A 72089-nucleotide genomic window follows, 5' to 3' on the forward strand; every position below is an offset into this window, starting at 1 on the left:
GCGCCGATAACTAGCGGGGAGGACCGGAGCAGCGATAGAAGGTAAAGCTAAGGGGAAGGGGGGGAGACGCAGAGCAAAACCCCCCAAGAGAAAACAGCGGCGAAACGCACTAGAAACCGACGCAGGGGAGGAAGAACGGAGGGCAGGGGGGAAAAAAGGGGGGGGAGACCCCCAAGCGATAAACGCAATAGGCGTAGGGGCAAGTAGACCAAAATAAGGAAAAATACCCACAATGAGGGGAAACACAAAACCCAGCAAAAGGGTAGAAGGCTATGTATAATAGACAGGCCTTAATAAAAACAGAGGTTAATAAAATTAATGGGACTCATAAAACATGTAATAACACAGCCATAAAACACAGAAATGACTTATCTTTGGTGGAGCAGCAAAGAAAGAGGAAGTTACTAAGAGGACACTGCTTATTATAGGATCTGTCAGGGGAGGGTCCTTTATTGTTATGATTATGTAAATGTCTTCTTTGCTGCTATTGGTGGAAAGTAAAGAAGGAGATAGCAATATGAGCCTCCGTGTCTTGATGTAAAACTCAGGCTGGGAAGGGTGATCTGTGGCCTCAGCCGAGGCTCAATCCTGTCTTGGGATCCCTGTTTCTGGGAGCTCCTACTAACACAGCCTTCCCCTAACCGGGGTGGCTGGTACACTAACTAACTTCCTTCTCCTCCCCATGAGACAGGGCATGGGACCAGCCCACTTCTGCTCACAGAGGAGGGGGAGCTAAAGCTGGAACGAACTATTCCAGTCTAGCAATACTAAACTGGCTATGGTCCTGCTAAATACATTGCTGCCACCTGCTGGTGTACAGGGGAATTACAGCACAATATATGAAACAGGCCTAGAAATACATAAAATGACGTTAATAACAGAATAATTACACAAGATGACCATTTACATACACCTAACATGTTGTAGCGGGGAGAAAGAGTTTGGTAACATACTCCGGGATGTTACAGGGGGTGTGGGTGCGATCAACACACATAAACTGACTTTTTGGCCTTGTTTTTAGACATTATTATCTGCATATAACCTCTTCTATTTAACCCTGTAAGCTACATTTAATACACTGACCTCCATCTCCCATGCTTGGTCTCGCTCTGTGGTTTTATCTCACCTTTCTTGGCCCCACCAATAGAAATAATCCAAAGTTGAATCCAAAGATAGCTCCAAATGGAGTTACCTTCTGCTGGACATAAAAGGGGTTGTCTGCTTTTTTCTATTGATGATCTATCCTCAGGATAGGTCATCAATACCAGATCAGTGGGGGTGTCCAGGCATCCTGTGAGTGGGATCAACATTTAGGTGACAAAACTAACTTACTTAAGGGTGTCCAGAAGAATAAAAGTACAAAAGTTCCTAACTGGCATACATTTGCTAAAGTCTCAGTTTTTAACATCAGTCTGAGGGATTAGCCAGTGTTGTCAGTTGCATATCATTGTGGTGCACCTTTTGCAGTGATTTATGCATAAATAGTTGGGCCCAAACTGTATTTGTGACTGAGTACTCTGGCTTAGTGCATGTGTATTGGCTGAATACTGTATGCTGACAGAATGTGCCAGCAGACCTCATTATTTTCTTGCCCTTTTTTAACATGGTCACAGATTTGACCCATGGCTCCTTGTTTTGGGAAAAGTTTCCAACTCTTTTATAAATGTATGCTATAGACTCATATTAAACAGACTGAACATTATTACATTCTTTTCGGATCCTTGCTGCATATTTTACTTCCTTGTCACTAGATGATATATCTTGGAATAACATGTTTGTCCTAGCCTCTGGCTTACCCTTGTATTTGCCCCTTGTTATTTGCTGGTAAAACAAAATATAATTACCCCTCACATGATCTTGCTCTTGTCCCGCAGAAATACTCTCCAAGTTGTGTGTAAACTAGGATACTTTGGATGGATATATAGTGTCCCACTAGGACACTACTAGAGGCTAATGAGTATGTCTTACCATCTACCATGTTTTTAATGCTTTACACTGTCTGTCAGTCTGTAAAGTCCAGTGTGGCTGTGTGTAGCTGAAAGGGAGTGCAAGGTATAGTCTGTGAAGAGAATGCATTGGCTACAGTCTTTGCAGTGTTTAACTGGGGGTTTTATCACAGTTGTCAAAACAAAACAAAAGTTATGTCTTGTTCACATGTCAGTGTTTGGTCAGTGATTTCCATCAGTGATTGTGAGCTAAAACCAGGACTGGAGCCTCCACAGACATAAGGTCTAAGGCCTCTTTCACACTGGCAAGTTTTCCGCGTGGGTGCAATGCGTGAGGTAAATTCATTGCACCTGCACTAAATCCGGACCCATTCATTTCTATGGGGCTGTGCACATGAGCAGTGATTTTCACTCATCACTTGTGCGTTGCGTGAAAATGACAGCAAGCTCTATATTGTGCGTTTTTCATGCAACGCAGGCCCCATAGAAGTGCGGATGCGGTGCGATTTTCAATCATGGTTGCTAGAATGAAAGTTTACTCACTGTATTATTTTCCCTTATAACATGGTTATAAGGGAAAATAATAGCATTCTTTAATACAGAATGCTTAGTAAAAGGTCAATTGAGGATTAAAAAAAAAAATTTACTCACTTCCTCCAATTGATCGCGTAGCTGTCGTTCTCCTGTACTTTCTTCAGGACCTGTCAAAGGACCTGTGGTGACATCACATGATACATCACATGATCCATCACCGTGGTGATGGACCATGTGATGAGCACAGTGACGTCACCACAGGAACAGGAGACCGGCAAGAACAGGAGACTGAAAGCTATGCGATCAATTGGAGGAGGTGAGTTAATATTATTTTATTTTTTTTAACCCTCAATTGACCTTTTACTAAGCATTCTGTATTAAAGAATGCTATTATTTTCTCTTATAACCATGTTATAAGGGAAAATAATAAAATCTACACAACACTGATCCCAAACCCGAACTTCTGTGCGTGTTTGGGTACCAAACATGCCGATTTTTCTCACGCGCGTGCAAAACGCATTAAAACGTTTTGCACTCGCTGGGAAAAATCACACATGTTCCCGCAACGCACCCGCTGAACCCGTGTGAACCCAGCCTAAGGGAAAGATCTGCACCTGTTCTGTGTTTAGAGCCGCACCTGGTTTTGTCTCAAAATCACTGATAGAAATCACTGACCGAACACTGTGTGAATAAGGGCTTAACTTCATGCGTAAAGGGGTTGTGTCGCATTTATTATGTAGAGAAAGGTAATACAAGGCACTTACTAATGCATTGTGAGTCTCCATATTGCCTCCTTTGCTGGCTTGATTAATTTTTTCATCACATTATACACGTCTCGTTTCCATGGTTATGACCACCCTGTAATCTATCAGTGGTGGTAGTGCTTGTACACTATAGGAAAAAGCGCAAGTCTATGTGCACATGATAAATGCTGAATGCTGAGGTGAGACAACCCCTTTAAGCTCTTAGAAATTATACACATTATACACTGTTCATATCCACGGGTTACGACCACCTGTAATCCAGCAGTGGTGGTCGTGCTTGAACATTATAGGAAAGAGTGCCAGCCTCTCTAGTGGTCAGGACCATGGGAGTGCACATAAGTCAAAGCTTTTTCCTATAGTGTTCAAGCACGACCACCACTGCTGGATTGTATAATGTGATGGAAAAATGAATCCAGCCAGCAAAGGAGGCAATATGGACCATAACATTACATTAGTAAGTGCCTTGTATTATCTTCCTCTTCATAAGAAATGCTATTTGCTGAGGTGAGACAACCCCTTTAATACATATGAGATTACAATAGATAGATAGATAGATAGATTTACACTGTGGCTCTACTTATTCAAATTACACTTATATTACATTTTGATTACATTTTTTGAAAACCAAAAAACCTTCTGCTAAATCCTGTACCTGGCTGCTCCTTTATGTCTTTCTCTCTATATATACATATGCATACTGTATGTCCAGCCCCTTTACATCTAGTATCACACCTGGCCCATTCTGAAACCCATTCTGAAACCCACCTGATAAAACTACCTTTTGCCCCCTATCTACTACTCCACCCTTGTAGGTTGTCCTCAGACAGCAATGCTATCTTCCCCCTTAAACTACTAACCCCGACTAACCTATAGTAATTGACCCAAGGAAACACTTCAAATGGAACAGGGCACATTCCCAACTACTGTTTCCTATGTTACAGAGCAAATTACGCATGTTATTGGGATGTTGGACGTCATCGTTCTCTGCCATATAGTGGTTTGCCCCACAGTTATTTGATGTCTATGAACACTGATTACTAGTCAAAGAAATTGCAGTCAAACTCTTTCATTCTAAGGCAGCAGGCTCGAAATTCAAGGTTCAATTCCAGAAGCTGCCAAATCGGGCTGCTCTTCACCCCTCCCATCTGAAAACCTTGAAATGTTTTATCTCTGTTGACAGTAAATCATTATCAGTTTTATACAGATAAGAAAATAGGTTATTTTCAGCTGAAGCTCGAACAGATGCTTGCTTTAGGGTTTTATCCTGTGATTTTCTGTTACAAGGCAAATATGTGCATTGAACACTTGTACGTAGGATTTATAGCCTAAGTGGACGCATAATTGACATTGCCTGGGAAGACACTGCACAAAATGAATGCTTCCTCATTGCAAAATTTCTCTTCACGCGCTGGGATTCAATTATTAATCTGATGTTCCTGCACATGAGTCTACAGGAGAAACCTCAGGTATGCTAACCTTATGAAATACTGAGACTCCCAAACCATGTATTACAATGTCCAGTTTTGATGACTAATATGACTCATTGACTTCAGTTAATTTGAGGACTTTGAAATGCTTACTCTGGTTGATCTTCTACAGAAACTTAAATTTTGTGTACCACGTTCCCAACCAAAATAATGTTATATTCTTATTACCTCCCACTCATGGATTGTCACTCCTCTATAAAAGGACCTACAGTGTATTCTAATCTAGAAAAGTCCACAGCCTCTAGTCATCTCTCAAGCCCAAGCCTAGCCCCACCTCTACTGATGTCAGACAGCCTTGACTATATAAGCTAAGAATTGAGTGTGAGAGTCTATGGACACAAAACGTTTCCTGAAAAAGTGTACAACAGTGCTCAGTAAGACCTGGATAAAGCAGGAGAAAAGTGTGACACAAACCTGAGTCTTCATGACAGCTGTACAAGGAATTTCAGCATTGTCCTTTCGTCATTGTCGCTTTTTAAGTGGTGGAACGTGCTCTGTGCTCCATCAACGTGTAAGAATTAGGGATGATCAAACCAGAGAAGAACTGAAAAATCCATCTAATCAACGGGAGGCCTCTAAGGAGTCAGGTGGCATCTCCCCCCTGGTTGACCGTTCCTTGGTGAGGAGGGATATTCGAGCCTTCTTAAGAGAATGTGGTGGGACACCTAATGAGGCACGTCACTGGCTTGCACAATTCCAGGAGATGCATTCCATTTACCAAAAGGTCTTTGCAGTTGTTGAGGTATGTTCTATCAAGATCAATGAAAGGAGTTGTGCATGAGTAGAAAGTCATGGCTACATTGTTCTTAAAACTGTACCATACCTCTTCAGAGAGTGTGTCTGGTACTGCAGCCCAGTCACTTTAATGGAGTTGTACTGCAATACCAGACCCAACTCATGAACAGATATGGCGCAGTTTTTATAAAAAACAAACAAAAACAAAACAGCCATGTTCTTCTGATTCTGGTATATTGTACCCATTTAATTGGACCAATTGTCGTAACAAGTGGTCAACACAGTACTCTCACCCTATACACTCTAATCTTTTGGTGGTTGACACTGGTGTTGAGATGCTTTCTATCAGGCCTCTGTTGCTCTTTGATGGTCAGGATAGCACTGTTCCTGCCTGTAAACTGTACAAACTGATGGAGAAGATCATGTATGTCCATCAACACCAGCCTCTCTGATAGTGGAGGCACTCCATAGTGAAAAATGCAATTAACTTTGTATATATAGCCTCCACTGAGTATAATATTTGCAAACGATGTTCTACCTTTGTGAGGCACTATTTTTTATTCATGACTATGTTCTTGGGTGGTAATAGTACATCTACAACCTAAGAAAGCAAGAGACAAATTAAACAAATGTAATAAAACATAAAACTCTATAGTCTATATTACCTCTTTTTACTGTAGAAGTTCAGTAGCAGTCTCTCACATCCCAGGATCCTGCTTTTAACCTTTCCCACTTTGCAGCTATTTTTGTGAATGTTTCTAATCTGTGAATGCATTGTTAGACTGAGGTACTTAGGGCCCACCAGTGTAACGGATTCTGGGGGCCCACCTTAGGGCTCCTGCACACTAACTTATTTTTTTTCCATGTTTGTACCGTTCACTTCACTTTAATGGGGCCGCAGAAAAAAAAAATGACTCCGTGTGCATTCCGTGTCTGTATGTCCGCATGGGCGTTCAGCAAATGTCCTATTATTGTCGGCCTTACAGACAAGGATAGCACTGTTCTATTAGAGGCCGGCTGTTCTGTTCCACATAATGTGGAATGCACACACCCGGTATCCATGTTTTGCGGACTGCAAAACATCCAACAGTCCTGTTCATGAGCACTTACAGTGATAACAGAAATATTAAAGATGAAGTGTGATCGGAGACATTCACAGCAAAATGCACAAACATGCTTGTGGCAGAATTTACACATATATGAATATCCTGCACTTAAGGCAGTCAGAAACAAGACACATGCAGCGGACACCAGTCACTCATTGGACACATGTGGCACACAATAAACCTATACATGGCTCATATGCCACTGATGCATATGTCACATACTGCACATACACCACTGATACATAGAACATATGTAGCACACACCAATCACACATAGGAAACACAAAGCACACACCAAGACATTTATGCCTAACCCTATTAAGTGTAGCACAATTAAAGGGGTTAAAGGGGTTGGCTCACTTCAGCAATTGGCATTTATCAATTAGAGAAAGTTTATGCAAGGCACTTACTAATGTATTGTGATTGTCCATATTGACTCTTTTCCATCACATTATACACAGCACGTATCCATGGTTTTGACCACTCTGCAATCCATCAGTGGTGGCCGTGCTTGCAGACTATAGGTAAAGGTGTTGGCCTATGAGCACTTCCAGCCTTTCCCTATAATGTGTAGGCACGGCCACCACTGCTGGATTACACGGTGCTAATAACCACAGATACGTCCTGTGTGTAATGTGATGGAAAGGGGGCAATATGGACAATCACAATACATTGGTAAGTGCCTTGTATTAACTGCATAAATGCCATTTACTGAAGTAGGACAAACACTTCAACCGCTTTAAGCATAAATGTCTGGCATTAAATTTACCAAATCTTAACCTCCTCATATTGTACATAATCTACATTATAATTAAAAGGGTTGTTCCACCATAATGACCTATCGCCTATCTACAGGATAGGTGATAAATATTAGATTTCTGGGATCTGGCTGCTGGAACACCCACTGATCATGAAAAAAGGGGTCCTGGGACTTTCAATTATATTACCAACAATCTATGTACACATTCCTTTGATCATGTGGGTCCCAGCAGTCAGACCCCCATCAATCATAAACTTATCACCTGTCGTGTCATAGCTGTTGGACCTTTTCACATTCTCTATCCTAAAGGTTTTCTTTGGGTGTAAAAGAAAAAAATTTAATTAAAAATCTGGCCAAAAATATGTATCAAACTAAAATAGAAATGCTCGCCTGTTAAAGGACCTGTGTCCACTTTTCTAGTTATCCACAGGATCAGGGATAACTAAGTGATCCATAGAGGTCTGAACACTGGAGCCCCGACCGATCCCCTTCTTGACTGAGTGGCAGAGATAAAGCATATGCCCTGCCTCTCCATCCATTCTCTATAGGGTCGCAGGAGATGGCAGAGTACAGTGCTGGCTAATTCCAGTGGTCCTAAAGAGAATGAATGGAGCAACAGGGCATATGTGTGGCAGTAGTGATGCCTGTAAATACGGTATATCATCGCTGCCGCCATGTAAACCATGCGTGTCAATACTGGAGAATATGACGCACTGTGCAGAATTTTTCAGTCTTAAGTCCAACCCCCTTTGCAGGTCACAACCTTTAGCAAATCCCAAGAAAAAGGTGCTAGAGAAGCAACGTGAGCAAAGAGCCCAAACGGAGGGTCATAACTGAAACAGAGGCATTAGGGTCACCTGAGGCAGGGTAATAGTGGGGATCCTGGAGCAGGGGTAACTGGAAAAGAGGCAATATTAGTGGTGCATTTAGAGTGGGGGCATCTGGAGCTGGGGCATTTATGGGGCTGCACCTAAAGCAGAGGCATTGGGGTCGTCTGAGGCAGGGTAATAATGGTGATCCTGAAGCAGAGGTATTAGGGGGTAACTGGAGAAGAGGCAATATTAGGCATGCATTTAGAGTGGGGCCATTGGGGGGCATCTGGAGCTGGGGCACTAATGAGGGTGCACTTAAAGCAGAGGCATTGGAGGGACCTAGGGCAGAGTCCCCACCAATGCCACTCTGAACTCTGCAGAGAGCAGCACACATTCATAGATCTGTGTCTGCTATAAACAAATCCCCTTTTTCCCCCTTACAGTCTCCTACAGCTCACTACTGTCACACACCTGAGAAATCAGCCCAGCACCACAGAGGAGTCCTTCCCTTCAGCAACCACAGTTTTCTGACAGCAGGGAGGGCAGGAGGATGGCCAGACATGTTCTCTCCTCCTTCACTGCCAGCAGCCCGGAAAGTTTAGAAGATACTGCGGGGCCTCCTGTACAATTTACACCAGTAGGAGGCTGCATCACTGTGCGATACTGCCACCTAGTGGATACAATATCTCTCCTGAGAAACTGAGAAATAAGATAAATAATTACTCCTGTATCTTATCTCCGGGTGCAGGAGACTGGGGGTCTACCGAGGAATTCCCCGGTGGGCCAGTCCGAGCCTGTCTAAATGTACTCTTCTTTTACCCTCTGACAGTTTGCTTTGTGCAATGCAATGATTCAAATGAATAGACATATCTTATACCTGGCAACAAAGTGGTCATGGGGATCTATATGTAATATACATTGCAGAAGCAAGACTTTGCTTCATGTCATTTTAGTAATCCTGGAATATATAATACATACAGATAATGTATTATGCAAGATTTACATAGGAAAAACATTGAGAAAACCCTGTATCCTTGCTACAAAGTCCATGTGCCCAGTATAAGTCTAAAAGTTTAATTTATGAGTGATTGTGACTCTATCATATTATATGACCCACCACCATGTTTGACAGGTAACACTGGTGGTTAGCAAGCCCAAGACTTTATATTATCTATTAGATCTTCATGCCTTTAATCTAAAATTTCCTCTTGCACCAAAAAAGGGTATCTGAATATTTATAATAAAGATGACAAAAACAGAACATGTTATATACAATACATTGTGCTAAGGGCTCGTGCACACGACCGTATGATGATATGAGTGCAGGAAAACAGCCCCGCGGGTGGCCCGATACGCACAGTATCATAGTAATCTATGATGCTGTGCGCTCCCGTGCGCACGATGTATGCCGCTCTGGGACATATGGCCCGCTCACGGACCATATGTTTTAGAGGGCATATGGTCGTGTGCATGAGTCCTAACACTGTAGAATTCCCTTCCTGCTGCAGCGATTTTCCATTTTTTCATTTTCATTTCTAACTCCCTGCCATCCTGGAGTCATAACTTTTTTTTTTTTTTTTTTCCATTCACAGAGCCATAGGGAGAATTATTTTTTGTGGAACACTATTTAATGGCACTTTGAGAAATATGGATTATTATTTACAGCCATGTTCCCACACCAGCCATCTGCTGTCAGATAGCAGAGGTAGTGAACTCCACAGGGGGACCCTGCTTCAAAGCCCAGCCAAATGGCAGAGAACTTCTAGAAGGCCACCTTTGTTTACCATTTCTCACCTCCATTCAGATAGCACAGATCCTGCAGGAAAACTTCCCTGCAGGGGGTCTAGGCCATTCCCCAGTTAAATCAAATTATCAGACATATTGGAGACAGCAATTCCTAAGGAATTATGAATCATCTGTCCATCTTAGGCCTAAACCAGATACATATTTGTGTCCCTGTGGCCACAATGAACAGGCCCGTAGTCATAGTTTGGTGGTGGGATGCCATGGAGGGGAGATATACATATCTCCCCACAGAAACCAAGTAACGGTACCATGCTTGGACTCTACTTGTAGCCGGAACCCAGGCGGATCTATTGGTCCCAGAACCACCTCCCTGCGACATCCTGGTCTGAAGCCATGAGCCCTAATCAGTTTTGTTACTCATTTGCGGCCAGCCCCAGAAGAGGGGGAGGGAACTGCTCCAAAAGGCTTGGAAGGGAGTGGCCACCTACAGATAAAAAAGGCTTGTGGAGGAAAGCAGGCGTGCCTTTTCTTCTAAAGGGCGGTCACGCTGCATACGTGTTTGGAAGGGACCTGGAAACGGCTGAAATCACTGTCTCCCATGTGACTACAGCCAAGCCTTACAGAAACCCATTATCCATCACCATTCAAAGGACTCCATCTGGTAAACTGACTTTTGTTCTGTTTAACCCTGTTGTGCCATGCCATCTGTATTTACCACTCAGACCACTGTATATATTTTCTGTGTATATTGTGTTATGTCTAGTGAGCCCTTAAGGCAATTAAATATATAATTTAATCTTATGCTGTTCTGGTATCTCGATCACGAATCCCCACGTTCGTGTTTCGGCCTAGTTATACGCTACTGCGGGTTTGTTTCTCACCCTATATAATCCCGTTTGCCACCAGCTTCTCGTTTGATATAAGCCCGGTCTGCTGTCTTCCCAGGCTGAGAAAGCGCTGTTTCACGGGGGCAGTGAAAAGGCTTCCTCAGCTTGTTGTGTCTCTGTGCCCATGAGGACAGGAGTCTGTGAACACTGTACCAAGCTGACCTTACCTGCTTCTCAGGGACGGCGTAAGTCGCGCCTTGGTAACCAGTGACTATACCGTATGTCGCTGGCTCTACGTATTTGACATCCGACGTCAGTCGGGGTACGGTATTCGTCACAGGCACCATTTAAAGGGGTTGTCCAGGTTCAGGGCTGAACTCAGATATCACCTCTTCTGTATTCACTTAGTATGTATGAGAGGAGCATTGGAGCATTGGAGCAATGTCCCTAGTAATACACTGAATCCTAAAGTGACTTTATCAAATGCGCCTGTGGCTCTATAATCATATAAAACATGTTTCTATAACCTGTCACTCACGTCAGAAATGTGTCCAAGGGGACGTCTCATGATGCAGGGTGCCCGGCTGCAGCCATCTCGTTTAGGTGCCCTGCGCCACCTTCTGAAGTGAAATTGCCGCCCTCCCTTTCATTAGAGCCGCCTACCTCAGTTCATCGCCGCCTCTCTAACGTCCGCTCGCTTCAGCCAGATCCCTATACCTAGTGCGCATGCGCGGGATCTGGCTGAAGCGAGCAGACGTTAGAGAGGCGGCGATGAACTGATGTAGGCGGATCTAATGAAAGGGAGAGCGGCGATTTCACTTCAGAAGGCGGAGCTGGGCACCTAAACGAGATGGCTGCAGCCGGGCACCCTTCACCATGAGACGTCCCCTTGGACACATTTGTGACGTGAGTGACAGGTGATATAAACCTGTTTTATATGATTATAGAGCCACAGGCGCATTTGATAAAGTCACTTTAGGATTCTGTGTATTAGTAGGGACATCGCCATATGTTTAGGTTATAGGCCTCATTTCTGATGACAGAATCCCTTTAAATCCTGCAACTATCTGACTTTAAATTCATCAGAAACTCTACAGATTCCTATGGCATCCATGTATACATGTGAGTCAAAAGATTTAAGGAGTGACCTCCTTAGTCGTGACCGGACATTGTTTTCTGATTTGATCCCACTCAGGAGGTGAGAATAGAACAAATGGCATCAGTACTTGATCAGGGTACATTGGCCACTACATTCTACCTGCATCCTTGGTCGAAGTTTCAAATCTCCACACAATCACAAGATATCTGCGTTTTGATCATTTTGGTTGATAAGCCAACTGTCAGGAACTATCAGAGTCACTATTTGTCTTATTTAGCTGAATTAAGTAAGAACAATATTTTGGAGTGAAAACACCAAAGGGCTTTCATGTATAAAATCCTGTTTTTAAGGCCAGTTTGTCTTCATATTTTTAAATTGGACAAATATTTAATACTAATTATAGGTAAGGATGTAGAAGCCACAGATGCAACTGAACTTTAGGTTTTTTCCTTATCAACATTCTAAATTTGCCTAGAGGATCTTTGTCACTTACACATGCTCCTAAAACATATATCCCCGAATTCTGTTGGATAGGATTTCTAATGGACAGGAACAGAGGATTACACTCATTATGTTTACAACTATTTGGTGTTGTTCTCTTCAGGACAGTCATCCTTTGCTACAAACCTTTACCTTTACTGACTCTAGAGGTAGCTTCCACTGGTTTATATTCCCAACACTTCAGACTATGGTTCCATTCTGTTAATCTCCAATATCCACAGTTGGTATGGTCATATCTAAACACAATTAGCCCCGCCCAAAATGCCAGAACAGTAAACACACCCCACAAATGACCCCATTTCGGAAAGTAGACACCCCAAGGTATTCACTGAGGGGCATAGTGAGTCCGTGAAAGATTGAAATTTTTGTCACAAGTTAGCGGAAAGGGAGACTTTGTGAGAAAAAAAGGGAGGGAACTACCAGTGCTGTCATGTCGGACTCCTGGAAACATCATTACCGGTAAGACTAATTCTTACTTTCCAGGACGTCCTCCATGACAGCACTACATGGAGTAGGAATACCAAATTAATCCAATAACTAGGGAGGGACCGCAGCCTGAAGAACTTTACGTCCAAATGACTGGTCAATATTCCCTGACACATTTAATCTGTAATGCTTACAAAAGGTTTGGGAGCTTGCCCAGGTGGCTGCCTTACATATCTGGTCGATAGAAGCATTCGCATGTTCGGCCCATGAAGCCGAGACTGCTCTCGTTGAATGAGCCCTAATATCTTGGGGACAGGGAAGCTCCTGGCTTTGATAGGCCTCTTTAATGACTATTTTAATCCATCTTGCTAATGTTGCTTTAGAAGCTTTCTTGCCTTTATTGCGGCCTGAAAATTGAATAAACAGATTTGAGTCCAATCTAAAGGTACTGGTAACGTCTAGGTAGGAAAGGAGAGAACGTCTGACGTCTAGAAGATGGAACTCCTTCTCCCTCTCGGTCTTTGGATCTGTGTAGAAAGTTGGTAGTACTATTTCCTGGTTACGATGAAAGGAAGAAACCACCTTGGGTATAAAGGACGGGTCTAGCCTTAATATGACTCTATCTTCACAGATTGTAAGGTACGGCTCACGGATGGTGAGGGCCTGGATCTCTCCTAGCCTACGGGCTGATGTGATAGCTACTAAAAACATCATTTTTAAGGTTAGGTTTCTTAAGCTACTCTCGTGTAAGGGTTCAAAAGGTGGTTTTGTTAAGGCATTAAGAACTAGCGACAGATCCCAGGGTGGGACCGGGGACCTTAGTGTTGGTCTAATCCGCGTGGTTGCCTTTAAGAACCTGTTTACCCATTGATTTTCTGAAAGGGAGTAATTTAGAAACCAACTTAAGGCTGCAGTTTGAACCTTAAGGGTACTGGGCCTAAGACCCATGTTGTACCCTTCCTGGAGGAAATCAAGAATATCTCCCAGACTCGGAAGTAGAGGATTCTTCCCTCTCAGTGCCATCCAGGAGCAGAATTTTTTCCAGATTTTATTATAAATCGCAGATTTCACCTGTTTATGGCCTCTCTGAATAGTGGCTATTACTTCGCCTGAGAACCCCTGTAATTTTAACAAGTCCCTTTCAGAAGCCACGCTGTTAATTTCAGCTTGTTTATTTCCAGATTCCAGATTGGACCCTGATGCAACAGGTCTGGCCTGAGAGGGAGGGGAATCGGTTCTTGTTGACTCAGAGAGGACAGGACCGGGAACCAGGCTTGTTTCGGCCAAAAGGGAGCTATGAAGATCACTTTGGACGATTCCCTGCTGATCTTCTTCAGGACTACTGAAATCAGAAGGAAAGGAGGAAATGCATACGCTAGCTTCATGTTCCAGGACTGGGATAAAGCGTCTACTGCTGTGGGGTGATCGGCAGGATTTCGGGAGAAGAAGGAGGTTGTTTGAGCATTCTCCCTTGAAGCAAAGAGGTCGATGTCCGGGTATCCCCATGAAGCTGTCAACTCTAGAAACACCTGTCTGTTCAGAGTCCATTCGTTTGGATCTATAAAGTGTCTGCTGAGGAAATCTGCCGACTGGTTTCTTGAACCCTGTAGGTGTACTGCTGAGATTGACAGCACATTCTCCTCAGCCCAGGAAAAAAATTTGTTTGTTAGATTCTGAAGGAGAGGGTATCTTGTTCCTCCCTGATGTTTGAGGAAAGAGACCGCTGTCATGTTGTCTGATAGGATTCGTATGTTCTGTCCACTCAGAAGATCTTGACTCTGTTTGAGAGTCTCCCAAACGGCCTGAAGTTCTCTGAAGTTTGAAGACCTGTTTTTTATGGTCTGGCTCCAGGTTTCTTGGAAGTAGTAGATTCCAACCTTTGCACCCCAACCTTGTTGGCTGGCATCTGTAGTTACTACAACGTATGGACTTAGATTCCAGGAGACGCCTTTTGATAGGTTGCCTGATGTCTGCCACCAATCCAGGGATTTCCGAGCATTCTCCTTTATAAGGATTTTCCGGTCTATGGATCAGTGGTCTCCGTCCCAGACCGATAGGATCATCTTCTGTAGGACTCTCGTGTGATGTTGACTCCACGGTACTGTGAATATGCAAGATGTCATCAGGCCCAGAATGCTCATGGCGTTTCTGATGGTGCACACTGATTTGCCTTGAAACGCTTTCAATTTCTTGAAAAGGTTCTGCTGTTTTCGAAGTGGAAGGAAAGACCTCTGCAGGTTCGAATCTAGCAGCGTTCCCAGGAAGATCTTTCTGGTTTCTGGTACTAGGTCCGATTTTTCCCAATTTATGATCCAGCCGAGATCCTGTAAGAGGGATATTGTCGTCTGTGTTTGTGCCGCTAGAACTGGTGCAGAGTCTGCGGTTAGGAGAAGATCGTCTAGATAAGGTACAATCTTTATTCCCTTCAGTCTGAGGAAGGCCACTATCTCTATTACCAACTTTGTAAACACCCGGGGGGCTGTTTATATCCCAAAGGGCAGGCACTGAAACTGATAATGATACTTTCCCTGCTTCCCTTACCGCGAATCTTAGGAATTTTTGGTGGTCCGGATGTATTGGTACATGGTAGTAAGCATCTTTTAAGTCCAAGGTGCACATTACCGCTCCCTGAGAAATGAGGGGTGTTGTCGATCTTATTGATTCCATATTGAAACGACAGGACTTTATGAAGACGTTTAGGGGTTTTAGGTTGATTATAGTTCTGAATGAACCATCTGGCTTTTTGACCAGGAATAACCTTGAATAGAAGCCCCTGCCTTCCTGACCCGCAGGGATGCGAGTAACTGCGCCTAGATTCTTTAATTTTGCGACGTCTTTTAAAAGATTTTCCTGTGGTGTACCTCCTCGGTACCCTGTCAGCACAAATTTGTGTTGCAGAACAGATATAAATTCTATCTTGTATCCTTCTTGAGTTATTTGGCTCCATGCTGGGAGAAAGGATCTTAATCTCCCCCCGACTGGTCTGGCGTCATTGTTTGTCTTGGGAAGTGTTGGGGTTAAGCAGAAATCCTCTGCCCTTATCCCCTTTAGGATAGGACCATCTCCCCGACTTTCCCTTATCCTTATAAGTTAGTTTTTTTTGGTGGAATTTTTTCCCAAAAAAATGTGTCTTCCTAGTTTTTGTTTCAGGAAACCCTATCTTTTTATCTGAGGCTTTCTCAAGAATTTTGTCCAGACTAGGGCCAAACACATATGATCCTGAAAATGGGATTGCACATAACTTATTTTTTGAGGTGAGATCACCAGACCAGTTCTTCAGCCACAAAGCTCTTCTTGCGGTGTTCAGAAGGGCCCCGCTTTTGGCTGCGAACCTGACTGACTCGGCTGAGGCGTCCGCTGTAAAGGCTGTCGCCATCTTTAGGAGCGGGATAGTCTCCAAAATGTCCTCTCTGGGAGTTCCCATTGACAAATAATTCTCCAGCTGAGATAACCACAATAATAGGGACCTAGCCACTGAAGTAGCTGCAACGTTAGTAGAAATTAAGGCCGCAGAAGCCTCCCAAGATTTTCTCAGGAGACCATCGGCCTTGCGGTCCATGTGGTCCTTCAGCTGGGAGGAGTCCTCAAATGAGATCGCAGGTTTTTTTTAGCTACCCTGGCGATCGGGGCGTCTATTTTGGGGATTTCTTCCCAAAGTTTAGTGTCCTCTTTGTCAAAGGATAAACGACTTTTAAATTCCCTGGGAATAAAAAGCTTTTTTTCTACATCTTCCCACTCATCCAGGATCATCTGTTTTAGGCTAGAATTTAAGGGAAACACTTTCCTCTGTTTTGTAATTAGGCCAGCAAACATCTCCTCCTGAATGGACCTCTTAGTTGGTTCGTCTGAGATATCCATAGTCTGTCTAACTGCAGTTAGGAGGGAATCCATATCCTCAGTTGAGAAACAGTACTTGCGTTTCTCCTCATGGGATGAGGAAGGTAAAGACTCCTCTTCTTCCTCCTCTCCTGAATATTCCACCTCTATGACTTCTGGGTCTGACTCCAAGTTTTCCCTAGGTCTTTTAATCCCGGTGGTCTGTTCAGCCACCTTAGGCGTTATTAAGGAGGAAACTGACGCTTTAACCTCTTCTTTAACGATGGCTCTAAGGTCTGTTAATAGGGACGACTGTTCCTCTTTCATCATCTTGTTAATACAATCCGCACAAAGCTTCTTTGTATATGACTCCTGAAGCCTTTTGCTGCAAATAGCACATCTTTTAGGCTTCTTTTTAATGTCCACCTTTAGGGTAGGATCTTTCTCTCCCTAGGAGACATGATGATAGAAAAAAACAGGCTATAATCCTTCTGAGCCTATCACTATTCCCCACCATGTAGTGCTGGGTTACTCACATGTCCCTGGGCAGGAGGGTCTGGGGACTGCTCTCTCATACCGGACTAATCCATGACTGAGGGACTGACACCTAGCCCAACCAGACTTTAAATGCCACTGGCACTTACCCCTCCTGACGTGGATGCTCCTCCCATAGACTCCGGATGGACGCGAGGCCGAACGCTAGGCCTCCAGCGTCCCTCGCCGTGGGGACCGATCGCAGGGCGCCTCCATACTGGGTCCGGTCTCGGAGGTCACGCACATGCGCACTCCTTCGCCAGCGCTTAGACGTCACTTCCGGCTCAGCGCCGAAGCCGGAAGTGAGAAAAAAGATGCTCCGGCTCCCGCTCGATCCCTCCTGGAGGAGCATCCTGCAGCCCAGAGCCCCAGCCCCTGGTATACTCGCTTCCAGCCGAGAGCCGTATGACCCATAGGTACTGGAGAGGGCTGGGAGGCTAACGGACCCCAGCTTAGGGGTTTTAGCCCGGCGAAATAGGAAAAAAGAAAAAGAAATTTTTTTTTTTTTAAAAGGTCTACAAGAGAGACCCTCTCTCTGCCCTGTCCATTATTGGGACAGGAAAAAAAACTGGTGATGGTGGGGGGGGGGGGGGGGGGGCTTTTAACCTCTCTGTTTCCTGTCCCAATAGTGGGCGGGGGAGACAACCTCCATGTAGTGCTGTCATGGAGGACGTCCTGGAAAATGCCCTCTTAAAAGGTACTCATTGGAATTTGGGCCCCTTTGCGCACCTAGGCTATAAAAAAGTGTCACACATGTGGTATCGCCGTACTCAGGAGAAGTAGGGCAATGTGTTTTGAGGTATCCTTTTACATATACCCATACTGGGTGAGAGAAATATCTCTGTAAAATGACAACTTTGTATAAAAAAATGGAAAAAGTTGTCTTTTACAGAGATATTTATCCCACCCAGCATGGGTATATGTAAAAATACACCCCAAAACACATTGCCCTACTTCTTCTGAGTACGGCGATACCACATATGTGACACTTTTCTGCAGGCTAGGTGCGCAAAGGTGCCCAAATTCCAATGAGTACCTTTTAAGAGGGCATTTTTAGGCATTTGGATTCCAGACTTCTTTGCAAAAAGTGGTCTGGTCATTAAGGGGGTTTAAGCTAGGGGGGCTGAGGTGGTTAAAGGGCTTCTGTCACCCCACTAAAGTAATATTTTATTTTTGGGCTACTTAAAATCCTTATACTGCGATATATCAATATATAGTGCTCTTACTCATTTTTGTTCAGCGGTTTCTTCAAAAAACAGAATTTTATAATATGTTTTATAATATGTAAATTACCTCTCTACCAGCAAGTAGGGCGGCTACTTGCTGGTAGTAGCAGCCGCATCCTCATTTGATAAAGACGCCCCCTCCTCATGTTGATTGACAGGGCCAGCGAACGTGCTCGTCCTCTGGCTAGCCCTGTCTGTGTTCAAAATCTGGCGACTGCTCCGTACCGGTCTTCCATCAGCACAGGCGCACTGAGAGGAGGACGCTCGCTCGGCCGCTCCATCCTCAATACGCCTGCGCCGATGAGTAAGAGCATTATATATTGATATATCGCAGTATAAGGAATTTAAGTAGCCAAAAAAATATATAATACTTTATAGGACGAAACAGCTATAATTTGAACCCTTCTATCGCGATAACACCAGTTCAACTCTTGAGAACCCACAAAAGTGGAAGTTTCAGAGGAGACTCGTAAGAAAATAAATCTTTCTTACCTTGCTAGCGTGTGATCTCGTCTGATGGTTTCCGCCATACTACTTTCATAATAAGACCAGAATGTTCACCTCACACCAGGTTGCATCGAGCAGTTTGAGCCCCTGTTTGTTGTGAGCCAGTGACATACCAGGCTTCAAGACACTATGCTTGGCTGAGATTTCTGCCTAGCAGTGAGCCTAGCACAGATGGGTGGTGTATAGCACTGCCATAGGCTCTTTTGGAGGCGGGTACTATGCTACTTTGAGGTAAAAACGACATGTTAATTAAATTTGCAGAGTCAATACGATTACAGCAATAGCACATTTATATAGTTTTGTGTTGTCTTGTGTTTTAATACTTCAGAATAAATAAAAACTTTGAAAAAATATTTTTTTTTCTCTGCATCGCCATGTTCTGTCCCCCATAACTTTTTTAAATGTATGTCTACAAAGCTGTGTAAAGGGTTCATTTTGTTGTGGGATGATCTGTAGTTTTTATTGATGTCATTTGGGAGAGTGTATGACTTTTTGATCATTTTTTAATCAACTTTTTATTTTTTTTAAAGGGCGAAACTGACAATTGGCCATTTTGATTTTTTTCCATTACGTTGTTTACCGTACTGGATAAATACTTTGGGGTTTTAATAGTACAGGTATTTTGGCATGGTGATACTATTATTTGTAATTTTTTTTATTGTTTATTTCTAGAATAGGAAATGGGGGTTATTTTAACTTTTAATCTTCATTTTTATATTTTTCTAACTTTTTTCACTTTCTTTCTACATTTATCTTTAGTGCCCCTAGGGGTCTTTAAAATATGATTGCCCGATTGCTTCTCCCATAGACTGTAATGATTTACCATTACAGCCTAAGGCCTCATGCACATGGCCGTTGTGAAATTGGCGGTCCCCAATGCATGGGCAACATCCACGTGGAGGCCGTGATCTGTCCGCACCTCAGAAAAATAGAACATGCAGAGTCACGGACAGAAACACCACGGAAGCACTCTGTAGTGCTTCCGTGAGGTTCCGTGCCTCCGTTCCGCACCGCAGCTCCGGATTGCGGACTCATTCAAGTGAATGGGTCTGCATCTGTGATGCGGGGAGCACACGGCCGGTGCCCGCATATTGCGGACCCGCTGTTGGCGGGCCACAATACAGCCACGGCCAAGCAACAGCCGTGTGCATGAGACGTAAGGGAGATTGACTAGATTCCTACCAAGCCCTGCCCACGGCAGGGCTTGATAGGATCTTAGCTATGACAGGTCTCAGAGCCTTCATAAGGCCTGAGGCTGTGATAGAAATCTCATTGTGGGGGAGCCTTTTGGTCACTGGGAGCAAGTGCCATAGAAAAGAACATAGATCAGAATTGACCAAAGGGTGCCATATTAACCGCCTCCGGACAGGCGGCAGCCCTGCGCACGACGACGCATATACGCGTCATCTCGCGAGGGCCGGGATTTCCTGTGAACGCGCGCACACAGGCGCGCGCGCTCACAGGAACGGAAAGTAAGCGAGTGGATCTCCAGCCTGCCAGCGGCGATCGCTCGCTGGCAGGCTGGAGATCTGATTTTTTTAACCCCTAACAGGTATATTAGATGCTGTTTTGATAACAGCGTCTAATATACCTGCTACCTGGTCCTCTGGTGGTCCCTTTTGTTAGGATCGACCACCAGAGGACACAGGTAGGTCAGTACAGTCGCACCCAAACACTACACTACACTACACCCCCCCGTCACTTATTAACCCTTTATGAACCCCTGATCACCCATGATCACCCCATATAAACTCCCTGATCACCCCCCTGTCATTGATCACCCCCCTGTCATTGATCACCCCCCTGTCAGGCTCCGTTCAGACGTCCGTATGATTTTTACGGATCCACGGATACATGGATCGGATCCGCAAAACACATGCGGACGTCTGAATGGAGCCTTACAGGGGGGTGATCAATGACAGGCGGGTGATCACCCATATACACTCCCTGATCACCCCCTGTCATTGATCACCCCCCTGTAAGGCTCCATTCAGACATCCGCATGTGTTTTGCGGATCCGATCCATGTATCCATGGATCCGTAAAAATCATACGGACGTCTGAATGGAGCCTTACAGGGGGGGTGATCAATGACAGGGGGGTGATCACCCTGATCACCCCCCTGTAAGGCTCCATTCAGACGTCCGCATGTGTTTTGCGGATCCGATCCATGTATCAGTGGATCCGTAAAAATCATACGGACGTCTGAATGGAGCCTTACCAGGGGGGTGATCAATGACAGGGGGGTGATCAGGGAGTCTATATGGGTGATCACCCCCCCTGTCATTGATCACCCCCCTTTCATTGATCACCCCCCTGTCATTGATCACCCCCCCCCCCCCCTGTAAGGCTCCATTCAGACATTTTTTTGGCCCAAGTTAGCGGAAATATATATATATTTTTTTGTTTATTTTTTCTTACAAAGTCTCATATTCCACTAACTTGTGTCAAAAAATAAAATCTCACATGAACTCACCATACCACTCACGGAATCCAAATGCGTAAACATTTTTAGACATTTATATTCCAGACTTCTTCTCACGCTTTAGGGCCCCTAAAAAGCCAGGGCAGTATAAATACCCCACATGTGACCCCACTTTGGAAAGAAGACACCCCAAGGTATTCAATGAGGGGCATGGCGAGTTCATAGAATTTTTTATTTTTTTTGCATAAGTTAGCGGAAATTGATTTGTTTTTTTCCCACAAAGTCTCACTTTCCGCTAACTTAGGACAAAATTTTCAATCTTTCATGGACTCAATATGCCCCTCACGGAATACCTTGGGGTGTCTTCTTTCCGAAATGGGGTCACATGTGGGGTATTTATACTGCCCTGGCTTTTTAGGGGCCCGAAAGTGTGAGAAGAAGTCTGGGATCCAAATGTCTAAAAATGCCCTCCTAGAAGGAATTTGGGCACCTTTGCGCATCTAGGCTGCAAAAAAGTGTGACACATCTGGTATCGCCGTACTCAGGAGAAGTTGGGCAATGTGTTTTGGGGTGTCATTTTACATATACCCATGCTGGGTGAGAAAAATATCTTGGTCAAATGCCAACTTTGTATAAAAAAATGGGAAAAGTTATCTTTTGCCAAGATATTTCTCTCACCCAGCATGGGTATATGTAAAATGACACCCCAAAACACATTCCCCAATTCTCCTGAGTACGGCGATACCAGATGTGTGACACTTTTTTGCAGCCAAGGTGGGCAAAGGGGCCCACATTCCAAAGAGCACCTTTCGGATTTCACAGGCCATTTTTTACAGATTTTGATTGCAAAGTACTTCTCACACATTTGGGCCCCTAAATTGCCAGGGCAGTATAACTACGCCACAAGTGACCCCATTTTGGAAAGAAGACACCCCAAGGTATTCTGTGAGGGGCACGGCGAGTTCCTAGAATTTTTTATTTTTTGTCACAAGTTAGCGGAAAATGATGATTTTTCTTTTTTTTTCTTTTTTCCTTACAAAGTCTCATATTCCACTAACTTGCGACAAAAAATAAAAAATTCTATGACCTCGCCATGCCTCTCACGGAATACCTTGGGGTGTCTTCTTTCCAAAATGGGGTCACTTGTGGCGTAGTTATACTGCCCTGGCAATTTAGGGGCCCATATGTGTGAGAAGAACTTTGCAATCAAAATGTGTAAAAAATGGCCGGCGAAATCCGAAAGGTGCACTTTGGAATATGTGCCCCTTTGCCCACCTTGGCTGCAAAAAAGTGTGACACATCTGGTATCGCCGTACTCAGGAGAAGTTGGGAAATGTGTTTTGGGGTGTCATTTTACATATACCCATGCTGGGTGAGAAAAATATCTTGGTCAAATGCCAACTTTGTATAAAAAAAATTGGAAAAGTTGTCTTTTGCCAAGATATTTCTCTCACCCAGCATGGGTATATGTAAAATGACACCCCAAAACACATTCCCCAACTTCTCCTGAGTATGGCGATACCAGATGTGTGACACTTTTTTGCAGCCAAGGTGGGCAAAGGGGCACATATTCCAAAGTGCACCTTTCGGATTTCGCCGGCCATTTTTTACACATTTTGATTGCAAAGTTCTTCTCACACATATGGGCCCCTAAATTGCCAGGGCAGTATAACTACGCCACAAGTGACCCCATTTTGGAAAGAAGACACCCCAAGGTATTCCGTGAGGGGCCTGGCGAGTTCCTAGATTTTTTTATTTTTTGTCGCAAGTTAGTGGAATATGAGACTTTGTAAGAAAAAAAAAATTAAAATAAAAATCATCATTTTCCGCTAACTTGTGACAAAAAATAAAAAGTTCTATGAACTCACTATGCCCATCAGCGAATACCGTAGGGTGTCTACTTTCCGAAATGGGGTCATTTGTGGGGTTTTTCTACTGTTTGGGCATTGTAGACCCTCAGGAAACATGACAGGTGCTCAGAAAGTCAGAGCTGCTTCAAAAAGCGGAAATTCACATTTTTGTACCATAGTTTGTAAACGCTATAACTTTTACCCAAACCATTTTTTTTTTTTCATAAGCGTTCCGTGGAACCACGGGCTGGATTTCTGCTGAGAGCAGGAGCGCAAGGCGTCATTGGTTGCTATGACGCCGTGCGCTCCCTGCTGCCGCCGCAATACAGTAATACACTGTGTGCATTCGGCCTTAATTCATACGACCGCATCTGTTCTGCAATTTTGTGGAATGGGTGCGGGCCTATTCATTTCAATGTGGCCACAAAAGATGCGGTCCGCAAAATGCAGAATGCACACGGGCCGGTATCCGTGTTTTGCAAAACACTACAGTCGTGTGGATGTAGCCTTATACCTTATCTCTAGGCTTCACTACTGGTTTATATAAATCACTGCAAAAGGTGCACCACAATGATATGCAAGTGACAATACTGGCTAATCCCTCAAGCTGATGTTAAGAACTGAGACTTTAGCCAATGTATTCCCGTCAGGGACACATCGGAGCCCTTTAGCACCACCGTCAAGGTATCTCAATGTGGCACGGGTTCCTACCACTAGACTACCTACGGTGTGTGAATTAGATCTTAGCACCTCTCAGACCGTGTTCACACACCGTAGGTAGTCTAGTGGTAGGACCCATGCCACACTGAGATACCTTGACGGGTGCTAAAGGGCTCCGTTATGTTCCTGACAGGAATACATTGGCTAAAGTCTCAGTTCTTAACATCAGCTTGAGGGATTAGCCAGTGTTGTCAGTTGCATATCATTGTGGTGCACCTTTTGCAGTGATTTATGTACTGTATTTGTATATTTTCATCCACACACTACTCCATTTTGTGTAGGATGCCCTTGTGATGCATGTAAATTGCGGATCCACAATACACGCATACCAGGCGTGTGCGTTACGCATTTTGTGTGTGCAGTCCTAACTGATCAAAATAACTAAAGAAATGACTGAAATGTGAACTTGGCCTTACACCCCCTCCTCCTTTCCCCATAATTAAAATTAACAATAAAAAATAAACATTAAAGGCATTGCCAAACACCTGAACTATTAAAATATCAAAATCTTTATCCCATATGGAGAACGGCATAACGGGAAAAAAAACAAATGTCCATTTCTGCTTTTTTCATTGCTTCACAGCCCCCCACAAAATTTACCCAAAAATTATCAAAAAGCCATACACACTCCAAAATGGTATCAATATAAACTATGGATCATCCCATAAAAAAATTAGCCTCTATACAGTTTCGTAGATATAACTATAAAAAGTTATGGGTCAGAATATGGTGATGAAAAGAGAGAAATTTCCAGGTAAATTTTTTTTTTTTCAGGTTTATTTTTTTCTGTATAAAAACACAAGAAATGCTATATAAGTGTGGTGTAGTTCAAATTGTGCTGACCCAGAGAATGAAGGTATGAGGTCAGTTTTACCATATAGGGAATGACATAAAAACAAATCCCCAATTCCACCCTATGTTGATTTTTTTTTTCTAGCCTTCCACTACATCATGTGCAATATTAACCCCTTCCCGACATGATGTAATAGTACGTCATGGCGGCAGGTGCGTTCCCGCATTTTGACATACTATTATGTCATGGTGATCGGGCGGGCAACCGGAGCAGGGTGCGCCCGATCACTGCAGGGGCCCGGCAGTCCCTGATAGCCGGGCCCTGCTGTATCCGCCGGCATTGCTGTACAAGCCGATGCCAGAGGATTAACCCCTTCCTATGCCACGATCAGCGCTGACCGCGGCATAGAAGGGATTTGCGACGGGTGAGGGAGCCCATTGGGTCCCCGCGCTGCTGTGGTGGGGCCCCGATGGGTGAGAAGGCAGCCTGATGCCGTGCAGAGGCTGCCCAATGCCTTGCACGGTATCCGGACCTGCCTTCTACGGGTGCCCATGAGATCCAGCCTCAGGCTGAGTCTCCTAGGCAACCTATTAGTGTAGGCCCCTTTGACACGAGAATTACGCTCGGGTGCAATGCATGAAGTGAACGCATTTCACCCGCACTGAATACGTACCCATTCACTTCAATGGGGCTGTGCAGATGAGTGGTGATTTTAACGCATCACTTGCGCGTTGTGTGAAAATCGCAGCATGCTCTATATTCTGCATTTTTCATGCAATTCAGGCCCCATAGAAATGAATGGGGATGTGTGAAAATTGCATAGCATTCGCAAGCAAGTGCGATTGCAATGCGATTTTCCCGGATGGTTGCTAGGAAATGATGTTAGTAAATTGACAAAAGTAAATTTACTGTATTATTTTCCCGTATAACATGGTTATAAAGGAAAATAATAGCATTCTTAATACATGTTCACGCAGTCAGCATCGTCTTCTTTCTTCTTCTTTCAGGACCTGCAAAAGGACCTTTGATGTAATCGCGCTCACTGAGCATGGCGACATCAACGCAGGTCCTGCTGAATGCAGGTCCTGAAAGAAGAAGAAAGAAGACGATGCCGGCTGCGCGAACACGGGGATGAGGTGAGTTAATTTTTATATATTTTTTTAACCCTTGAAGCCACATTTTAGTAAACATTCTGTATTAAGAATGCTATTATTTTCCCTTATCACCACCTTATAAGGGAAAATAATAAAATCTACAGAACACCTAACCCAAACCTGAACTTCAGTGAAGAAGTCCGGGTTCGGGTCTGGGTACCACATTCAGTTTTTTCTCACGCATGTGCAAAACCCATTGCACTCACGCAGAAAAAACTGAACATCGGAGCACAACCGCAGTCAAAACTGAATGCAATTGCGTGCCTACTCGCACGGTTTTCCTGCAATGCACACGCGACGCATCCGGAGCAAATCCGGGATGCCCATGTGAAAGAGGCCTAACAGGCAATGCATTACAATACAGATATATTGTAATGCATTGTAGAGGGAATCAGACCCCCAAAAGTAGTCCCAGAGTGGGACAGAAAATAAGTTTTTAAAAAAAGTCAAAAGAAGAGTTTTTAATAAAAAAATGTTTCAAGTAAAAAAAGAAAAAAGACCCTTTCCCCTGATTTTATATTAAAAGAAAAAAAAGAAAACACACACATATTAGGTATCGCCGCATCCATAATGACCGACTCCATAAATATATCACATGATCCACCCCATCCGATAAACACCGTAAAAAAAATTAAAAATAAAATTGTTTAAAAAAAAGCAATTTTTGTCACCTTACATCACAAAAAGTGCAACACCAAGCGAACTAAATGGCATATGCCCCCCCCCCCCCCATAATGGAACCAATAAAACCATCACCTCATCCTGCAAAAAAAGAGCCCGTACATAAGACAAAAAAGAAAAAAAACTATAGCTCTCAGAACATAGAGACACTAAAACATAATTTTTTTGCTTCCAAAAATGCAATTATTGTGTTAAAGGGACACTGAAAGGCCTAATAACCATAATTAGCTGTACACATGCATGCACAGGTCTTCTAATGTGCATAAAAACATATAAGTAATCCCCCCTGTCCACATTATGAATACAGTAAACTCATGTTTTATAACCTGAAGTAATCGCTTTTCTTTCTGCCGAAGGGGCGGGGTTTCAGCTCCACTTGCGCCCAGCCAGCATCAGCCCAACCGCCGTTTTGAAGCGCCGCCCAGCTCATCAATATTCACTTCGCTGGGCGGCTTCTGCTGTCCCTGACCTTCTGAGATCCGGCGCATGCCCAATAGAAAGCTATGGGTGCCGGGCGCAGAAGCGGAAAGCGAGTCCGATGCCCATAGCTTTCTATTGGGCATGCGCCGGATCTCGGAAGGTCTGGGACAGCAGAAGCCGCCCAGCGAAGTGAATATTGATGAGCTGGGCGGCGCTTCAAAACGGCGGTTGGCCTGATGCTGGCTGGGCGCAAGTGAAGCTGAAACCCCGCCCCTTGGGCAGAAAGAAAAGCGATTACTTCAAGTTATAAAACATGAGTTTACTGTATTCATAATGTGGACAGGGGTTATACTTATATGTTTTTAATGCATTTTTAATGCACATTAGAAGACCTGTGCATGCATATGTACAGCTAATTATGGTTATTGGGCCTGTGAGTGTCCCTTTAAAGTGAAATAAATAAAAATAATATACATATTAGGTATCGCTGCATCCGTAACAACCAGCTCTATAAAAAAAATCACATGACTTAACCCCTCAGGTGAACACAGTAAAAAAATAAAAACAGTGCCAGAAAAAGTCTTTTTTTTACACCTTACATGACAAAAATTGCAATACAAAGCGATCGAAAAGGTGTATGTATCAAACCGTCACCTCATTTCGCAAAAAATGAGACCCTACCTATGACTCTCAGACAATGGAGACACTAAAATATGATTATTATTATTTTTTTATTCAAAACTGCTATTGTGTTAAAGTGAAAAAAAAAAGAAAAAAAGTTGATATGTTAGATATCGCCATGTCTGTAAAAACCTTCTCTATTAAAATATCACATGACCTAACTCAGGTGAACACTGTAAAAAAAATAAAAACTGCCAAAAAAGCAATTGTTTGTCACCTAACATCATTTAAAGTGCAAAACCAAGCAATCAAAAATGCGCATGCCCCCCACAATAGAACCAATCAAACCATCATCTCATCCCACAAAAAATTAGCCCCTACCTAAGACAATCGGTCAAAAAATAAAAAAGCTATGGCTCTCAGACTATGGAGACACTAAAACATATTTTTTTTGTTTCAAAAATGCTATTATTGTGTAAAACTTATATAAATAAGAAAAAGTATACATATTAGGTATTGCCATGTCCGTAACAACCTGCCATATAAAAATATCACGTGACCTAACCCCTCAGGTGAACGCTTTAAAAATAATTATATAAAAATTGCCAAAACAACCAATTTGGGGTCACCTTGCCTTATATAGTGTAATAATAAATGATCAAAATATCATTTGTACCCAAAAATAGTACCAATAAAAACGTCAACTCTTCCTGCAAAAAATGAGCCCCTGCACAAGATGATTGGCAGAAAAATTAAAAAAATATGGCGTTCAGAAAATGGAGACACAAAAACATTTTTTCAAAAATGCTTTATTAGGTAAAACTGAAACAAAGCAGACATATTTTATATCACCGCGTCCGTAATAAACTGCTCTATAAAAATAGCTAATGATCTAACCTGTCAGATGAACGTTGTAAAAAATTAAAAATAAAAACAGTGCCAAAACAATTTTGGGTTACCTTGCCTCACAAAAAAAGTCATATAGAGCGATTAAAAATCATATGTACCCCAAAATAGTTCCAATAAAACTGTCACCTTATCCCCTAGTTTCCAAAATGGGGTCACTTTTGGGAGTTTCTACCGTAGGGGTGCATCAGGGGTGCTTCAAATGGGACATGGTGTCTAAAAACCAGTCCAGCAAAATCTGCCTTCCAAAAACCACGCGGCAGTCCTTTCCTTCTGGGCCCTGCCATGTGCCCTTACCTTATCAGTTTACAACCACATGTGGGGTGTTTCTGTAAACCTCAGAATACGGGGAAATAAATGTTGAGTTTTGTTTGGCTGTTAACCCTTGTGGTGTTAAAAAATGTTTTTCATTAAAATGGAAAATCTGCCAAAAAAAGTGAAATTTAGAAAAGTCAACTCCATTTTCCTATAATTATTGTGGAACACCTAAAGGGTTAACAAAGTTTGTAAAATCAGTTTTGAGTAACTCAAGGGGTGTAGTTTCCACAATGGGGTCATTTATGGGTGGTTTATACTGTGTAAGGCCTCATGCACACGACCGTTGTGTGCATCCGTGGCCGTTGTGCCGTTTTCCAAAAAATCGGAAAATGCACCGTTTTGCAGCCGAGACCGTGATCCGTGTATCCTGTCCATCAAAAAAATATGACCTGTCCTATTTTTTTGACGGACAACGGTTCACGGACCCATTCAAGTCAATGGGTCCATGAAAGAACACGGATGCACACAAGATTGGCATCCGTGTCCGTGATCCGTGGCCGTAGGTTACTTTTATACAGATGGATCCAAATATCCGTCTGCATAAAAGCTTTTTCAGATCTAAGTTTTCACTTCGTGAAAACTCATATCCGACAGTATATTCTAACACAGAGGCGTTCCCATGGTGATGGGGACGCTTCTAGTTAGAATACACTACAAACTGTGTACAAGACTGCCCCCTGCTGCCTGGCAGCACCCGATCTCTTACAGGGGGGCGTAATCAGCACAATTAACCCCTTCAGGTGCGGCACCTGAAGGGGTTAATTGTACTATCATATCCCCCTGTAAGAGATCAGGGCTGCCAGGCAGCAGGGGGCAGACCCCCCCTCCCCAGTTTGAATATCATTGGTGGCCAGTGCGGCCCCCCTCCCCCCTCTCCCTCCCTCTATTGTAATAATTTGTTGGTGGCACAGTGTGCCACCAACGAATATTACAATAGAGGGAGGAAGGGGGGGGGCGATGGGGGGTGCACACTGTGCCACCAACGAATTATTACAATAGAGGGAGGGAGGGGAGGGGGCGGGGGGCCGCACACTGTGCCACCAACCTATTATTACAATGGAGGGAGGGGGGGCGCACTGGCCACCAATGATAATCAAACTGGGGAGGGGGGGGGGGGTCTGCCCCCTGCTGCCTGGCAGCCCTGATCTCTTACAGGGGGATATGATAGTACAATTAACCCCTTCAGGTGCGGCACCTGAGGGGTTAATTGTGCTGATCACAGCCCCCTGTAAGAGATCGGGTGCTGCTAGGCAGCAGGGGGCAGTCATGTACACAGTTTGTAGTATATTCTAACTAGAAGCATCCCCATCACCATGGGAACGCCTCTGTGTTAGAATATACTGTCGGAAATGAGTTTTCACGATCTAACTCATATCCGACAGTATATTCTAACATAGAGGCATTCCCATGGTGATGGGGACGCTTCAAGTTAAAATATACCATCGGATTGGGGAAAACTCTGATCCGATGGTATAAAAGGTACTCCAGACTTTACATTGAAAGTCAATGGGGACGGATCCGTTTGAAATGGCACCATATTGTGTCAACGTCAAACGGATCCGTCCCCATTGACTTGCATTGTAATTCAGGACGGATCAGTTTGGCTCCTCCAAAATTCGAGGAAGACCCACGGACGAAAAAACGGTCACGGATCACGGACCTACGGACCCCGTTTTTGCGCACCGTGAAAAAATACTGTCGTGTGCATGAGGCCTTAGTCCTACAAAGTGACTTCAGACCTGAACTGGTCCTTAAAAAGTGGGTTTTGGAAATTTTTGGAAATGTCCCCCAAAAAATAAAATGACATTTACAAAATGATGCAAACATAAAGTAGATATATGCGGAATGTTAAGTAATAAATATTTTATGAGGTATCACTGTCTGTCTGTTTGTTTTAAAAGCAGAGAACTAGAAATTTAGAAAATTGCGAATTTTTCATAATTTTTGGTAAATTTGGGATTTTTCATAAATAAAGGTGAAATATATTGACTCAAATTTATGACTATCATGAAGTACAATGTGTCACGAGACAACACTCTCAGAATGGCGTGGATAAATAAAAGCGTTCCAAAAAGTGACATAAAGTGACACATGTCAGATTTGCAAAAAATGGCCTGGGCAGGAAGGTGAAAACGGGTAGAAGGGGTTAAATAGTGACATTACAAAGTGCAGCTTCTCCAGCAAAAACAAGATATAATATGGTTAAGTGAACAGAGAAATAAAAAAAAGTTTATGTTTACGTGAAGGTTGGAAGTAAAAAATGGAAACGCAAAAACTTAAAATGGTCTGCTCTTTAAAGGGTTAAAGCCGGTGTCTGGATGCTGCTAGAATCCAAGGCAGATGACCTTTCACAGATTAGCTCAATTCAGCGGGTTCACAGCGTTCAAAGTAAAAAACCATAGCAGAAAGGGCGGAGGTTTCTGCCATTCAATACGAGAAGGATATTGCCTCAGCAAAATCCGCAATGTGAACATACTTTAAGGCCCCTTTCACACGAGTGAGTTTTCAGCGCGGTTGCAATGCGTAACGTGAACGCATAGAACCCGCACTGAATCCTGACCCATTTATTTCAATGGGTCTGTGTACATGAGCGTATTTTTCACACATCAGTTCTGCGTTGCATGAAAAACGCAGCATGTTCTATAGTCTGCGTTTTTCACGCAGCTCTGGCCCCACTGAAATGAATGGGGCTTCCTTTAAAAAACGCATTGCGTCCGGAAGCAATGCGTTTTTTACTGATGGTTACTAAGAGATGTTGTTTGTAAACCTTCCGTTTTTTATCATGCGCATGGAAAACGGTATGGAATAAGCTTGGAATAAATGTGAAGAGTCAATTGATGTTCAATTTTAAGGCCTTATGCATACGGCCGTTGTATGGCCGTTCCGTGCATTGGGGACCGCAATTTGCGGCCCCCAATGCGCGGGCAACGTCCGTGCGGCTGCCGGGATGGATCGAGACCCATTCAACTTGAATGGGTCTGTGATCCGTCCGCACAGCAAAAGAATAGAACATGTTCCATTTTTTTGCGGTGCGGAGGCACGGACAAACCCACAACAGAAGCACTCCGCACCAGAGCTCGGGATTGCGAACCCATTCAGCTGTTTGCAGGCAGCAATACGGCCATGTGCATGAGGCCCAAGGGAGATGACCCGTGACAGGGCTTGATAGGATCTTAGCTTCTGTAGGGTTCCGCGCCTCTGTTACGCACCGCAGCTCCGGATTGCGGACCCATTAAAGTGAATGGGTCCGCACCTGTGATGCGGGGGAGCACCTGTTGCGATGCTGTGATGCGGGCTGCAATACGGCCACGGCCGGGCAACGGCCATGTGCACGAGGCCTAATGCAAATGTAAAATCCATACACATCGCTAGGCAATATGAGCTATATAGAACCAAGAAACCAACACTTTATTGCCCCGTGTTGTAATGAAAAGTCTGAGTTAAATGGTTGTCTCACTTCAGCAAGTGGCATTTATCATGTAGAGAAAGTTAATCCAAGACACTTACTAATGTATTGTGATTGTCCATATTGCCTCCTTTGTTGGCTGGATTCATTTTTTCATCACATTATACACTGGTCGTTTCCATGGTTCCGACCACCCTGCAATCCAGCAGCAGTGGCTGTACTTGCAAATTAGAGAAAAGGCCCCAGCCTCTTCGGTGGCCGGCCGGCCGGACTGGGGATAAAAGCCAGCCCTGGAAAAAGTTGCATACCAGCCCCACAGCATTGCGCCATGATTTACTTGTTTATAATAGGAGAAAGCATTCATTTTAAAACACATGTGTAAACACAAATATGAACTTTGCCCCACGATAGCTCTTTTGTAGAACCCCCATTGTTAATGTTCATATTATCACAGTGTTTTCCCAACCAGGATGCTTCTAACTGTTTCAAAACTACAACTCTCAGCATGCTCAGACAGTGTTTTACCACGCCCTTTGACCCGCCCCTTTTTTGTTGGCCACCTATTTAATGATTGTTGCATGCAACATTTTACTTGGCCAGCTATTTTAGATATTTACGGCAGTCCTGTTACAATCCCCCCTCCTCCAATGAGCCTTTCGACCAAATAATAAAAATATTTATAAAATATCACCCATATGCTGCAAAAAAAATAAAAAATCTGCAATGTAAAATCGATAATAAAGATCAACTACAAACATAAACATATTTCACATGAACACTTACAGTCACTTGGCTCTTGGGGATCTCGGACACCACTTCCACACTTTCACACTTTGGCCGGGGGCTCGGTGGAGCTGATGTTGTGCTTTATCCTAATGAGAAAGATTTCATAATAAGGATTTGGAGAAGGGGCAGAGGGATAGCAGAGCAGGGAGAGGCTGGTGCTGCTACTAGGGGGTCATACCATGGGGGAGTAATAAAGCCCACCATAATGCCCCCAGTAGTAATAATTCTCCTTATAATGTGCATAACATACCCCTTTGTAATGTCCCCAGTTGAGCTAACGTTCCTATAATGTGACAATATAAAATACCCCTTCTCAGTGCCCCCCGTAGATGACCCCATAGTGCTCCTCTCCCCCTTCCCCATAGTACCCACCATAATGTGTCCCAGTATAAAATGCCCCTATACAGAGCCCCCCATATAAAATACCCCTTCTTTTTAGCCTCAGTAGATGCCCCTATAGTGCCACCCAATTATCTGCCAGTAATAAGTGTCCCAATAGATGCCCCCAATCATGTGCCAGTAAGATTTGCCCCAATCATGTGCTAGTAATAAGAGCCCCCCCACCATCATGTGCCAACAGCCAGAACGCTCCCATATCATGTGCCAGTAGCCCCCTTATCATCATGTGCTAGTAGCCCCCCTTATCATGTGCCAGTAGCCCCCCTTATCATGTGCCAGTAGCCCCCCTTATCATGTGCCAGTAGCCCCCTTATCATGCGCCAGTAGCCCCCATATCATGTGCCAGTAGCCCGTCCTTATATGCCAGTAGTCGTCCTTATGTGCCAGTAGTCCTCCTTGTGTGCCAGTAGCCCCCCCTTATCATGTGCCAGTAGCCCCCATCATGTGCCAGTAGCCCCCCTTATGTGCATGTAGTCCCCCTTATGTGCCAGTAGCCCCCCTTATGTACCAGTAGCCCCCCCCTTATCATGTGCCAGTAGACCCCCCATCATGATCCAGTATTGTACCTATATATTAAAAAAAAAAAACACTTAAACTTACCTCCAGCGATGCAATGCAGGCCTCTTCCGGCCTGTGTCCCTCGCTATACGGCTCAGGTGGCTCCATGACCTGCACCGGCCTCTGATAGGCTGCCAGCACTAGGCCTATCAGAGGAACAGGAGGGGACACACCTCTCCCTCCCCTGCCGCCGCATAGACATCTGTATCGCTGTCCTGAGGACGGCGATACAGATGACTATGGAGATGAGCGCCTCCACAATGGAAGCGCTCATCTCATGCTGTGCCCTGCCGCCGGCCGCCCCCACTTGTCACCAGGGCCGAGGCCTGGCGGCGCTCAGGCCTGCTGGGAAATTTCCTGGTATCCCGGCAGGCCAGTCCGGCCCTGGTGGTCGGAACCGTGGGAGCGCACATAAGCTGGAACTTTTTTTTTATTTTTAGAATTTTAGAATGCAAGCACAACCACCGCTGATAGATTGCAGGGTGGTCATAACCATGGAAACGAGAAGTGTTATAATGTGATGAAAAAATGAATCAAGCCAGCAAAGGAGGCAATATGGACAATAACAATACATTAGTAAGTGCCTTGTATTAACTTCCTCTACATGATAAATGCCATTTGCTGTAGTGACAAAACCCCTTTAAATATGTATTCCAGATTTTTAGACGGCGCCAGTCTTGTCCTTAGGCTGGTTCTGGTATTGCAGCTCAACTCTCACCACTTATATAATCACTTATAATCCTGTTTTATTTCTCTTAGGTGGATGAAAATGTGTTCAGCTGCAAGAGGTCCTTGACAAGTGTCGCATTCGCCCTGTCTTTTCTCCAGAGGATGGATATGAAGCCATTGGTGGTGATGGGTTTACCCAGCACATACTGTGCCCGGCCTTCAGCTCATGATGCCAAGTCTTTGCTGGTCCACAACTGCCAAAGTTTGGTGGATTCCATCCATACCAACTCTGGGACTGCTTTGCCCTTTTTCAATGGAGGATCTGTGCTGATGGCTCGTGAACAAGATGGCTGGTACTGTCAACACTGTACTATCATTATACAGGGATCAGTTTTTTGCTGCAGAGGAAGCACTAGGTCACTAGTTCTTGGAGGACTTTTATTGACAGGACCAAGCAGTTAAAACGTCATCATGACTGACCCGGTCAATCAAAGCGCACCGTGTGTAGAGAAGGCAGAGCCTCTAGGTGTAATGGCAATGCCCCTGTTACTCCTAGAGGTTCATATGTATACATTAAAACATAATGAGGACACATATGAACATGGGATCAACACAGATGCCCTCAGCTGCCAAGTGCACACGCAACAGGTCAGTCAGTTTCATAGGTACAAATCTGCTGACAGATGCCCTTTAAATGCTTCTGTATATTCCCAGGCTGAGGGATGCAGATTTATGATACAACAGGCCAAACCATCTCAAAGTGTGAAAGGGTGCGCTAGCAATGTTCCCTTTCACAGCAGTAGGGTCTCTCTGCCATAAACGTGCAATACTTTGCTGAGTGACTCTATATACACGACCTTGTAGGTTCTAGACATTCAGATTTTTTTTTCTGTCTTCCTGGAGTACTCTGGTGTAGCAGATGTTCTTTAGCTGTTCAAGTCTCAAAGATGGTATTTTTCTGGGACTTATGGCCTTGTCTGCAGAGGTTTCTCACATATGTCTATCCTCTCCCTCTGCTTAGACTAGACTTCCAAGGGGGCGGACCCAGGGTTCATCTCCCCAGAAACCCAACCTGTAAACATTGGTCTTAACCCTTAATTGTCCATACAGTGCCATTAGGTACACAAATACAATAAATAACAACATTAAATGTAACAATATAACATCAGTTAACCCTTTGCAGTAACCCTATTCTGGGGCACTGCGTATGAGGGGCCTCTTGATTCTTCCCCAATGGCAGCTGCTGTGTGACACTTTGAATTTCAATCATTTTTTATTTATTTTTTAAGGGGATAAGCCACTGCCAAAGATGTCTGGCAGCAGCTCTCCCGATCCAGATCACAAGCACACCTGGCTGAGTCAGTCTGTGAAGGTTCTCATTTATCCAGGTCATGGGATTTCTATAAAGAATAAATCAAGGCAACTGGACTTACTGTAGATTTCTTGAAAACATTTCACTCGTTCTTCCAACTCTCAGAATTGAGAAAGCTCGTTGGAAGAACGAGTAAGGGCTCTTTCACACTTGCATTGTCCGGATCCGTCGTGTACTCCATTTGCCGGAATTACACGCCGGATCCGGAAAAAAGCAAGTGAACTGAATGCATTTGAAGACGGATCAGTCTTCAAAATGCGTTCAGCGTTACTATGGCAGCCAGGACGCTATTAAAGTAAAGTGTAGTGGGGAGCGGGGGAGCAGTATACTTACCGTCCGTGCGGCTCCCAGGGCGCTCCAGAATGACGTCAGAGCGCCCCATGCGAGCACGTCATCCATGCGCGTGGGGCGCCCTGACGTCACTCTGAAACACCCCAGGAGCCGCACGGACGGTAAGTATACTGCTCCCCCGCTCCCTACTACACTTTACCACGGCAAACAGGGCTTTAGCGTCCTGGCAGCCATGGTAACCATTCAGAAAAAGCAAAATGTCGGATCCGGTAATGCGCTGAAACGACGTTTAGCTTAAGGCCAGATCCGGATTAATGCCTTTCAATGGGCATTAATTCCGGATCCGGCCTTGCGGCAAGTGTTCAGGATTTCCGTTCCGGAACTGAAGACATCCTGATGCATCCTGAACCGATTTCTCTCCATTCAGAATGCATGGGGATAATCCTGATCAGGATTCTTCCGGCATAGAGCCCTGACGACGGAACTCTATGCCGGAACAGAACAATGCAAGTGTGAAAGAGCCCTAAAACGTTTTCAAGAAATCTACAGTAAGTCCAGTTGCCTTGATTTATTCTGTCAGGTATGCATGTGTATGGGAGGGGTGAGGCGTCAGCTATCTCTCCTGACCCCATATGCTCGGCCTAGCATGTATGAGTTTTCAATGGGAAAGAGTCAGGCACTCCCCACCCCTTTGATCAGGAGTTAGCAACCTTTAGCACACAAGCTGCTGTGAAACTACAACTCCCAGCATGCACACTTGCTGAGTATTCTGGGAGCTGTATTTTCATAATAGCTGGATGATCCCTGCATTAGACTGTCAGCCGGTACAGTCAACAATACTCTAATGTGCATGGGGGCCCTTAGTCTCCCTCCAGAGTTATTTGCATGATACCTGTGTGTTCTCTCCTAGCTATGGAACAGTTTCAGGGGTGGACACCGAACTGCTCACTTGGTGCCTCAACTCTGGTAACATCCCCATCATCTGTCCTATTGGAGAGACACCTTCTGGCCGTTCTGTTCTTTTGGACTCCTTGGATGTAACCTCAAGCATCTCACGGGCCTTAAATCCACTTAAGATCATCTTCCTCAATACAGCTGGTGGTCTGAAGGACTTGAGTGAAAATGTAAGGCACATCAAAATATTACTATTGCTAAATAAGGGATTAAAGTGGTTGTCTGGACTACAAATATTATTGACCGATCCTCAGGATAGGTGATTAATATGTATCTGTAGCCTTTTTTACGTTCTGGGGCACAACTCTAGACCAAAGGGGTTGTGGACTCCAAGGCCTGACAATCTGTCTGTCTGTCCTTGGAGACGACAACCCCTTTGGTTTCGATTTGTGCCCCAGAACAACAAAAAAGGAAGAATCACCTGTCCTCAGTTCTGCCACTGCTCCATACAAGCTGGACCGGGAAGCGCCTGGTTTCTGTGACCGCTGTGGGCAATCACATGTCTAAGTGGTCACGGAGGCTTGAACACTATGTCACAGTAGCTGCTTCCTGGTACTGCGGGGGCCAGAAGGGATGGACTGCGGACAGGTGAGTCTTCCTTTTATTATGTTCAGGGGCATAGGTTCGGACCAAAAGGGTTGTTGGCTACAAGGATGGATAACCCCCTTTAAGGGTGTATGCCACCACTACATTTATGTTTAATCATGCTGAAAAGAGTAAAGTAAGCAAAGCTTTCATTGACACCTATTAAAAGCATTTGGCGTTACTAGTGTGGCTCGTTTTGGCGATCCAGCTATGCGACTATCTTCTTGTGGCCAAGCTTGCACAGTAAATCCTATATGCTGTCCTCTATCAGTGCAACAATAGCAGTGCTCACTTTGTGCATGCACTGTGTTAAACTTGAAATCATCTGCCTCAGACCTCATGCACACGGCCGTTGTTTTGGTCCGCATTCGAGCCGCCGTTTTGGCGGCTCAGATGCGGACCCATTCACTTCAATGGGGCCGCAAAAGATGCCGACAGCACTCCGTGTGCTGTCCGCATCCGTTTGCTCCGTTCCGTGGCCCCGCAAAAAAATATAACATGTCCTTTTCTTGTCCGCGCTTTGCGGGCAAGAATAGGCATTTATATTAAAGGCTGTCTGTGCCGTTCTTCAAATTGCGGAACGCGCACATACGCCATCCGTGTTTTGCAGATCCGGTCGTGTCAGTGGCGGATCCAGAGCCTGGTCTCGGGAGGGGCACTTCCAAATTATTTTCTGTCTGCCACCACAAAACAATGGTGCTTATAGAACAGACTACACAGTGTAGCGGTATACTGTATATTGTGTGGCACAGTGTATGCTATATGTGTATAACAAACATATTTCACATGAAAACTTACAATTACTTGGCTTAGCCCTTGGGGATCTCGGACACCACTTCAACACTTTGGCCGGGGGCTCGGTGGAGCTGATGTTGTGTTTTATCCTAATGAGAAAGATTTCATAATAAGGATTTGGGGAAGGGGCAGAGGGATAGCAGAGCAGGGAGAGGCTGGTTCTGCTACTAGGGGGTCATACCATGTGGGAGTAATAAAGCCCCCCCCCAGTAGAAATAATTCTCCTTATAATGTGACAGTGCAAAAAATACCCCATTGTAATGCCCCCAGTTGAGCGAATGTCCCCATAGTGCCCCCATAATGTGCCAGTAGAAAATACCCCTATATAGTGCCCCCAGTAAATGCCCCCATAGTGCTCCTCTCCCCCCTTCCTCCTAGAGACCCCATAATGTACCAGTATAAAATGCCCCAGTAGATGCCCTCAGTGTCCCCCATAATTTTCAAGTATAAAAATACCCCTTCTTAGTGCCCCCCGTAGATGACCCCATAGTACTCCTCTCCCCCCTTCCCCATAGTACCCACCATAAAGTGTACCAGTATAAAATTCTACTGTACAGATCCCCCCATATAAAATACCCCTTCTTTGTGGCCTCAGTAGATGCCCCTATAGTGCCCCAATAATGTGCCAGTAACAAGAGCAACCCCCCCAATCAAGTGCCAGTGATAAGAGACTCCCCATCATGTGCCAGTAATAAGAGACCCCCCATCATGTGCCAGTAATAACAGCCCCCATCATGTGCCAGTAATAACAGACCCCCATCATGTGACAGTAATAACAGCCCCCCATCATGTGCCAGTAATAACAGCCCCCCCATCATGTGCCAGTAAAAACAGCCCCCCATCATGTGCCAGTAATAACAGCCCCCCATCATGTGCCAGTAATAACAGCCCCCCATCATGTGCCAGTAATAACAGCCCCCCCATCATGTGCCAGTAATACCAGCCCCGCCATTATGTGCCAGTAATACCAGCCCCCCATTATGTGCCAGTAATACCAGCCCCCCATTATGTGCCAGTAATACCAGCCCCCCAATGTGCCAGTAATACCAGCCCCCCAATGTGCCAGTAATACCAGCCCCCAATGTGCCAGTAATACCAGCCCCCAATGTGCCAGTAATACCAGCCCCCCAATGTGCCAGTAATAACAGCCCCCCCCCAATGTGCCAGTAATAACAGCCCCCCCCCAATGTGCCAGTAAAAGTATTGTATATCTAAAAATAAAAATAAAACACATATACTTACCTCCGTGTCAGCGATGCGATGCAGGCCTCTTCCGGCCTGTGTCCCGCGCTGTATGGCTCAGTGTCTGCAGCCTATCAGAGGAAGGGAAAGGGGCACGCCTCTCCCTCCCCTGCCGCAGCACAGCTGTCACGGCTGAGGATGTGGAAAACCCTCAGCCGTGCAATGCCAGAAGATGATGGTCGCTGCAAGGCCAGGACAGGAATCAGGTCACCTCCTATTACATCCCTAATTCTAACCCTGTCTCCTAGCCGTATGAGCCGACCCTGATGGTAGGAGGGCTCATACTCTGGAACCTAAGATTCCTACTAGCCCTCAGGGTGGCCCTGGACTAGGAGCAGAGTAAGAAGACCTGTTCCTCCTAGATACGGACGAACAGGAATCTCACTGGCCAAGGTACAAAGAAAGGGGAACATAAACAGCTTATGGCAATGGCAGGTAAATGAAACAATTACAACACCTACCTGCCACAGACACAAAGCCTGGAACCCATGTACAAGTGCCGCTGTCCACAAGAACACAAACGGACACAGCACACACCACACATACACAGGAACCCAGGACCATAAGCTGCAATAAACAAAGAGACCAAAGACACACCTTCATAACATCATGTATAACTTATGACCACAAGGGTGGCCCTCACTGGCAGATGGTATATAACCAGGAGGATGACTCCGGATAACCAGGAGGATGACTCCGGCTAACCATGGCTGAAGTATCCCTCAGATACTGGCATCCAGCAGGAGCTAAATAGCCCCAAGTAGCCACACCCACACACAGACACACCCAGTGTTCACACACAAAGAAGGGAATTACCCCTTCCAAAACCAGGCAAGGGATGGAAACTACTTAAAGGGGAAAAAGCACAAAGAAGCACACACTTCACCCGTTACTGCGGGCAATGGCATGCGTGGCAACCATGTCCTGGGGATTAGCCATAGGGCCGAGGCACTGCCACCACATGCACACAACACCACACGTTGCCACGGGCAACCACAAGTGAAGGAAAGTGTCACAGTGCACACATAACATAAACCCCGTGCACACCAGACATAGAAAGTGCATACATACATACAACACATAGCCAAAGGGAACCGCACGCATCAACAGTGAGACGCCTAGCAAGCAGCCCAGGCTGCTACACTGCCAAATACACCCGTTGTCCGCGGCAACCGCACTTGAGGCAAACAAATAACAGCCCCCAGCTGCGGTTGACAAAACTCCCAGACCGCGGGCAACTGCATGCGGCTCCCAAGGAGTCACGACCATGAACATGGGCGTGACAACAGCCATCTGTATTGCTGTCCTGAGGACGGCGATACAGATGACTATGGAGATGAGCCCCCCCGCCGCCGCCGCCCCCCACTTCTGAGCAGGGCCGTGCCGCCAGCTCGGGGAGGGGGCAATTGCCCCGTTGCCCCCCCTCCCTGGATCCGCCAGTGGGTCGTGTGCATGAGGCCTCAGCCAATTCTGCTCAAGTGCTGTGAAAGCCATAAAGTTTAGGGCAGGAAAGAAGGAAGGAAAAGTTCCTTGGTGTCCCTTCCTTCTGAACCACTGTATACACAACGCTGTAGGAGCGCTGTATATACAGATGAGGAAACGCTATGCCGCTTCCTGTTTTGGCCCCAGCGGTCATGTGATAGCCGGGCCAGGAGACTGCAGGAGCTGTGACTCACCTTGATTACTAAACAGGGTGATCAAGTGAGCCTTTCTGGTATCCACAGTCAGTCCCTTGGTTTACCCTGTCAAGTGTAAAATAAAATTAAAATAAAGTGCATAAATAAAAAGTTTCACATGTAAAAAAAAGCACCCTTTTCCCCAATTAAGTCATTTAAAAATTGTTAAAAATAGAAAGAAAGAAAATAAAACATTTGGTACCAGGTCTGTAATGGCCGGCATCATAATAATATCACATGATCTATCCCATCAGGTAAACACTGTAAAAAAATATACAAACTATGCCAAAACAGGTTTTTTTTCACCCTTCCCCAATAAAATAAAAAAAGTGATCTGAAAGCCAAATGTACCCCAAAATGGGGGTGTCAGTAAAAACTACATCTTGTCCTGCAAATAAAAAAAAATTGGATAAAAAAGTGAAATTTTGAAATTTCACCTCAATTTGCTTTAATTCCTGTGGTTTACCTAAAGGGTTAACAACTTTTCTAAAATAAGTTTTGAACAGTTAGAGGGTTGTTGTTTCTAAAATGGGGTAATTTATAGGTGGTTACTACTATGTAAGCCCCACAAAGTGACTTCAAAACTGAATTAGCCCTTAAAAAAGTTGATTTTGGAAATTTTCTTGAAAATTTTGCATTCTAAAAAAAATCTTTTTTATAACATTACTAAAATAGTGGCAACATAAAGTAGACATATGGTGAATGTTAATTAATAACTATGAAGTATCACTATCTGTATTGAAAACTGAGAATAGAGAAGATTTTTGCAACTTTTCCATAAATTTAGATTTTTTATTTATTTTTTATAAATAAAGGTAAAACATATTGACTTAAATTTACCATTAACATGACAAACAATGTGTCAGGAAAAAACTATCTCCAAATGGCTTGGATAAGTAAAAGCATTTAAAGGCTACAGGGTATTACCACATAATGTGACGCTTCAGAATTATGCTCGGTCGGGAAGGGTGGGGTAAATGGCCTGGTCTGGAAGAGGTTAAGAAAAAGAAAAAAAATACTTTTTCCAGAAACAATGTCGCTTTTGTTCAAAGACTGTGTCTGGTAATGGAGTTCAGTCCTATTCACATCAATGGGACTACCAGCTGTATCCTGTGGACAAAGGTGGCACATTTTGGGGATTTTCTAATCTAATAGAACCTTAAAGACTCCTGTAGCTCATGTGTTTTTCAAGCAAATGAATCTTTTTGCATTGATAGTAACACTGGTAGACTCTAGGAACTCCAGAAAATAGAAAATACAGACCCTCTGCCTGTCCCACCTGCACCACTGTAACCTCCCTATACCCTACAGGCTGTAGGACACGTGAATCTTCCAGCAGACTTGGAACTGATGAGGAATGCCGTATGGATGAGCGAAAGACAGCGCAGGCAAGTGACTGTCATTGTGGATCTCCTGAACCGCCTGTCACCTTCTTCTTCTGCTGTCATCACATCAGCCCAAACTCTGCTTAGCGAGCTTTTCAGCAACAAAGGTATTAAGTGGAATGGAATTTCAGATGTAGCAGAGCTGAATCTGTCATCAAACTCTATAAGGCTGCATCCAATGGTATACATAGTATAGAGGATGGACAAGATGAGAGCCCTAGGAGAGAAGGCTCAGCAGTATCGAACTGGTGTTCCTTGGACCCACCAAAGGAAAATATTATTGGGCCTAAACCCTAAATCATCTATAAAGTCTAAGGCCTCTTTCACACGGGTGAGATTTCTGTACGGGTGCAATGCGTGAGGCAGGGGCGTAGCTAGAAATGCATGGGCCCCATAGCAAAAAAACATTATGGGCCCCCCCCAGCCCCCACATATCTATCGGGCCTCCCACCACCCCTTCCAGAGCTCCCACCCAAACACCCATCCTAGTTCTCCCACCGCTCAATGGGGACGGAGCAGGGGTCCAGCGAAATAGCGGCAGGACGGATCTGACAGGCTGAACAGCCTGCCGGATCCATCCTGCTACAAGTGTAAAAGTACCCTTAGTCTGTCATATAAGGGGGGGGGAGAAACCCCCAGAACTAGAGTGTGCCCCCCAAAAGAAGGAAGGGGCACCCAGACCTGCAATGATAAGGAGGGCGCCCCTTGCTTCTCTTGGGGGCCCCACTCTGCAGGCAGCTCTTTTTAACTTCAGAATTCAGATCAAGTATCTCATAAATCATAAGTTCTCACTTTCTTTCACTTACTTTTATTTAGAGCACACTAATCACAGCAGGCAGCAGGCACAGACTGGCAGGACTGGAGACTGGAGTGGAGACCAGTTGAGGAGGAGGCAGGAGCACCGAGCAGAGAGAAGAGGACCGGCCTCCTCCACCGCCTGAGTCCGCCTCCCTCTTCTGTTTCTCCAACCTGCTGGCTGGCTGGCTCCAGTTCCTCCTCCCTCCACTCAGGTACACCGCCCCAGTCCGGCCCCCTCCACTGCCTACCTCTATCTGTGCTTCTCTGACTGCTCCTGACTCCTCCCCAGCCAGGCCCGAGCCGGCCTGGGCCACGGACGGACGGCCCACTAATTGTGCCTGCCCTCAGCCCTCCCCTAGCCTGCCCTGCAGCTCACAATGGCGCTGCAAGTCGACGGCAGCAGGCCCCAACCCCCCCACACACGCCCGCCGCGGCTTCAACTGAAGATCCGGAACTTAGGATTCCTGCGCTTCGGGCCTGCGGTGCTGGTGGCTGGTTCCGACCCTAAGGTGCGCCCCCGTCCCGGCCCCCTCCACCGCCTACCTCATCTGCTGCGCGTGCGCCCTGCTCCAGTCCTGACTCCTCCCCAGCCAGGCCTGAGCCACGGACCGCCAGCGCCCCGCCCACCACACTAGTCTAGTGTAGTGGGCGGGCAGTCCGCGGCTCGAGCCTGGCTGCCTGTGTGTGTGTAAATAAAAATAAATAAAAAATCAACAGAAGGCCGGACGGGCCCGCAGTGACGTAGGGCCCCATAGCCACTGCTATGGTTGCTATGGTGATCCCTACGCCACTGGCGTGAGGTTAACGTATTGCACCCGCACTGAATCCGGACCCATTCATTTCTATAGGGCTGTGCACATGAGCAGTGAGTTTCAGGCATCACTTGTGCATTGTGTGAAAATCGCAGCATGCTCAATAGAAGTGAATGGGGCTGCGTGAAAATTACAAGCACCCGCAAGCAAGTGCGGAACGATTTTCACGCATGGTTGCTAGGAGACAATTGGGATGGGGACCCAATCATTATTATTTTCCCTTATAACATGGTTAATAGTGATGGACGGGTTAAAAAAAAAATATATATAATAATAATAATTTAACTCACCTCATCCACTTGTTCACGCAGCCCGGCTTCTCTTCTGTCTTCTTCTTTGATGAGCTGGGAGAAAAGGACCTTTGGTGACGTCACTGCGCACATAACATGGTCCATCACATGATGCATCACCATAGTGATGCATCATGTGATGAGCGCAGTGACGTCACCAAAGGTCCTTTTCCTCAAAGAAGAAGACAGAAGAGAAGCCGGGCTGCGCGAACAAGTGGATTAAGGTGAGTTAAATTATTATTTATTTATTTTTAACCCCTTCATCACTATTTTACTTAGCATTCTGTATTACGAATGCTATTATTTTCCCTTATAACTATGTTATAAGGGAAAATAATAAAATCTACACAACACTGATCCCGAACTTCTGTGAAGAAGTCCGGGTTCGGGTTTGGGTACCAAACATGCAGATTTTTCTCCCGCGCTTCCAAAACGCATTAAAATGTTTTGCATTTGCGCGGAAAAATCGCGCATTTACCCGCGACGCACCCGCATCTTATCCGGCTCAAATCCGTGACGCCCGTGTGAAAGAGACCTAATAGGTTTTAAATCAAAGAAGCGGACCCTGGAGTCGATTAGTTTCAATGGCAGCTCCAAATGTTTTTTTTTTTTTTATCCTGGACTTTGGGGCCCATTATGATTTCAGAGACTGGGCCCACCAGATAAACCTCTGGTACTCTGGTGAGCCAGTCTAGTGTTTTTGAAGTGGTGAGAACAGGTGGTGATACAGTCATGGGCCTGTGCTAATGAGTTCAAAGATGTTCCCACAGTCACCGGCCAGCAACTGCATGAGACCCTCAGAGATACACTTAAGCAACTACTAGCCATCATGGTACCCATTAATTTCACACACACACACACACCAGTTCTGTCTTCCCCTAGGACCCATCAAATGTGTGGCATGGACCTGAAGGGTGCATAATTAAAAACTTTTGACATTGCAACTGGGTCCCACAAATTACAATGTGGCAAGGGGTATGACTGCTTCATCTGTCTTGACTTCTCACCTTGTGTCCTGCATAGGTTCTGGGACCCTTTTTAAAAATGCAGAACGAATGTTAAGGTTCGATTCCCTCCAGGACATAGACACAGATCGCCTGATCTCCCTGGTGAACACATCCTTCCAGAAGAAGCTGAAGGAGGATTATATCAGCAATGTGGCGAAGCGAATGCACTCGGTCTATCTTTCTGAAGGGTAGGAGCACTCTGTCCATCTGAAATAGACATTCTGATGAATTGCAATGATTTTTTTCGGAACCATACCCGTCTTGTCCATGGCTGAGCATCGTAATGCAGTTCTTTTATTTTTCTAGTGATTTGTATTCTAGTACTGCCATTTAAACCTTTTTTTTTTTTTTTTTCTCTGCTTAATTAAGGGGAGTGCCCTGGGCAACCAGGTGCTATAAATTGACCCACTAAAACTCTCTAGAGCCTGCTCTACTAAGTGGGCTTCTTATTAAGTGGAGTTAAAAAAACAAGGAGTTTAAGAAAAGGAGTTTGGAAACTAAGGTTGGATATAATTTCCTTGTCTGTTTTTGGCTTAATTTTACGTAGCCCTTCAACTACAACAGACAGGGTCTAAATCTAAATCATATATACTGTTTTACTTTTTTACTGTTGTAATCCCCATTTAGTATGAGTTGCACAATTTACAACGCAGTCCAGTGCACATCTTGCATGATGTATGCAGTCCTGGAACTGCAGTTCCAGGGTGCATATCTTTGTTCTAGATGTGAGCAAATAACCCGTTTGGAATCGCAAATCGAGTCTCTAAACGGGCAAGTTGCAACACTGAGAGGCATTGATAATTTGCAAAAGAGATTGCTTCTCACCGAGCAAGCACTCTTTGGGGTAGATGAGGGGGAGGGTGACAGAGAGGAGGCTGAGGAAAGTGAGGTAGCTAGCTGGGTAACAGTTAGAAAGCGGGGTAGAGGGAAGAGTGCCAGGGAGGCTAGCCCTGATCTGACACACCCCAACAAGTTTGCACGTTTGGCAGATGAGGGGGATGTCAGTCCGGGGACGGCACTGCTGCAGCCGGACACTTCCTCTGCCAGTCAGGGGAATGTCAGCTCCAGTAAGCAGGGAACCAGGAGAGCAGGGCAGGCCAGACAGGTGCTGGTAGTGGGCGACTCCATTATTAGGGGAACAGATAGGGAAATCTGTCACAAAGACCGTGATCGCCGAACAGTGTGCTGTCTTCCTGGCGCTAGAGTTCGACACATCGCGGATCGGGTTGACAGATTACTGGGAGGGGCTGGAGAAGATCCAGCGGTCATGGTCCATATCGGAACCAATGACAAAGTTAGAGGTAGGTGGAGAGTCCTTAAAAATGATTTCAGGGATTTAGGTCAAAAGCTGAGGGCAAGGACCACAAAGGTAGTATTTTCCGAAATATTAAGATTAACAAGTGGCTCAAGAACTGGTGTAGGAAGGAGGGGTTTGGGTTCCTGGAGAACTGGGCCGATTTTTCTATCGGCTACAGGCTCTATCGTAGGGACGGGCTGCACCTCAATGGGGAAGGGGCAGCTGTGCTGGGGAGAAAGATGGCTAGAAGGTTGGAGGAGTGTTTAAACTAGGGACTGGGGGGAAGGGTAATTACGTTATAGGACGGGAAGATAGCGCAGATAGAGACCGGGGGCAAGGTAATGGGACTGGGGGAGGAATGGAAGGAGGGACTAGAACACTTCAGAAGGAAAGGTGTAGGGTAAAAAATATACATAAACCTCTCAAATGTATGTATACTAATGCCAGAAGTCTGACTAATAAAACTGGTGAGCTGGAATTACTGATGTGTGAGGAGAACTATGACATAGTGGGAATAACTGAGACATGGCTGGATGATAGCTATGACTGGGCGGTTAATGTACAAGGTTACAGTCTGTTTAGAAAGGATCGTCAAAACCGGAGAGGGGGAGGGGTCTGCCTTTATGTAAAGTCCGGTCTAAAGCCCACACTCCGCGAAGATATAAGTGAGGGACATGAACATGTGGAGTCAGTGTGGGTAGAGATACATGGAGCTAAAAACAACAATAAATTACTAATAGGAGTTTACTATAAACCACCTAATATACCAGAGTCCACAGAAAATCTATTACTAAACGAGATAGACGAGGCGGCAAATCATAATGAGGTTGTTATCACGGGGGACTTCAACTACCCAGATATAGACTGGGAAACTGAAACTTGTATATCTCATAAAGGAAACAGGTTCTTGGCAATAACCAAAGACAATTACCTCTCCCAACTGGTTCAGGACCCGACTAGAGGGACGGCCATACTGGACTTAGTATTAACCAATAGGCCGGACAGAACAACAGACGTGCAGGTTGGGGGACACCTGGGAAATAGTGACCACAAAGTAATAACCTTCCAATTATCATTCAAAAGAGCGTTTCTACAGGGAGGAACAAAAATACCAAACTTCAAAAAAGCTAAATTTAGCCAACTAAGAGAGGCCATAGGCCAAACTAACTGGGACAAAGTCCTCAAAAATAAAAATACAGCCACAAAATGGGATATCTTTAAAAACATCCTAAAATCTCATTGTGAGAGGTACATACCGTATGGTAATAAAAGGTTAAGGAACAAAAAGAAACCAATGTGGATAAATAGAACTGTAACGAAAGCAATAAATGACAAAAAGAAAGCATATCATTCACTGAAACAGGAGGGGAGCACGGAAGCACTGAAAAACTATAAGGAAAAAAATAGAACACGTAAAAAACAAATAAAAGCGGCCAAACTAGAGACCGAGAGATTAATTGCCAAAGAGAGTAAAACTAACCCTAAAATGTTCTTCAATTATATAAATGTTAAAAAGTATAAATCTGAAGGTGTCGGCCCTTTAAAGAGTAATGAGGGGGAAGTCGCAGAGAGCGATGAGGAGAAAGCAAAGCTGTTAAATATTTTTTTCTCCAATGTATTCACTGAGGAAAATAAATTGTCAGATGACATGCAGAATGCAAAAATAAATTCCCCATTAAAAGTGTCCTGTCTGACCCAGGAAGAAGTGCAATCAGCGACTTAAAAAGATTAAAATAGACAAATCGCCAGGACCGGATGACATACACCCCCGTATCCTAAAGGAATTAAGTAATGTCATAGCCAGACCCTTATTTCTGATATTTGCAGACTCTATACTGACAGGGAATGTCCCACAGGATTGGCGCATGGCATATGTGGTGCCAATATTAAAAAAGGGGCCAAAAACAGAGCCTGGAAACTATAGGCCGGTAAGTTTAACATCTGTTGTGGGTAAACTGTTTGAAGGTTTTCTGAGAGATGCTATATTAGAGCATCTCAACAGAAATAAGCAAATAACGCCATATCAGCATGGCTTCGTGAGGGATCGGTCATGTCAGACTAATTTAATCAGTTTCTATGAGGAGGTAAGTTCTAGACTTGACAGCGGCGAATCAATGGATGTCGTATATCTGGACTTCTCCAAAGCATTTGACACTGTACCACATAAAAGGTTAGTATATACTGTAAAATGAGAATGCTCGGACTGGGAGAAAACGTCTGTATGTGGGTAAGTAACTGGCTCAGTGATAGAAAACAGAGGGTGGTTATTAACGGTACACACTCAGATTGGGTCACTGTCACTAGTGGGGTACCTCAGGGGTCAGTATTGGGCCCTATTCTCTTCAATATATTTATTAATGATCTTGTAGAAGGCTTGCATAGTAAAGTATCAATTTTCGCAGATGACACTAAACTGTGTAAAGTAATTTACACTGATGAGGACAGTATACTACTACAGAGGGATCTGGATAGATTGGAGGCTTGGGCAGATAAGTGGCAGATGGGGTTTAACACTGATAAATGTAAAGTTATGCACATGGGAAGGAAAAATGCAAGTCACCCGTACATACTAAATGGTAAAACACTCGGTAACACTGACATGGAAAAGGATCTAGGAATTTTAATAAACAGCAAACTAAGCTGCAAAAACCAGTGTCAGGCAGCTGCTGCCAAGGCCAACAAGATAATGGGTTGCATCAGAAGGGGCATAGATGCCCATGATGAGAACATAGTCCTACCACTTTACAAATCGCTGGTCAGACCACACATGGAGTACTGTGTACAGTTCTGGGCTCCAGTGGACATAGCAGAGCTGGAGAGGGTCCAGAGGAGGGCAACTAAAGTAATAACTGGAATGGGGCAACTACAGTACCCTGAAAGATTATCAAAATTAGGGTTATTCACTTTAGAAAAAAGACGACTGAGGGGAGATCTAATTAATATGTATAAATATATCAGGGGTCAGTACAGAGATCTATCAGCTATTTATCCCCAGGACTGTGACGAGGGGACATCCTCTGCGTCTGGAGGAAAGAAGGTTTGTACACAAACATAGAAAAGGATTCTTTACGGTAAGAGCAGTGAGAATATGGAACTCTCTGCCTGAGGAGGTGGTGATGGTGAGTACAATAAAGGAATTCAAGAGGGGCCTGGACGTATTTCTGGAGCTTAATAATATTACAGGCTATAGCTACTAGAGAGGGGTCGTTGTTCCAGGGAGTTATTCTGACTGCCTGATTGGAGTCGGGAAGGAATTTTATAGTCCCTTAAAGTGGAGAAAATTGGCTTCTACCTCACAGTTTTTTTTTTTTGCCTTCCTCTGGATCAACTTGTGGGATAACAGGCCGAACTGGATGGACAAATGTCTTTTTTCGGCCTTATGTACTATGTTACTATGTTACCATGAATGAGGTTGATTTGCAACACCAGACAGCCATGGAGAAAAGGAGTCCATAATCAACAATTCAGCTATAGACAGTGTATGTCATTGTCACAATAAGTAACCCGATAAATGATCCACAGGTATAATGCAGCTGCTATCATCACCACAGAACCCGTGCTGGGAGGAACCCCTTATATGGACAAGTTTGTGGTCAGTTCTGGGAGACAAGGGCAAGGGTCTGGTCAGATGCTGTGGGAGTGCGTGCGACAAGACCTGAAGACTCTGTTCTGGAGATCAAGAGCCACTAATCCTATTAATTCCTGGTAAGTAGAGATCAGACACGAAAAGGGAGAAATAGTAATAACATATGACATGTGATCTGTGGGTCTACACTGCCATCTTGGCCACGACGAGATCACTGTGTAGAAGTGATAATACCGTGGAACTGAATGGGGGTTTCAAGTTGTTCAACCCGAGAATCGCAAAAAAAAATCAGACACTGCTGGGTTCTTTTTGCAATTCTGGGGTCAATTCGCACTCTAGACGTGACCCCTTTCAGATCAATGGCTTAACTTTTACACAGTGATCTTTGGTCATGCAACAGGTGTCACGGCTAGATTGCTGTTTAACTCCATTAGGGCCAGCTGTTCCGTTCCAAAAATTATACATGCACACGGATGTCATCTGTATTTTTTGCGGACCGCAAAATACATATGGTCGTGGTGCATGAGCCCTAAAGGTGATGTTCAGAATTAAGAAAATACAGACTGTAAAGGAGGATCAGTATAACAGATAATTAAGGGGATTGTACTAAATTAACACTATCATTTGAGGAAAATCATATTGTGTTTTTAAAGGGTTAAAACATGGCTGATTTCTTCCAAAAAATGAGTGTTCATTTTGTACAATCCCTTTAATGATCTGTTATACTGATCCTCCTTTACAGTCTGTATTATATTCTAGAGCTGCATTCATAATTTTGAGAGCTCAGAGCTGAAATCTCCTGGCATTCCTTGCTAGGTTAATATCCGCACATAGCTTGTTCTGACCATTTTCACCCAGCAAAGTGATACCATGACATCAAAAACAAAAAAACACTGCTATATTTGAGTGTAGTCTCTAGCATCCCTAGCCCTTATTTCTTACACATGCTTTTCCATTACTACAGGTATTTTAAGAACAGCGATGGCAGCTTTTCGAACAAGCAGTGGATATTTTTCTGGCTGGGTCTGGCAGATATCAGAGATTCATATGAACTTGTGAACCATGCTAAGGGCCTGCCTGATTCATTCTGCAAAAGCCCCATCTCCTGACATAGATGGATGCCACCTGCTGGACATTCGTCAGTACTACATCCATACCACACTTCCATACAAATGGATATTTTCTATCTCTATGTACTGTATACACGTATAGGAAATATAACTGGGGTGGTTAACAGATTAATTATTTTACACCTATGTATTTAAAGTCTTATTGTATGTCTGTGTAACCTATACTGTGAACTTTATAAAAATATCTGTAATAAGCTTGATATGATGCTGTAATATACCCTTATCATTGACCATGACCTTTTAAAATGTCCTATGAGACACATTTAACTGCATTGTATAAAATATATATAATAATTAGCTTTCTAAACATTTGCCATTTTGCTCCTTTTAAATGGGTATTCCAGCAGGTGATAAATACTAGAACATGGGGGAACTAGGTGATACACAAGAATGTGGTGGTCTTAATGGGATAAGTGCTAGAACATGGGGTAAGTAGTAGATAAATACTACAATGTAGGGGAACTAGGTGATAAATATGACAATGTGGTGAGACACATTTAACTGCACACAACTCATTCACTTCAATGGGGCCGAAATAATGCAGACAGCACTCCGTGTGCTGTCCGCATCCGTTGTCACATTCTATGGCCCAGCAAAAAAAAAAAATATAGAACGTGTCCTATTCTTGTCCGTTTTGCAGACAAGAATAGGCATTTCTATTATGGGCACTCCATTCTGCGGATACTCAATTTGCCGACCGCAAAACGCGGCATGGTCGTGTACATGAGGCCTAAGGTGATAAATTGTAGAATGTGAAGGAATTAATGGAATAAGTACTAGAACGTGGGGGAACTAGAAGTTAAATACTATAACGTGAGGGAACTAGGTGATAAATACTAGAACGTAGGGGAACTAGGTGATAAATACTAGAACGTAGGGGAACTAGGTAATAAATACTAAAATGTGGCGGCCCACCTGCTGGGACACCAACTGATTACTGTTAGAGATGAGCGAATCGAAGTTGACAAAGTGAAATTCGATCTGAATTTCAGGAAAAATTTGATTCGCACCGAATCCGAATTTCCTCACGCTTCGCTGTAACAAATCAAATTTTTTCCTAAAATGGGTCTAGGAAGGTGGGATCACCCATAATGCCATGCATGCAGCCAATCAGCAGCCAGCCATCCCTATGATGTCACAGCCCTATAAATAGCCTCAGCCATCTTGGATTCAGCCATTTTCCAGTGTACTTAGTGCAGGGAGAGACGTCAGCAGGCGCTAGGGACAGTGCTAGGAAAGACTTAATTGTGCTAAAAAAAACGATTTACAAGTGCAGGAAAAGATTATTCAAGGTGTAGGGAAAGGATAGGTAGGAATCATTCCACAGCATTTGTGTAGAACAGGGTTCAGTAGGGGAGGTTACAGCCTGGGTAATAGGAACAATCCTATTACACCTTGCTGCACTGACTGGTTACCCAAATTGCCATTATACAGCTCTGTAATTCCAACAAACCGTTCTTGTTATTGGGGTGCAGGTGCTGTGTGATACAGCCATTAACAGGGTTTATTACAACGAAATATTTATACGTCTTATTTACCCGTGTGCGGTGCAGTTATATGTTCTAAAGCATTTTTTGGCTTGTATTACTGGAAAAAAAGGGTTTATTAGCCGTTGTGTGGTGAAGTGTGAAAATTACAGCCCTTTTTGTCGCGTATTAGTGGCAAAAGAAAAATATATTTGCCGTTCATCGATGCAGTTATATGTTCAAAAGCCCTTTTTGTCATGTATTAGTGGCAAAATAAAAATATATTTGCCGTTCAGCGGTGCAGTTATATGTTCTAAAGCCATTTTTGTTATATATTAGTGGCAAAATAAAAATATATCTTACGTTCAGCGGAGCAGTTATATATTTTAAAGCCTTTTGTGGCATGTATAAGTGGAAAAAAATAAGGGCCTATTTGCCGTTCAGCGGTGCAGTTATATGTTCTAAAGCCCTTTTTATCGTGTATTAGTGGCAAAAGTAAAACATATTTGCTGGTCAGCGGTACAGTTATATGTTCTAAAGACGTTTTTGTCGTGTAATAGTGGCAAAATAAAAATATAGATATATAGAGAGGCTGAGCACTCTCTACCTGAACCACACAGAGGCTGACGCAATAAGTACCGATGATAATATTTATTACACCTAAATACAGATCAATTACTAAAACAATATAGACAATAAAATATTCAGGATAAAAACAGCAAAATATTCAGGATAAAAACAGCATCATAAATAACTGAACGTACAATGAAATGTAATGGGTGCTTTAAAACTCGGAATAGTTAATATATCCTAAGTTGTATATAATCGATGGAAGTTCGATATTAAATAATCGAGAGTATGAAAAGAATCGAGAGGTATTTTTTGTCGAATGGGTACTCAAATATTCGGATAAGTGTCCGGACTAGATTCGATGAATTTCTTTTGATTATTTCATTCGATTATTACAATATATCTTAAAAAGACCCGCACATCAGCTGATGAACGTCTTGACCCCAACAACCTGGATCGAAAATTTCACCCTGACGAATTTTATCCTTACCTATATACCAACAGAGTCACGACAAAAGCTACACTTGATTCACACTTTCGCCCTACCTGAAAAAGACGAGAAGACCACTGGAGAATTCTCATATTGAGGGCTGTCAACTTGGATCTGACACCATAAGCCACGTGGGACGCCACTGTGAGCTTTAGTCAGACGGCAAGTGTGATTATTGTTTTGCCATACAGGGCATACCCATCGAATATATTGTAATAATCGAATGAAATAATCGAAAGAAATTCATCGAATCTAGTCCGGACACTTATCCGAATATTTGAGTACCCATTCGACAAAAAAAACCTCTCGATTCTTTTCATACTCTCAATTATTTAATATCGAACTTCCATCGATTATATACAACTTAGGATATATTAACTGTTCCGAGTTTTAAAGCACCCATTACATTTCATTGTACGTTCAGTTATTTATGATGCTGTTTTTATCCTGAATATTTAGCTGTTTTTATCCTGAATATTTTATTGTCTATATTGTTTTAGTAATTGATCTGTATTTAGGTGTAATAAATATTATCATCAGTATTTATTGCGTCAGCCTGTGTGTGGTCCAGGTGGAGAGTGCTCAGCCTCTCTATATATCTTGCTTTTCCTTTTTGACTGGGTGAGTCATTAGGCTTGGTAGCACCCATCCACAGCCACAAGCGGAGTGAGCCACCATACTCTTTATCTAAAATAAAAATATATTTGCCGTTCAGCTGTGTAGTTATATGTTCTAAAGCCCTTTTTGGCTTGTATTAGTAGGAAAAAAAGGGCTTATTAGCAGTTGTGTGGTGAAGTGAGAAAATTACAGACTTTTTGGGGGTGTTTTAAATTCCTTTTTATTAATTAATTTATTTAAACTGACAGACAGACAGACAGAGAAGTGCCAGGCCCTGCACAAGGGAGTGGCAGAGGCCTAAATGTTTCTGGCGCAGGCAGAGGTCGCAGCAGAGTAAGGGGCCGTGACAGCCAGGGGCGTAACGATCGCGGTCGCAGAGAGTGCGACTGCGACCGGGCCCGGCGGGAGGGAGGGCCCGCTGCAGGCCGCAAGTGCTTGCGGCGGCGGCGGGTGGCCGGGCCCTGTGACTGTGTTAAGTAACTAATCTGTTGATCACCGACACCTGCTGCTGTTCGCAGGTGACAAATCATCGCATCCGCATCGCAAGTCTGAGAGAGAGAGGGAGGGACCCCACTTAGCTGCTGCCGCTCCTCTGCCGGGCCCTCCCTCAAGCTACACACACGCCCACAAATACGCCTCTCGCCTCACCACATGATCAGGCACTCAGGCAGGTAGCTAGGACACGCACGCCGCGGCCCTCTCTCCTCATACGTACCGCTGGTCTGGAACTTGAAGCGGACTCGTCAGGTGACCCGACCCTCCCTGCGCCCCCGCGATATGAGTCTGCTCTCTGACGTCACCACGAGAGTAGACTCTAGGCGCGCAAGAGCCCGCCACATCTGAGACTTGAAAGCGCGGCAAGCGCCCCACGGCCCCAGTGTCAGCCAGCGCGCACTCACCTGAGAGTCTGAGAATGAATGAGAGAGAGACCGGCCGGCCGGCTGACCAACCGACCAAGTAGTCACCCTCACCACTCCAGACTGTCCAGACACGAACCATCAAGGCCAGGGAGAGCGCTGGGCGTTGCAGCAGTCAGAAGTACCATCTGCCTGGACTGGTCTGGTCTATAGACTGGTAGGTGGTACTACTAGGTAGTATTAGTAACTAATGTAAATGATTCATCCATCCATCCATCTGCCCCAGGCCCCCACCCACACCCTGATTTCAGACATCATTATCGACGGTCCACTGATCATCCATCTATCCGCCCCACCCCCTGAATTCAGACATTATTATTGTCTGAAATCAGGGCCGGGGTGGATGGATGGATAGTGGACGGATGGTAATAATAATGTCTGAAATTAGGGCCTGGGTGGGGCGGATGGATGGATCATCAGTGGATGGTAATAAATTATTGCTGTGACAGGTCCATCCATCCATCTGCCCCACCCGCACCCTGATTTCAGACATTATTATTACCAGACCGAACGACCGACCAAGTCACCAGACACGAACCATCAAGGGCGAGCGCCGGTCATTGCAGCAGAAGTACTCCAGCAGGACCATCTTCCTGGACTGGTCTATAGACTGGTAGGTAGTATTAGTAATGTAATGATTCATCCATCCTACTGCCCCACCCACACCCTGACTTCAGACATCATTACCGTCCACTGATCATCCATCCATCCGCCCTACCCCCTGAATTCAGACATTATTATGGTCTGAAATCAGGGCCGGGGCGGATGGATGGATGGATAGTGGACGGGCGGAGTCGTGGGGTGGGCGGAGTCTTGGGGTGGGGGGCCCCGATTCAAAGTTTGCCCTGGGGCCCATAGAACTCTAGTTACGCCACTGGTGACAGCAGGGGTCACTTCGAGAGGCCTAAACTCCCAGTATCAGGTCGTGTCTTGACCAGCAACCCAGCGGTTCTTGCAAGTGACATCAGACACCCCCATCCAAGAGTGGGTGGGTTCGTCAGATACAACCCTTAGTTGGCATGGCCTGGGAGCAGGCCCTGTGCCCTCACCTGTCCTCAATCTGCCTCTGTCCTTTTCTGTTCCCTCAGCCAGAGAAGTATTGTATGCTGTGGGCTCAGTTCCACAAAACAGTGACGACGAGCTCCTAGAAGACAGTCAGCAGCTACTGGCAAGCCAAGATGTGGAGGAGACATCCGCCGCTTCCTCCACTAGGTGGGAAAGTAGTAATGAGGGGAGTGGCGTGGGAGCTGCTGTTGCGAGCGGTCCGGCTCCTGACCCAGAGATGGTTGAGGAGGACATCAGTATCAGTGACGTGCAGACAGTACTCGATGATGATGTAGCTGATCGCACTTGGGAGCCGGATGACAAAAGGGCTTCCTCATCGGGAGAAGAGGGTGGCAGCGGCGGAGCCAGCAAGTCGCTAGCGTGGCCGGGAGTCAGCAGAGTGGCAGCAGTGGGTAGCCAAACGTGCCCGGGGTAGACCACCCGCTTTGCAGGAGCCTACATGCCTGGAAAGTAGCGGTGCACGAGTTCACGGAGGCAGCGGCGGTAGCAGTCAGTCAGTGCGTAGTGTTGGGGGTAAAATCACCTACTCGGCGGTGTGACAGTTTTTTGTTAAGCCGCTTGAGGAGGTGAACATGGCCATATGTAGAATCTGTGGGCAGAAAGTGAAGCGTGCCCAGGGTGCCAATGTTGGCACCACGGCCCTGTGTCAACATATGCAGCGTCACCATAAAGTGGCCTGGGAGAACCGTAGCTCCGATGTGGTGGTCCAGCCTGCCGCAGCAACCGCTGCATCACCCATCGCATGCAGCTAATTTCAGGCAGTCAAGGCCACCTCAGCAGAAGGGAACTGTCTGTCCTTCCCATCATCTACCCCCCCCCCCCCCCGATGCTCCTGCTTCTAATCCTCCTACTCCTCATCAGTCATTCCGTCAGCAATAGATCTCCGAAGCGATTGCCAAGAGACAACAGTATGCATGCACTCATCCAACAGCGCAGAAGCTGAACTTGCTCCTGGTAAAGTTGCTGGTGCTGCAGTCCCTCCCTTTCCAAGTGGTGGACTCTGCACCTTTTAGAGAACTGATGGCTTGTGCCAAGCCGAGGTGGAGAGTCCTAAGCCATCATTTCTTTGCATAAAAGGCAGTACCAGCCCTGCACACACATGTAGAACAGAAGGTGGGCCAGTCCTTGAGCCTGTCGGTGTCTTCCAAAGTACACGGCAGCGCCGACATGTGGAGCTGTAACTACGATCAGGGACAATGCATGTCCTTTATGGCCCACTGGGTGAATGTGGTTCCTGCACAGCCACACCAGCAACTTGGCCAGGTGACGCCGCTTCTGCCTCCATGTTCTCTAGCCGTTGGTCCTGCAACAATGTCGCCTCTGCCTCATCCTCCACCATGTCATCAGCCTCCACTGCAGGGACAATTCACAATGCCCCTCCAGCATACCACATGTGCAGGGCACGGCCGATCACGCTTTGCCTGGGCGAACGGAGTCAAACGGGAGGATCTGCTCCATGACCTTCATAAAGAAATTGAATCCTGGCTTTCTCCTCGACAACTGAAAATTGGAACCATGGTGACTGACAACGGGAAGAACATGGTGTCGGCGCTGTTTCAAGGAGGGCTGAGCCATGCGCCCTGCATAGCACACGTGTTCAATCTGGTTGTCAAGCGGTTCCTGAAGTCTTCCACCCATCTGCAAGACATCCTAAAAATAGCCAGGAAACTTTGTATGCACTTCAGCCACTCGTACACCGCAAAGCACACCCTCCTTGAGCTGCAGCGGCAGAATGGCATCCCCCAACATAGGCTGATATGCGACATTTCCTCCCGTTGAAATTCCACCCTCCATATGTTGGACAGACTGTACGAACAGAAAAAGGCCATAAACAATTTCTCGATGATCCAAGCGGACAGGAGTACTTCCTGGTGTAACTTCGATGTCAGCCAGTGGCAGCTCATGTGTGATATCTGCCATTTGCTCAGGCCCTTTGAGGAGGCCACGTTATTTGTCAGTTGCAGGACTACGGGATGAACAATGACATTCTACTGCTTCATGTCCTGGAACAGATGCTGGTAAATCTGTCTGTTCAGGGGACTTGAAAGGTGGAGCCTACATCTCACGGCCACATGAGCCCTGTGTGGGCTGAACTGGAGGAGGAGGACATTGGAGCACAAGCAATGTGTAGAGAAATGGGTGCTTTTGCTACACGGGTGACAGGAGAGGAGGAGCAGGAGCAGCCAGAGGAGCTACAGGGCTATGAGGAAGATGAAGCGGAGAAACCAGACACACCGTGGCAGTATCAGAGTCCCTCCGAGTCACTTGCGCAAATGGCCTGCTGCATGCTCACTTGCTTGGGTAGCGACAGCCGAATTGTCATTATTCGGCAGAGGGATGACTTTTGACTCTAGGGGCTCATTTTTTGCGGGATGAGGTGACGGTTTTATTGATACCATTTTGTGGGACATACGCCTTTTTGATCGCTTGGTGTTGCACTTTTTGTGATGTAAGGTGACAAAAATTGCTTTTTTTTTTTTATGGTGGATTATGTGATATATTTATAGAGCCAGTCATTACGGACGCGGTGATACCTAATATGTGTGTGTTTTGTTTGTTTTTTTCCTGTTTTTTTTATTATGAAATAAGGGGAAAGGGCGTTTTTTTTTCTTTTTTTTACTTAGAAACTTTATTAATTTTATTAAAAACACTTATTTTTTTACTTATTTTTCTTTACTTTATTTCTGACGTTCACTTTTGGGGGTCTGATCCCCTCTGCAATGCATTACAATACATCTGTACTGTAATGCATTGCCTGTTTGTGTACTACAGTGAGTAGCACACTAACAGGTTGCCTAGAACCCGTAGAAGGCAGGTCCCGGGAATGGAGTACTAGAGCCCTCCAAACCTGGCAGTTGGTGACAGTCCCAGCAGTTCGACCCCCATCAATCTAATGTTTATTACCTATCCAATGGACAGGTGATAAAAGCTTCAGGTCGGAATACCCATTTAAGAAAAGTACTTTATAAGGACAGACATACATGTGCCAAATTAGGCAACTTTGAGCTTATAGAGGGGACCCACTGTGAGGAATATGGATTATTACTCCATGTCAGCCATGTTCCCACACCCACCATTTGCTGAAAGATAGCAGAGGTAGTAAGCTCCACAGGGGGGCCCTGCTTCAAAGCCAGCAGATAGCAGAGGACCTCTAGCAGTCCACCAGTGTTTACAAGTTTTCACACTTTTATTCAGCCAGCCAGGAACCCAGCTAATGGAACAGGAAAGACCTCTCTGCAGGAGGTCTAGTCCATTCCCAAGTTCAATGGAAATTATCAGACTTTCTGGGACCGGCCGTTCATAAGGAATTAAGAATCGCCCGGCCATCACAAGCACTAACCAGATACATATTTGTGTCCCTGTGGCCACGAAGAACAGGCCCGTCGTCATGGTTTGGTGGTGGGAGGCCAGGGACGGGAGATATACATATCTCCCCACAAAAACCCAATAACGGTACCATGCTTGCACACTACTTGTAGCAGGAACCCAGGCGGGTCTGTTGGTCTTAGAAACATCTCCCTGTGATCTTCAGGTCTGGAGCTATGAACCCTAAAGGGTTTTGTGGGTCGTTGAGCTGCAAGGATCAGCAGGGAGGGGGGACCCTTCCCAGAGACAGGAAGAGGAGGGGCCGGATACAGTTTAAAAGGCTTGTGCCAGCAAGAGGGCATGTCTTTTCTCTGAAAGAGGGTCACATCATGCCATGTGTTTAGAGGGACCTGCAACCTGCTGACATCACTGCCCTCCATATGAATACAGCTAAGAACTCATCACAACCCAAAAGGACTCATCTATCTGGTAAACTGACTTTTGTTCTGCTTAACCCTGTTTGTACCATACCACCTGTATTTATAACCTCAGACCACTGTATATTCCTTGTGTGTATAGTGTTATTTTTAGTGAGCCCTTGAGGCAAGTAAATATATAATTTAATCTGGTGCCGTCTTGTATCTCGATCACGAATCCCCCACGTCCATGTTTCGGCCTAGCAATATGCTACCGCGGGTTGGTTTCTTACCCTATATAATCCAGTTAGCGGACTGGGCTTAAATCAAACAAGAAACTGGGGGCAGTGAAAAGGCTCTCTCAGCTTGTTGACTCTCTGTGTCCGTGTGGACAGGATGAGTCTGTGAAAAGTGTACCAAGACTGACCTTACCTGCTCCTCCAGGACCCGGCTAACAAGCACAGGACCCGGTTGATCCATAAATTACAATGATAGCCATTCCTTTTAATGTCTAGCATGCAATACTGCATTTCACCAGTACTAGCCCCTGCAGGGGAAATGAGCAGGAGACAGCAACTTCCCCCACATTTATTAAAGGGAATTTGTCACCAGGACATTCACTGTTAAATGGAGGTGAGAACCTACCCTTAACTGATTCATTAGAGAACAGCCTGCTGAAGTTCAACGGATCAGACCCAGCCAGACACTGCTGTTCACACAATGTAGTCCATTGACTATAATGGGATAAGGTGGGAATCTAGCTGATTTCTGCTGAAGTGCCGGAAATTCTACAGTTTTTTTTTTTTTTTTTTTGCTGGAAACTAGTCAGATCCCATTATAGTCAACAGGGTCCCAGCGGTAAATAGTAGTATCTGCCGAACAGTTAAGCGGAGGTGTGAACCTACCTTAACCTCTTAAAGGCTCATGCACACGGCCATATGTATTTTGCGGTCCGTAAAAAACAGAACAGAACAGCTGGCCCCTAATAGAACAGTCCATTTCTTGTCCGTTATGCAGATAATAATAGGACATGTTTATGCGGAAGGGAAATACGGACATACAGAAATGTAATGCACACAGAGTAACTTCTGTTTTTTTTGTTTTTTTTTTTTTGCAGACCCATTGAAATGAATGGTTCTGCATACAGTCCACAAAAAAGGTAGTTTTTTTTTAGGAACCATTTTGGGGTGTATATAGTGTATTAAATAACTTATTTTATTTTTAGGGGGACAGATAAAAAAAATAAAAAAATTACATTATTTTGTGGATTATTTTTGGCGTTCACTGTGTGATAAAAATACCATAATTGTATTATCCGTGTCACTACAATGATAATAATGTCTTATCTCTCTGGTTGTATTGTTTGAAAGCTGATATTCCAAGCTTTCAGAAAATACTAGAATGACAGCAATATGTTCAGTACATGGAAAGATATCAATGTTAGAAATCAGGATTTCAAATAAGACCAGTTGCATGTTTCTAACTGCTAGCCCTCCCCCCTCCACTTTGTGCCCGAACCCAGCTCGGGCAGAACAGTTAAAGGATAACACACTTAGACCCCAATTTCAATTTTCATATATGTAGTTACTAATAACATGATATTCCAGAATCAGTTACTATTAGACTGACTTACCCCATATTTAATAAGATTCTGCCCTTAGCAACCAGTCTGCATAAAACTGCAATTTCACTGTTCAGTTACGATGGCCGCCACTGCCCTCACCCTGAGGCTAATCCTGTCTGCCCTCACTAGCCAGTAACAATAGCCCCCCCAAAAGTGTCAGTAACCAGAGCCCTCCCCCCCTAAAGGGTTAATCTCCTGCAGCACAAAGAGGTCCTCTTACCACATGTTGCTTTCATTTATACACTGAGCAGATGGCAGATCTCCCTTCCCTGGTCTGCGCTGCTTCAACTCTACTTCTCCAGCTCTGCTGAGTGAGGGAGCGTCTGCCAAGCGCAGGGACAGGGGGAAGTGCACACAGCCCAGGCACTGTTATCAGCTGCTGGGGAGGACCTGGCTTTAATCATTTACTTACAGTCCCTGGCTGTCAGTAATGTGACCTTGCATGCAGCCTGCTTCTGCGTCCTCCGTCCTTCAACAGATAGACGGACCATGCCTAGCAACCCTATCTTAAGCACAGGTAACAGTAGGCAGTACATGGAACTAAGGGCTCTTTCACACCTGCGTTCTTTTCTTCCGGCATAGAGTTCCGTCGTTGGGGCTCTATGCCGGAAGAATCCTGATCAGTTTTATCCTAATGCATTCTGAATGGAGTGAAATCCGTTCAGGATGCATCAGGATGTCTTCAGTTCCGGAACGGAAAGTTTTTTGGCCGGAGAAAATACCGCAGCATGCTGCGCTTTTTGCTCCGGCCAAAGACTTGCCGCAAGGCCGGATCCGGAATTAATGCCCATTGAAAGGCATTGATCCGGATCCGGCCTTAAGCTAAACGTCGTTTCGGCGCATTGCCGGCTCCGACGTTTAGCTTTTTCTGAATGGTTACCATGGCTGCCAGGACGCTAAAGTCCTGGCAGCCATGGTAAAGTGTAGCAGGGAGCGGGGGAGCAGCATACTTACCGTCCGTGCGGCTCCCGGGGCGCTCCAGAGTGACGTCAGGGCGCCCCACGCGCATGGATGACGTGATCGCATGGCACGTCATCCATGCGCATGGGGCGCTCTGACGTCCCTCTGGAGCCGCACGGACGGTAAGTATACCGCTCCCCTGCTCCCCACTACTACTATGGCAACCAGGACTTTAATAGCATCCTGGCTGCCATAGTAACACTGAAAGCATTTTGAAGACGCTTTCAAATGCTTTCAGTACACCTGCGTTTTTCCGGATCCGGCGTGTAATTCCGGCAAGTAGAGTACACGCCGGATCCGGACAACGCAACTGTGAAAGAGGCCTAAACTGTGGAATTAAGGGGTAATTAAATACACTGTGAAAAGTTGAAATAGGGCCACCAAGGAGATATTAATCACCACAATCCAATACTCCAAAAAAAAAAATTATATATATATCTATATCTATAAACAGTTATACTTTAAGTACTTTTCCCACTGCCCAAGCTGGACTTGGGCAAAACAGTCAGGTGGTTAAACCAGGCATAATGCCTTGTTAGCAGAGCTCAGCAGAATATGATACTTTTCACTTAGCGATTCATTGCTTCCTTCTGGAGATAAGGTACTTCTAATCCATATGCAAATAAGCAGTTAAGTGCATTGAGGGTGGGCCCAAGCTACTCTTTGCACCCTTGTTCCTCCTGCCTCATGTACCAGCACCTCCCTCTCCTTCTTGATTGACAAGGCAAAGAAAGAAGAGTATAAAGAAACCCAGATCTGCCAATCAAGGAGAAGGAGCGACTGACAGAGGAAGCAGGAGGAGCAAGGGTGCACACAGAGTGGCTTTTGCCCACCATCAGTGCACTTAACTGTTCGTTTGCATATGGATTAAAAGCACTTTCTCTACAGAATGAAGCAACTGATTGTGAGGTTAAATATATCCAGCTGTATGTGCCTGGTTTAACAGTGAATTTCTTAGTAGACTCACTTTCAGACAGGATTTCCCATTTTGGACACTCTCCGTTTCACAGGATCGCACAGCATAATGATTTATAATTAGTGTTGAGCGAACTTGTGTTTTAAGTTTTGAGTCCAAAGTTTGGGTTATCGAAGAATCCTGTTATAGATTCCGCTACCACGGACCATAACGGAATTTAGAATCCATAACGGGATTCTTCAATAACCCGAACTTTAGACGCCGAACTTAAAAAACAAGTTCGTTCAACGCTATTTATAATGCTGTGCGTCTCTCCCTGATCTTGCATCTACAAAATTAGGCCTCATGCACACGACCGTGTGGTTTTTTGCTGTCCGCAAAAAACTGAAGCCTCCCGTGTGCCTTACGCAATTTGCGGAATGGCACGGGCGGCCTATTGTAGAAATGTCTATTCTTGTCCGCCAAACAGACAAGAATAGGACATGTTCTATTTGTTTTGCGGGGCCACGGAACAGAGCAACGGATGCATTGAAGTGAATGGGTCCGCATCCGAGCCGCAAAAACGGCAGCTCGGATGCGGACCCAAACAATGGCCGTGTGCATGAGGCCTTATACTGACATAATGCTGTCAGTGTAATTTAATAGATTCCAAGTTTAACAGAGACACACAGCCTCTGATCCCGTCAGAGGAGCAGAGTTCCTGTGTCTCTGCCCTTAGGGTATGGCTCACACATAGGTTTCAGGGGCAGTGTTTTTGAACCAAAGATAAAAGTGGGTTGGAAGGGAATGAGAAATATGATAGGAAATATGATGCTTCTTGCTGGATCCACTTCTGGCTTTGGCTCAACAACTATCACAAAAACTAGGAGCAAAACCTGCGTGTGAATCCACCCATAGGGTGGTGTCACACAGTTTTTTGGTAATTATTATAGCAGTTTATGATGCAGCTTCTTAAGCCAAAGTCAGAAGTGAGTTGAATGGGAAAGGAAAATATAATGCTGGAGCTAATTACGGCTGTGGATCAAAAATAGCCACAAAAACCAGTATAGGACACCACATAAAAGAGGATAAGGCAACACCCTTAAAACAATAATGAAAGCCCATATATTACGTAGGTGGCATGTGTCCTGTGTGTTTTTTAGTGATGATCTTCACCTCATTCTGCAGAGCTGCAAGGGTTCCATCTGCAGCTGCTAGGCTGGTTCTAATGTGCTATCACAGGGATGCTCAACCTGCGGCCCTCCAACTGCTGTAAAACTACAACTCCCACCATGCCCTGGTGTAGGCTGATAGTTGTAGGCAGTCCAGGCATGCTGGAAGTTGTAGTTTCACAACAGCTAGAGGGACACAGGTTGGGCATCCCTGTACTATCAGTTTCTGCTATTTACAGTTATATACCATGCTGGTTGTCTTAGTCTCTGCCTGAGCAATAGGTGCATCTAGTACCTGCAAAGGTGTTGTGTTCTGTTTGTCTGCTTCTGTACTGACCTCTTATGATTCTGCCCCTCTGCTACCTGACCTATGCCCGATTAGCATACTGACCCTGGTCCTGTTTTACATATTCAAACAAATTCTGCCTGCCCTGACAACAGCCTGTTACTGACTATAAGTTTTGCCTGACCCCTTAGTGCTTTGCACTGGTGTCTCTGACCCCCATGGCTCCGCTGTGAACCATACCAGGACTACTCCAAGAGGTAGCGGCCTGGTGGCTCCCCTGCAGTGAAGTCCAAATACCTGTATGGTGGTTAAAGGGTGAATACAAGTGGACTGCAAGGTTAACGTCCTTAGGTTTACCCCAAAGTCAATTTGGTTGATTGATACAGCGGTTCCACGCTGAGTGAATGTTACACGTATAGTTATAAATAAGCACAATTATCATTGATATGCATCAGACAAGGATAAATTACAAATTATAATTTATTACTTTTCCTTCTGAAGCCTTGTGACATACAGGATCATATAAATATACATACATAGTTTCTGATTAAAAGGCACACTGTTTAAGGTACATAAATAAAAGGCATGCTAAAAGCTTATGACAGACCCTACAGTGCCGAGCTGAGGTCCACTGACTGCTACCCCTGGGTGCTATATACTATACACTATGCAGGAGGTGTCAGTATATGACAAGAAGAATCAAGTCACTTTATCAACAGATACTTCATACTGAATGCACAATTCTGTGGGCTTCAGAGCTGAAACCTCATAGTTGAGTGTCTGGAAAAGATTTGATTCAGGGTTAGGGTTTTAGGCTATGCCCACATGACTAGCGTGATTAGCCGTGTATTTAACCATTGCGAACCGCGGCAAAAAAACTGCTGTGGACTTCTCCGCTGTATTTTCTGATAGTGGGAAGTGCTGTCTTTACATCAGGAAGTGCCACATTAGGGTCCATTCACATGTCCTCAAAATGGGTCCGCATCCATTGCGCAATTTTGCGGAACGGGTGCAGACCCATTCATTTTCAATGGGGCTGGAATTTGCTGTCCGCATCCACATTTGCGGATCCGCATTTCTGCATCCGTGCTTCCGTTTCCGCAAAAAAATAGAACATGTCCTATTCTTGCGGACAACATTAGGCATTTTCTATTATAGTGCCGGCGATGTGCGGTCCGCAAATTGCGGAATGCACATTGCCAGTGTCCGTGTTTTGCGGATCCGCAATTTGCGGATCTGCAGAACACTTACGGATGTGTGAATGGACCCTTACAGGAGATCTGGTAAGTTGCTAGCTGTGTCAGACCACAAGCTTGTTGATTTATAGCAACCAGAAGAATTGCAAATGCAGCTCTGGAGTATGATAAAGGCAGTAACCAAGTATCAGCACAAGCTAATGTACTCACAAAGTTACTCAACTGTCTGTACATTCAGATTTTATCTGCACATTTATCATACAAACATAAAATGTCATAACTACAGGCTACTGTTTCTACCATTAGGCATAGGGGTAAATTTGTCTGATACTTATATATAGACTTTAGATGGTTGAATCAGCCAGCCGACCATCTAATGTGTATGGAGCCTCCCAACTCTCACGCGACAACAGATATCAGGGGAGATAGGGATCAGGCAACTGGATATCAACATGCCCGATCCCCTTTTGTTTTCGGGGGAATAAGCCACTGTCACAAGTATCTTGCAGCAGCTTTCTCCCCTCTCAGGACACATACATATTGGAACCAGCCAAGCGTACATATGTATGGAGAAGTTGGGAGAGATAATGAGTATTCAGGCCACAGCTAACAAACATCGGCACAAAACTGCTTTCAGAGACTATCGCACATACAGACTGAGGTCTGTATACATTGGAGTCAGGGTCGAGCCAGGTCATACCATGTCACTCCTAATTAAAGTGACTGGAAGAGGTTTGCTAGACACTAACCATATCCCAAGTGCGTGACTAGTTGTCTGGCCAGATTGGCATCGCGCTCCCAGGACTCCAACCATAACACCTTTCCCTTTAAATTCCTTTAAGTAAACTTTCAAAATGGACGTGACAGTTATGAAACAGCGGCTTTCTAGCATCAACTTTCATAAGCTTGTATATAAAGAAAGAATTCTTAAAGGGGTTATCCCATGAATGATAAGATCCCCATGTCAGCAATAAGTGGAGAAGAAAAGCAGTTACTGAGCATATCTAGTGCCCCACAAAATGCAAGGAGGACCAGACAACAGGGGGCGCTAGCAGAGAGGAAAATGTAATGCACATTGAAAAAAATAAAAAGGAATATTTTATTGCATGTACATTGCAGTAATACCTCATTTGAAATGCCCTATTCATTGCATAGGAATAATTTTTGGGGATAACCCCTTTAATTACAACCTTGGGGCACCACAAGCCATTCAGGTTAACCCACTGCTGCTACATTAATAGAATTGTATCTTTGTGTTCATAAGCTTCAATGAAAGATAGGTTCGTATGATGGAAGATATAGGTAAAGCAATGCAAGTTGCCTTAAAATTGTTCCAGGTAAGTCCTCCTTATATACAAGTTCACTTAGACATCCTGCATGGAATATGGTACACGGGCACAACATGGTGCATATGAAACCACGCTGGGCACAGTGGCCTCTAGAAGGTGGATGTTGTAAACCTATAGGTCCGAGACACATTTGAGCCTTTCTAGTCCTTTTCTGCGTAAGATTAATGTGGTCCTGGATCAGCCATCAGTGGCGAGTATGACTGCTGCCCCAAAAATGCCAACGTTCTGTCCGATCATTCGCATCTGATTCCAGAATTCCACTCGTCGGTTATTGTGCCAGTAGCCCAGGTTTCCGTCGACAAGGAGTAGGGAAAATGGGAGGAGGACAGCAAGAACTTGGGATGAGAACCGAACATAGTAGCCAGATAGGAAAGACAATGCCAACACGCCATACAGGACAAACAGGATCTGCAGGGCTGGTTCTCCTCCTGGAAGGAAGTCCAAGTATGACTGGCGGTCCTCCTTACTGTGCTGTAGGGTGTATGCCTGGAGAGGGTTACAAAGACCCATTAATCACAAACCTTCAGATGCTATACATGGAATGTCATATGCAAAACATGTAGTGCCTGGGAGTGCCAACCTGCCACTCTGCCTTGACCAAGGTATGTAGATGCAGGGCTTTTTAAAGGGGCAAGTCTTTAAACGGCAGGTCATGGCAACCAGTAAGCAGAACTTGTATGTGCAGCCATGTTGCAGGAGTGGCGGACCAGGACGCCCCAATCTGAGGGATCCTCATAGGTGAGACTTTGATGCTGGGATGGACACGTCTACTCTAGACAATGTGTGTATTTTCAGCTTTTACATGGTGAATCATTTTAAGTAAGACTGAGGGGAGTTGTTTGCGTAAAGACCACTGATACTTCAGACAACCACTGATGTGTCAATGTGACATGTTAGAAGTTTTGATCTGTGGTGGTCCAGGTGCTGAGACCTCACCAACTGTTAGAATGAAGGGTTGCCTGTATGAGAGCCGGGCCGTGTCATCTTCTGTTGGAACACAGAAAGCATGTAGAAATGCTAGCTCTTGTATACATCTCACCAAGGAGTACCGCTAGGATCCCTTCATTCCAGCGATAGTGGAGGTGTCAGCACACTCCGGTGCCCAAATGATTCAAGCGTTCATAAATGTCAGTGATCCTTTAAACATCATAATAACTAGAATGCAAAATAGTTTATGAAAGAACGGATTTGTCTTGAGCGACATGAAGAGATCCACCGACTCGGCTTTTGGTGCTCAGGATAGAACAAGCTGCCCTTTTACTTACCAGGCAGATGAGGTAGATACCCAGGAAGACCTGACCGGTGGACTGCAGAGAGCGGCCGCGAAGCTTCTGCCTGTAGATCTCCCCAGCACCGCTGGCCAGGATTAGAAACCCTCCAATGACGGCGATGGTGCGAGAGTACATGCGGACCTGACACACACAGAGACCAGTCATATTCATAAAATGTTACTAATGGGATGGAAAATATATTCTTACAATAGACGTCAATAGAGAAATTGCCCTCCAGCTCTGTAAATGCCCCATATGCTGACATCTGAACATGATGATTATATAGCCCTACAGCCTATAGGGAAGCGTTATCATACAGCCGGCATTACTTCTGTGACACCTTTCATGCTCATATGTAGCCCGTTTAACCCTATAAGGACGTGCTCTTCTTTTGCACTTTTTTTTCTCAGCATTTCAAAAGCCGTAGCATATATTTTAATGCCAACGTGGTTGTATAAGGGATTGTTTTTGCGGGGCAAGTTGTACTCTTTATGGCACCGTTTTGCGGAACATCAGATGAACTGTGTTAGCTTTGTACTAAATAAATCTCATGTGTAACGCCAGCTTAAAAGGCTGTGCCAGTTTCAAATTTACCAGCTATCCACAGGATAGAGGATAAGAGTCTGATCAGTGGGGGTCCCAATAGTCAGACACAAAATGGAGTTGTCCTGTGCCCTCCTTTGAATGGAGCAGTGGTCATGAGAAGCCAAGCACAGCACTTACCAATCTCTGGTCGTCCCATAGAAATGAATGGAGATCAGGACCCCCGTTCTCATGATCATGGTGTTCCCACTATTCACACTCTTATACTACACTATGGATAGGGGACAATTTAAAAGCTTGGCATAATGCCTTTCAATCTTCTAGCCAGGGAGGCATCTAGGGGGAATATTGGAGGTGCCCTTTAATTATTCTTCAAAGGTGGATGGTGGTAAGAACAAGCAGAAATGAACAGCTGCTACAAGGGAAAAAAAAAATAAAAATACTCACCTTCAGCCAGTCACCATAGTGGACATGTCCCCCAACATGTGCTGCATAGGTGCTGATGGCCAGCTGCAGGGCAGAACCCAGTGCAAACCAACGCGGCTTTACCCCAAAAGACATAAAACTGGCGCAAAGCACAGCCACACCCAGGTCAAAGTAAAGGAATGGCACAGGGATGTCCGGTTTCCTAAAGAAATCATAACAAGGGTTAATAATTACACTTAAAGTGACCCTCCGGTTCAATAAAATTACAAAGAAAAATCACAGTAACTGGGGAATGAACATAACACTTATCTGGTGACCTCCGTCTCATCTTGCAGATCTATCATTTCCCCGCTCCTCAGACTATCTGGTGCATACTGTGTATCGGCAGTCCAAGACACTTCCTGCTTCTCCTGCCCTGCTCTTGGATTGGCCAGCACTACTCATGTGATCAGTGCTGGCCAAGCCGCACGAAATGTTTGGACTAGCGATGCACAGTGTGCTTCAGGTATTCTCAGAAGTGGTGTGACCATATGGGATGGCAGAAGAACAGGGCAGGAATCGATAGATCGGCAGCGGAAAAGATGAAAATGAGCGCACCACATAAGTGTTCTGTTCATTCCTCCGTTAGGGCTCATGGACATGACCATTGTTGGTTGGTGCCCCTATTGCGGCCCACAAACAGCGGGTCCACAATATACGAGCACAGGCTGTGTGCATGCTGTATCACAGATGCGGGCCCATTCAATTTAATGGGTCTGCAATCCGGAAGGTGCGGAATGGAGGCACGGAACCACTACGGAGTGCTTCCGTGGGGTTTCTGTCTGTACCTCCGCACTATAGAACTTGTTCTATTTTTTTGCGGTGCGGTGGGATCACGGACCCATTCAAGTTGAATGGGTCTGCGCCAGATTCATGGACGGGGCTATGCACTGGGGACCACAATTTGCGGTCCCCAACGCATGGAACGGGTGCAGGAGCCCTTAATTAGATTTTGATTTCCTTGAGCAGGAAGAGACTAAGGCCCCTTTCACACGGGCGAGTATTCCACACGGGTGCAATGCATGAGTTGAACGCATTGCACCCGGACTGAATCCTGACCCATTCATTTCTATGAGGCTGTGCACACGAGCAGCGATTTTCACGCATCACTTATGCATTGCGTGAAAATCGCAGCAAGCTCTATATTGTGCGTTGCGGTGCGATAATCCACGTAACGCAGGCCCCATAGAAGTGAATAGGGTTGCGTGAAAATCGCAAGCATCCGCAAGCAAGTGCGGATGCGGTGCGATTTTCAGGCACGGTTGCTAGGAGACGATCGGGATGGAGACCCGATCATTATTATTTTCCCTTATAACATGGTTATAAGGGAAAATAATGGCATTCTGAATACAGAATGCATACTACAATAGTGCTGGAGGGGTTAAATATAAAAAATAAAATAAAAATTTAACTCACCTTATTCCACTTGCTCGCGCAGCCGGCATCTCTTCTGTCGTCTTCTTCTTTGCTGATTGTAGTCAAGGACCTGTGGTGACGTCACTCCGGTCATCACATGGTCCGTCACATGATCTTTTACCATGGTGATGGATCAAGTGATGACCGGAGTGACGTCACCACAAATCCTTGACTACAATCAGCAAAGAAAGAGACAGAAGGAGATGTCGGCTGCGCAAGCAAGTGGATTAAGGCAAGTTAAAAATTTTATAATTTTTTTTTTAACCCCTCCAGCGCTATTGTACTAAGCATTCTGTATTCAGAATGCTATTAT

At 45.0% G+C, this 72089-nt stretch overlaps 2 protein-coding genes across 3 annotated transcripts in view; one reads left to right on the plus strand and one right to left on the minus strand.

Annotated features, from left to right (window-relative positions):
* Positions 1-4509: 4509 nt before the first annotated feature.
* NAGS (N-acetylglutamate synthase) lies at positions 4510-52058 on the plus strand. Of its 2 annotated transcripts, none has more exons than XM_044299191.1 (7): positions 4510-5473; positions 34622-34884; positions 37105-37318; positions 42758-42938; positions 45755-45926; positions 50558-50740; positions 51586-52058. In XM_044299191.1, the coding sequence occupies exons 1-7, from the start codon at positions 5156-5158 to the stop codon at positions 51728-51730; spliced, it is 1476 nt and encodes a 491-aa protein (XP_044155126.1). In that variant the 5' UTR covers positions 4510-5155; the 3' UTR covers positions 51731-52058. The 2 variants fall into 2 exon arrangements, with proteins under 2 accessions (XP_044155126.1, XP_044155127.1); XM_044299192.1 differs by lacking the exon at positions 4510-5473 and adding an exon at positions 10423-10551.
* Positions 52059-66686: 14628 nt separating this feature from the next.
* The window catches only part of TMEM101 (transmembrane protein 101), a 10085-nt gene continuing 4682 nt past the window's right edge, over positions 66687-72089 (minus strand). The window contains exons 2-4 of the mRNA XM_044299055.1: positions 70343-70523; positions 69347-69493; positions 66687-68567 (exon numbers count right to left, since the gene is read on the minus strand). Of these exons, the coding sequence (XP_044154990.1) occupies positions 68259-68567; positions 69347-69493; positions 70343-70523 (637 nt within the window). The 3' untranslated portion in view covers positions 66687-68258. The remainder of the gene's footprint in view (positions 68568-69346; positions 69494-70342; positions 70524-72089) is intronic.

This window comes from Bufo gargarizans, chromosome 6, assembly GCF_014858855.1.
Source record: "Bufo gargarizans isolate SCDJY-AF-19 chromosome 6, ASM1485885v1, whole genome shotgun sequence".
Classification (NCBI taxonomy): Eukaryota; Metazoa; Chordata; class Amphibia; order Anura; family Bufonidae; genus Bufo; species Bufo gargarizans.

Bases quoted from the DNA above. Each gene is read 5' to 3' on its own strand.
- NAGS (XM_044299191.1), top strand. From the start codon at position 5,156: ATGACAGCTGTACAAGGAATTTCAGCATTGTCCTTTCGTCATTGTCGC. The intron at 5,474-34,621 runs GTATGTTCTATC...TATTTCTCTTAG, and splicing joins AGGTCTTTGCAGTTGTTGAG to GTGGATGAAAATGTGTTCAG. The intron at 37,319-42,757 runs GTAAGGCACATC...TATACCCTACAG, and splicing joins TGAAGGACTTGAGTGAAAAT to GCTGTAGGACACGTGAATCT.